The 72,089-nt window shown below is 42.7% G+C and overlaps 1 protein-coding gene across 4 annotated transcripts; it reads left to right on the top strand.

The window, feature by feature from the left end:
* The first annotated feature begins 20,295 nt into the window (after nt 1-20,295).
* Nucleotides 20,296-54,382, top strand: LOC148003452 (disks large homolog 5-like). 4 transcript variants are annotated; one of them, XM_087568724.1, is made up of 6 exons: nt 20,296-20,379; nt 20,533-20,896; nt 46,979-47,138; nt 48,469-48,600; nt 49,270-49,453; nt 53,591-54,382. In XM_087568724.1, the coding sequence occupies exons 2-6, from the start codon at nt 20,617-20,619 to the stop codon at nt 53,594-53,596; spliced, it is 762 nt and encodes a 253-aa protein (XP_087424850.1). In that variant the 5' UTR covers nt 20,296-20,379; nt 20,533-20,616; the 3' UTR covers nt 53,597-54,382. The 4 variants fall into 4 exon arrangements, with proteins under 4 accessions (XP_087424850.1, XP_087424849.1, XP_087424848.1 ...); XM_087568723.1 differs by lacking the exons at nt 20,296-20,379; nt 20,533-20,896 and adding exons at nt 32,812-33,079; nt 42,610-42,878; XM_087568722.1 differs by lacking the exons at nt 20,296-20,379; nt 20,533-20,896 and adding an exon at nt 46,043-46,248.
* Nucleotides 54,383-72,089: the final 17,707 nt, after the last annotated feature.

The raw sequence follows: 72,089 nt of genomic DNA, 5'->3' as shown, positions 1-72,089 counted from the left end.
AAAAACAATTACAGAAATAATGAAATGAAATAAAACAAAAACAAAAGCAAAAACAAAAATACCTTGTGGGTGCTGGTATTAAAGGCATGTATTAATTCTGATCAGCTTTGTAGGAATTTCCAATAAAAAACAAACAAACAAACAAACAGCCTTATTACAGTTGCAACAGGTTCAGGAGAGAAAGCTGGGAGATATCCTGTGCTGCTGCCCCCATGCTATGATTCTGCAGCAGCAACTTCCTTGGGAATAGGAACCTGTATGCAGTGGGATCCCTTGCTGGGCCTGTCATCTCAAAAAGAGGGGCTTCCCTAATCCAAACCTTGGAATCCAGTTGACTACAGGCCAGGAATGAAGTCAACCATCATTAGGGAAAGAGCAAGGGAAAAATTACATAGGAAAAAATATGTGACTTAATCAGAAAAAATCCTCAACTTCTAAGGCCTCCACAATCTCCACCACTCTCTTCTGAGCTTTGCATAGTGATGTTGTACAACTCCAGATGGTAGGAAAAGGCAGAGTTCTTCCCAGAAAAGTCATACATGATTTTCACCCTGACATATGTGAGGTGAGGTGGCATTGTTTCACAGAGTCAGCACACCCGGGATAAGGACACAGAAGCCACAGATGACAATGCCAAATGGACTCCCTCCTGAACTTATGGACCCATTAAAATTGAGGTTTAGCCTAACCTTAGGCCATTCCACTCCCTGCCCATCCACCTGATTTTTATGTTTGCTCTGAGTAAAAGATCAGAGTGTAGCCCCAAATATCCTCATGATTGGACTTGGAAATTCAGGAAGAACGATATTGGAGCCTTTGTGGTTACAATGTGATAACTAGGTTCTGACCAGGAACCTCGTCCTTAGCCAATGGGGACTTTAAGGCCGGGCCTCCTGCTTGTTCCAGTGCAGGCTAAGACTTCATGGTCAGGCCAGCTGCTGAGCCCCACACAGGGCTGCCTGCATACCCTTGTGACTGCATTAGAGCCAGAATGCTCTCTGCCCAATCCCCTTCTCTCCTCTTTGCCACAGCCATTGTCCCCAAGAGCAATTGTCAAACACCTTTATACGTGTGTCTCAACCTCAAAGTCAGGTTCCCAGAGAATCAATCCCCATAGCTGACCATAAATGAGGATTCACTGCGTGTGTGTGCGTGTATATATAGTATTTTAGAACACAGAATGGGGATTCTTGGTGAAAGCTTCATGGACATGTATCTTTGCTAGATGGCTTTGAACTGGGATCTTTCCACATGACTTAGATATGCTTGCCATGAGGTCATTACCCGTCACCTTGCCATTTCAGTTTTGTGTTTCTTTTGGATGCTACTGCTGTTTGACATAAGATCCAAGGATGAACTTCCATACTGGGCTATGGTTTCAGACTTGATTTACAACCATGTGGCCCTTGAGTTGCTTCCCTTTGATCCTAGAGGTTGATTAATCTTTCCAGCAAGGCTTCCAGTACTTGACAGGATTGTGCTACATGCTGTCAGAGCAGAGTTACACAGAATTCATATGCTGGCCTTCCTCTGATGATGCTTACCTTTGCCAAGTCCTCAAACAGGACAGCGCTTGGAAAAAAAAAACCCTGCAGGCTAAGAAATCATACATGTGGGTCTACCCCTGGCTCCTTGAGGAATGAAAGAGGAATATGGTCTTGGCTTACTGGAAGTCTTATCCCAAGACTAGGGAAGGGGACTCCAGAGAGCACTAAGCCTTCTACTCATCCATCATAGTCTGTATAGCCTGTGGCTTTCATTTGGTCAGTGTGATGACCTTAAAATGTTCTAGGTATTTCTGCCATGTTCTGTCTCTATACCTAGACATGACCTCAGGTGTACAGTCACATTGGAAACATAAAAAGCCTTGCATCTGAATTGTGAAATTCAATGTGTGTTATATTTAAAATACCACAACAATTGAGTGGCCATTGCTACAGTAAATATTATTAGGGGGTTTCTACCCCACCGTAGATCATTTAGTTCCCAAATAAAAGACACAAAACTTTTAGATTTAGAATAAGCCTTAAAGTACTAGAGCTGGGCAGACATCAACCCTCTGTGCTATTTTTTCTGCTTCCCTGTCAATAACCCTGAGGTATTGCTTGCCATGCTCTGCTTGGGCCACTCCTGTTCTGACAGGCTGGCCCTCATGGCAATACACTCACGATCTACTTACCCTATGGGGTGGTGTCTCCTTCCTTCTCCTCCATGTCCTTTCCCTCTCCTTGTGGACCCTGCCTGAGCCCCCAAGCCCAGGGAAACTTTCCTCTGTCCTCTCTCTTCTGCCCAGCCCATGTTGTAGGGATTTTATTAACCAATCAGGGATAACTTAGGAGGCAAAAAAAAAAAATCTGTTATACATGAGGATCTCCTTGTCTTGGAGCAACCAGACCTTAGGGTACAGAATTTAGCATTTGAATGTACAGCACCACAGGCCAACCCATTATAGGCCAATCTACTTTGTAGTTGGACTCAAAGCTTGGCTCTCACACCCGTTAGATGTTCAACCGTGAAGAAGTTATTTTACCTTTGTGTGACTCAATTCCCTTATCTGCACAGTGAGGATGATAACGAGTGTTTAATTCACAGAGTTGTCTTTGGGACTGATGAGTTAATATATCTAGTAGTTAAACATTAAACACCATCTACTTTGCATAATTAATAAAAGTCTGTGGAAGGGGCAAAGTAATAAAGCCAGAAGAACATTTGATTTGGAAATGGGTCCATACAACTACCTCTAGTAACAAACTGAGAATCAGGGAATGGTGGAAGACTAAGGCCAGAGAATTGGGAAATCAAGGCCACCCTGAGCTGCGTAAGAAGATCATATCTCAAAATATCAAGACAAGTCATGGTTGTAGTAATAATAAATCAAGAAATAGTCATTGCGGCGGATCCCGGCCCGCAGCAGCTCTCTGCTCCCAAACCCCGTGGGAGAGGGACCTCACCGCCTGGTCAGGTGGGCACTCCTGAGGCTGCAGAGCAGAAGAGACCACCAACACGGCCCACCCCTGCCCACATCCCTGGCCCAAGGGAAAACTGTATACGGCCTCTGGGTTCCCGTAGAGGACGGCTCAGGAGCATCAGGATCGCTGTGCCTGAGACACCGCCATAATCTGAAGGCACCTACTGGATAAACAGTTCTCTGCACCCAAATCCTCGGGGAGGGAGAGGTAAACCTTCAGAGAGGCAGACACGCCTGGGGAACCAGAAGAGACTGCACTCTCCACACATCTCTGATGCCAGAGGAAAACACCAAACGCCATCTGGAACCCTGGTGCACACAGGCTCCCAGAAAGGGCGGCGCAGATCTTCCTGGTTGCTGCCCCTGTGGAGAGAGCGTAGGCAGCACCCCACAAGCAAACTTGAGCCTCGGGACCACAGGTAAGACCAACTTTTCTGCTGCAAGAGACCTGCCTGGTGAACTCAGGACACACAGAGGCAAAATTCCTCTAGGACCGGGCACTTCCGCTGTTTACCGGGATTCCCAAACCCATGGATCCCGGCCTGCAGCAGCTCTCTGCTCCCAAACCCCATGGGAGAGAGACCTCACCGCCTGGTCACGTGGACACTCCTGAGGCTGCAGAGCAGAAGAGACCACCAACACTGCCCACCCCTGACCACATCCCTGGCCCAAGAGAAAACTGTATACGGCCTCTGGGTTCCCTTAGAGGAGGGCCCAGGAACAGCAGACCGCCACACCTGAGGCACCGCCATAACCTGTAGGGACCTACTGGATAAACAGTTCTCTGCACCCAAATCCCCTAGAATGGAAAGATAAACCTTCGGAGAGGCAGACACGCCTGGGAAAGCAGAAGAGACTGCACTCTGCACACATCTCTGACGCCAGAGGAAAACACCCCACGAGCAAACTTGAGCCTCGGGACCACAGGTAAGACCAAATTTTCTGCTGCAAGTGACCTGCCAAGTGAACTCAGGACACAGGCCCACAGGAACAGCTGAAGACCTGTAGCTAGGAAAAACTACACGCCCGAAAGCAGAACACTCTGTCCCCATAACTGGCTGAAAGAAAACAGGAAAACAGGTCTACAGCACTTCTCACATGCAGGCTTATAGGACATCTTGCCACTGTCAGAAATAGCAGAACAAAGTAACACTAGAGATAATCTGATGGCGAGAGGCAAGCGCAGGAACCCAAGCAACAGAAACCAAGACTACATGGCATCATCAGAGCCCAATTCTCCCACCAAAGCAAACACGGAATATCCAAACACACCAGAAAAGCAAGATCTAGTTTCAAAACCATATTTGATCATGATGCTGGAGGACTTCAAGAAAGACGTGAAGAACTCCCTTAGAGAACAAGTAGAAGCCTACAGAGAGGAATCACAAAAATCCCTGAAAGAATTCCAGGAAAACACAATCAAACAGTTGAAGGAATTAAAAATGGAAATAGAAGCAATCAAGAAAGAACACATGGAAGCGACCCTGGATATAGAAAACCAAAAGAAGAGACAAGGAGCTGTAGATATGAGCTTCAACAACAGAATACAAGAGATGGAAGAGAGAATCTCAGGAGCAGAAGATTCCATAGAAATCATTGACTCAACTGTCAAAGATAATGTATAGCAGAAAAAGCTACTGGTCCAAAACATACAGGAAATCTAGGACGCAATGAGAAGATCAAACCTAAGGATAATAGGTATAGAAGAGAGTGAAGACTCCTAGCTCAAAGGACCAGTAAATATCTTCAACAAAATCATAGAAGAAAACTTCCCTAACCTAAAAAAAGAGATACCCACAGGCATACAAGAAGCCTACAGAACTCCAAATAGATTGGACCAGAAAAGAAACACCTCCCGTCACATAATAGTCAAAACACCAAACGCACAAAATAAAGAAAGAATATTAAAAGCATTAAGGGAAAAAAGTCAAGTAACATATAAAGGCAGATCTATCAGAATCACACCAGACTTTTCGCCAGAAACTATGAAGGCCAGAAGATCCTGGACTGATGTCATACAGACCCTAAGAGAACACAAATGCCAGCCCAGGTTACTGTATCCTGCAAAACTCTCAATTAACATAGATGGAGAAACCAAGATATTCCATGACAAAAACAAATTTACACAATATCTTTCTACAAATCCAGCACTACAAAGGATAATTGTCCCACGCGCGACTTTCTGCTGGCAAGAAGCACGCGAGACATAGAAATTCTTGCTATGAGTGGTACTTTATTCCTATCTCATGGAGAAGCCCCGCGCGCTGGCCAGGCGCGCCTATTTAACTCTCGCGCATGCATCCACACCTGATTGGTTGCTTACTCATGATCTCATCAGGCACGCCCCGGAATGGGCAAAGACCTGGCAGGAAGGCACTCTTGCACATGCGCACAGTTACCTTCCTGAGAGGGGGGCCAGCTGGCGCAGTGAAGGCTGGCGCCATCTTGACTGACTTGGCCTTCCACGTGGGGCGCAGTGGAAGCCAGCGCCATCTAGTGGTGGCGCATGTTATTGCGGCCCTCTACATCTCACCCTTATAATTATAATTTTATAGCAGTCATGATCACCCTATCACGTGCAATGAGGAAACCTCAGCGATGTGCAGGGGCTGATCAAAGGAAATCACTGAGTCTCCCTCAATCCCAGTGCAAATGGACCCACAGGTCCATGGGGTGCAAGAGCAGAGAACTCAGAATACAGAGAGAATCCCTCTCCTCCCAGTGCAAATGGACCCACAGGTCCATGGGGTGCAGGAGCAGGGAACTCAGATACAGAGTAAGTCCTGAGCAAGATAACCAAATTCCAGGTGAAGCCCTTTGTACAATGGCCACAAATGCTTGAGTGATAACGGCCTTGTCACGTTACTGTTGAGATCTGAGTTTGTAAACCAACCATGGTATGAATACTGATCCACAGCATAGGGCTGCATCAGACAGAGCCACTCCTGATAAGTAGTGGGCACCTCATATGGTCCTCCTCAGCTGTTGCCACCAAGGGCCGTGGTCAAGCTACTCCTATAATGAAATTTAGAATTTCCAATTGTTAGTAACTACTCCAGAAAGTTCACCCACTGTACTTGTCTAACAATAGATTGGGGGAGGATAACTCCAGACACTGCAGACACAATGTCTGCAGCAGTAATGGCTGCTACAATAGCAGCGAAAGTGTCAAGGTCTTTTCCAGGACAGTTCAGGATCAGTCATTCTTCTCTGGAACAACCAGCAGACAATGGAACCATTTCTGAGATCTGTATAACCAGGACAGAGTTCTCCAGTCACTCTAGCTTTACACAGGTGGCTTTCTGTGAAGCTACAGTCTGTAAAATGACAACACCAGTTACCAGTTAAGGCAGCAAGAGTCACCAGGGAAATGAAGGGACAGGGGTAACAGCTGGAGTCCAGTCTTCTCCAGGAAGCAGCAGTGTACAGAGTCTGAGCGTAGGCCACAGTGGGACGCGAACACACGCAGCGGTAACACTGACTGCAGCAACAGCAAAATCTCTGTGATGACAAAGGATGAAGGGGAATCTTCTACCTTCCTCTCAGGGCAGAGAAATGACTCCAGGGACCCGAACCAGGAGAGCTGAATAACCAGGATCAGCAAGTCTCAGCAACCACCCAGGCAGCTGGCACACTCCTGCAGCATCCTGTAGAAAAAACACAAACATTCCCTCTTCCCCATATAAAATATCTGGACAGGAACATGTCAATAAGTGGATCTCTCTATTTCACCTAGGTAGAAGTATGCCTAGTTGTAGGGTGCCATAAACTTTGGCATCCAAATTTTTAAAATTGAAATATTTTAAAATTGAAATAAAAGGAGCATTATTTAGCATACAGGGATAACTCCCCCTTTTTATTTATTAAGATATAGTAAAGATATTATTTATTAAGGTAAGTCCTCGAGGATTAAGTTGAGGACACTGAGCACTTGTATTTATAAATTGACTTGTATACCAAATTATTGTCTCCAGCATTATTCTTTTGGATATATAAAGAATAAGATTTTTTGACTAATTGTTCTTATGTAAGGCCTATAATCTGTCTGGAATCTTGTCCTCCCTTGTTAAGGAGCCCAGGCAATCCAGTTTGAGTTCTTAAATGTCCTATAAAGGAACAGTATTTAGTGCTCTTAACCACTAAGCCATTTTTCTAGCACCTCACAAACTTTATTTACCTAAACATAAGCATTAATTAGAAATGTCAAATCTTGTAAATATTGTCCAGATTCAGTCTTACTAGAAATCTCTGAGCTGGCAGGGTGAGGCTGGGAGTTGAAAGTAAAAAAATGGAGTCTTCCTCTTTTCATATCAACTCTATTATCATTTTCAAAGAGCTGGGTCTATGGTTTTGTTTAGTTGTCTGAGCCAGAGCACTGAAGGGACAGTGAGTTGTCAGACATTTACACTGAAATCACTCACTGATTTCATGTAGAAAACTTGCCTCTAATAAAGCATTAAGTAATTTAAATCAATTGTAAACCACAAACCACACAATGACTATCAGTATATGAAGTGAAAGCTTGATTTTTAACATTTAAAAACAGCGGCTAAAGCATGGAATTTAATAATCTGTGCTGAAGCAGCAGAAACTCAAGAGAATAAGCAAGTGATCCAATCATATCTGTAGCCTTTTCATTAGATGAACCACCTATAAATACTCTAAGCGCATTTCCTATGGGTAGTACGCACAAATATGTAGGAAGTACAAAACCATGTAAAGAATAAAATTATCAATTTTGTCTGAAAATTTTGTATATGTAATAGGCCAAATATCAGTATTTAGTAATAACCAATTAACTGTTGTTTGGAAATAAGATATGTTTTACCAGGTTTCTTTTCAAAATACTTCTATGACTCCAGTCCACAACTCTGTACTAACACAGCTGAAGCTTTATCTCCAATGTGCATAACAAAGACCTAAGTCCTCTGGTAAGGTGAGGTACTTAGCCAATTAACATATCTTTAGTAGCTTAAAATTAGTTTTAAATATTCTTTTTTGGAGTAGTGTAACAGCTACTCCCCAAATATTAAAGCTCATATTGAGAGCAAAGATATGTAGTAAAAATTTCCATATACACTAAAAGATTTAAGGTTCTAACTTCTTATATTGAAGAAGCAACAAAATTACCTAATATAAGGCTGTTAGCAATCCTCTAAATCTATCCTGAAATGGCAGTTGGAGTAAGTAAACTGGCTGTAATGTTCTCACAAGTTCCAAAACCTCATCAATCCTTCGTAAATCTTATAACAATCTCTACCTGTTTGATTTTTTCTCAATTATAAATAAGCTTGAGTTAGTGTAACGTTAGCAATCTTTAATTACAATCTTTAAGTTCTCCTTGTAACACCAGAGCACCACCACAAGGTCACCTGAGTTTTGAGTACATGACCGGGCAGTGGAAATTAGCATTAAAATACAGATAACTTCTGGGCAAACCACAACTTTGGAAAGTAAAACTCAACCTCCAACAAACAATCTAGTCTCCAGGGCACCCCAGGTCTATCTATTATGTTACAAAGTTTGACTGTCAATTCTTACATTTGGACACACAATGGTGTGGTCTCCAATACCTCAACCAGGGACAATGTCCTAAATTCTTTTAGAAGCCTGGTTTTTAGGATAAGAGTTCCATAAAAATATTACCTCAATTTAGACCTGTTTCCCTGGGTTGGCTCATGTCACATGTTATCTAGAATGACTCCATCCAGATTACCAGCTTTATGTCAACTTTCTGTTACCAATATTATACCTTTTTAACCATATCCAATAACTTGAAAGCCAATAGTCCACAACCAAGGCAAGTAGAGCATATTTATACATTTAAAACCAATGAGAAACAAAATTGAAGTGGCTACACCTATCTTTAATATTTAGACCAAACATCATTTTTACCCTTTTGTTATGATTTTAAGAGAAGCACCTTGTCACCTGTTGAGTCAATTAATAAGTCAGGGATTTTTTTAAGAGAAACAGCTATCAACTCTTGTATGAAGAAGCTGTTGGCACTTTTAAGATCAGCTCGTGCAGATGCTTAGCTTCTGGTCAGCTTCTCCAGCTAATCTAGACACCTGGCTCTAGGCACAGGGCTTCAAAGACCTGATTAAAACTGTTTTTTATTCATTGTTCCCTTCTTGAAGCGAGTTAAAACCAAGTCAAGGTGTGCATGACCGGCAGATAAAGTTTTTACCATTTTTTCTTTTGAACATGAAACATAAAACTTTTAGACAACGAGAAACAAAAACCACAGACATACACTGACAGACATGGGGACATCCTGGTGCACCAGAGACAAACAATAGACAAAGAGGGGAAAAAGCCAGATGGTGTTCACGGCGAGTGGAGCTGATATGGGTGATGGATTGTCTCAATTCCTGGACTAGTCCACCAACGTGTTGAAACCCAATTCTGTAAGACACTGAGAGATATTATCTGAGCAGTACGATCGACATTCGCCAATGGTATGGATGTGAAACATAGCCCTGAGTATTTTTACTCACAACCCAATTACATTAACTCTATCAGGCTGTGCACGGGCACTGAGATGTCCTTTTGTTTGATTCTCCTGAATAAATTTTCAGGCGGTCTGCCTCGATCAGATCTGATCAGTATGGCTCTGCAAAGCTGTCGAGTCAGCGCACGGACGCCGTGGCGTCCCGAGAGCCGGCGCGGGAGCTTAATTACACCTTTCATAAGCACTAAGACAAAGTTTTTCTCCCAAAATACTGTGTTCCTTTTACCTCCTCCCTTCTCACCCGGGGCATTCTTTCCCCAATTTTTCTCTCCCGCGGATCTAAGGTCCTCAGGAGGGTCTCTTTTCTTAAGTGCACTTTTCCCCTTTAAACTCTTTAATTCGTTATCTAACCCTGTTTCTGACGCACTGTCTTGCCCTTCCCCCAATGCTCTCCGCTTTGCTGTTATAGCTGAGCAGTTCCCACGCGACCTCCGAAGCCGTTTGGCGGTAGCTAGAAACTCAAAGGTCAATAGAAACAACTCGAGGGTTGCCAGAGCAACCATAGCGGCACCTGCCGCGTCCGGCAGGGGACTGAGTTGGAGCTGATCAAGGCTAGCCATGGTCTCTCAGAGTTTTTTACCTGTATTCCATAGCTTCTGAATTTCTTCCGTGAAACGGAGGCCTCTCGTAGCGCCGGCGATGTTTTTGTCCCGGGTTTCTTGGCACCAAATGTCCCACGCGCGACTTTCCGCCGGCAAGAAGCACGCGAGACATAGAAATTCTTGCTATGAGTGATACTTTATTCCTATCTCATGGAGAAGCCCCGCGCGCCGGTTAGGCACGCCTATTTAACCCTCGCGCACGCATCCACACCTGATTGGTTGCTTACTCATGATCTCATCAGGCATGCCCCTGAATGGGCAAAGACCTGGCAGGAAGGCACTCTTGCACATGCGCACAGTTAACTTCCTGAGAGGGGGGCCAGCTGGCGCAGCGAAGGCTGGCGCCATCTTGACTGACTTGGCCTTCCACGTGGGGCGCAGTGGAAGCCAGCGCCATCTAGTGGTGGCGCATGTTATTGCGGCCCTCTACAGATAATAAATGGTAAAGCCCCACATAAGGAGGCAAGCTATACCTTAGAAGAAGCAAGAAACTAATCATCTTGGCAACAAAACAAAGAGAAGAAAAGCACACAAACATAACCTCATATCCAAATATGAATATAACAGGAAGCAATAATCACTATTCCTTAATATCTCTCAACATCAATGGCCTCAACTCCCCAAGAAAAAGACAAAGATTCACAAACTGGATACGCAACGAGGACCCTACATTCTGCTGCCTACAGGAAACACACCTCAGAGACAAAGACAGACACTTCCTCAGAGTGAAAGGCTGGAAAACAACTTTCCAAGCAAATGGTCGGATGAAGGAAGCTGGAGTAGCCATTCTAATACCAAATAAAATCAATTATCAACTAAAATTCATCAAAAAAGATAAGGAAGGACACTTCATATTCATCAAAGGAAAAATCCACCAAGATGAACTCTCAATCCTAAATATTTATGCCCCAAATACAACGGCACCTACATACGTAAAAGAAACCTTACTAAAGCTCAAAACACACATTGCACCTCACACAATAATACTAGGAGATTTCAACACCCCACTCTCATCAATGGACAGATCATGGAAAAAGAAATTAAACAGAGACGTAGACAGACTAAGAGAAGTCATGAGCCAAATGGACTTAACAGATATGTATAGAACATTCTATCCTAAAGCAAAAGGATATACCTTCTTCTCACTCCTCATGGTACTTTCTCCAAAATTGACCATATAATTGGTCAAAAAACAGGCCTCAACAGGTACAGAAAGATAGAAATAATCCCATGCGTGCTATGGAACCACCACGCCCTAAAACTGGTCTTCAATAACAATAAGGGAAGAATGCCCACATATACGTGGAAATTGAACAATGCTCTACTCAATGATAACCTGGTCAAGGAAGAAATAAAGAAAAAATTTAAAGACTTTTTAGAATTTAATGAAAATGAAGGTACAACATACCCAAACTTATGGGACACAATGAAAGTTGTGCTAAGAGGAAAACTCATAGCGCTGAGTGCCTGCAGAAAGAAACAGGAAAGAACATATGTCAGCAGCTTGACAGCACACCTAAAAGCTCTAGAACAAAAAGAAGCAAATACACCCAGGAGGAGTAGAAGGCAGGAAATAATCAAACTCAGAGCTGAAATCAACCAAGTAGAAACAAAAAGGACCATAGAAAGAATCAACAGAACCAAAAGTTGGTTCTTTGAGAAAGTCCACAAGATAGATGAACCCTTAGCCAGACTAATGAGAGGACAAAGAGAGTGTGTCCAAATTAAAAAAATCAAAAATGAAAAGGGAGACATAACTACAGATTCAGAGGAATTTCAAAAAATCATCAGATCTTAATATAAAAGCCTATATTCACCAAACTTGAAAATCTGCAGGAAATGGACAATTTCCTAGAGAGATACCAGGTACTGAAGTTAAATCAGGAATAGATAAACGAGTTAAACAACCCCATAACTCCTAAGGAAATAGAAGCAGTCCTTAAAGTTCTCCCAGCCAAAAAGAGCACAGGTCCAGATGGGTTTAGTGCAGAATTCTATCAGACCTTCATAGAAGACCTCATACCAATACTATCCAAACTATTCCACAAAATTGAAACAAATGGAGCACTACCGCATTCCTTCTATGAAGCCACAATTACTCTTATACCTAAACCACACAAAGACCCAACAAAGAAAGAGAACTTCAGACCAATTTCCCTTATGAATATCGACGCAAAAATACTCAATAAAATTCTGGCAAACTGAATCCAAGAGCACATCAAAACAATCATCCACCATGATCAAGTAGGCTTCATCCCAGGCATGCAGGGATGGTTTAATATACGGAAAACCATCAACTTGATCCATTATATAAACAAACTGAAAGATCAAAACCACATGATCATTTCATTAGATGCTGAGAAAGCATTTGACAAAATTCAACACCCCTTCATGATAAAAGTCCTGGAAAGAATAGGAATTCAAATCCCATACCTAAACATAGTAAAAGCTATATACAGCAAACCAGTTGCTAACATTAAACTAAATGGAGAGAAACTTGATGCAATCCCACTAAAATCAGGGACTAGACAAGGTTGCCCACTCTCTCTCTACTTATTCAATATAGTTCTTGAAGTCCTAGCCAGAGCAACCAGACAACAAAAGGAGGTCAAGGGGATACAGATCGGAAAAGAAGAAGTCAAAATATCACTATTTGCAGATGATATGATAGTATATTTAAGTGATCCCAAAAGTTCCACCAGAGAACTACTAAAGCTGTTAGACAACTTCAGCAAAGTGGCTAGGTATAAACTTAACTCAAATAAATCAGTAGCCTTCCTCTACACAAAAGAGAAACAAGCCGAGAAAGAAATTAGGGAAACAACACCCTTCATAATAGACCCAAATAATATAAAGTACCTCGGTGTGACTTTAACCAAGCAAGTAAAAGATTTGTACAATAAGAACTTCAAGACACTGAAGAAAGAAATTGAAGAAGACCTCAGAAGATGGAAAGATCTCCCATCCTCATGGATTGGCAGGATTAATATAGTAAAAATGGCCATTTTACCAAAAGCGATCTACTTATTCAATGCAATCCCCATCAAAATACAAATCCAATTCACCAAAGAGTTAGACGGAACAATTTGCAAATTCATCTGTAATAACAAAAAACCCAGGATAGCTAAAACTATCCTCAACAATAAAAGGACTTCAGGGGGAATCACTATCCCTGAACTTAAGCAGTATTACAGCAATAGTGATAAAAACTGCATGGTATTGGTACAGAGACAGACAGATAGACCAATGGAACAGAATTGAAGACCCAGAAATGAACCCACACACCTATGGTCACTTGATTTTTGACAAAGGAGCCAAAACCATCCAATGGAAAAAAGATAGCATTTTCAGCAAATGGTGCTGGTTCAACTGGAGGTCAAGATGTAGAAGAATGCAGATTGATCCATGTTTATCACCCTGTACAAAGCTTAAGTCCACGTGGATCAAGGACCTCCACATCAAACCAGATACACTCAAACTAATAGAAGAAAAACTACGGAAGCATCTGGAACACATGGGCACTGGAAAAAATTTCCTGAACAAAACAGCAATGGCTTATGCTCTAAGAACAAGAATCGACAAATGGGATCTCATAAAACTGCAAAGCTTCTGTAAGTCAAAGGACACTGTGGTTAGGACAAAACGGCAACCAACAGATTGTGAAAAGATCTTTACCAATCCTACAATAGATAGAGGCCTTATATCCAAAATATACAAAGAACACAAGAAGTTAGACTGCAGGGAGACAAAAAACCCTATTAAAAAATGGGGTTGAGAGCTTAACAAATAATTCACAGCTGAGGAATGCCAAATGGCTGAGAAACACCTAAAGAAATGTTCAACAACTTTAGTCATAAGGGAAATCCAAATCAAAACAACCCTGAGATATCACCTCACACCAGTGAGAATGGCTAAGATCAAAAACTCAGGTGACAGCAGATGCTGGTGAGGATGCGGAAAAAGAGGAACACTCCTCCATTGTTGGTGGGATTGCAGACTGGTACAACCATTCTGGAAATCAGTCTGGAGGTTCCTCAGAAAATTGGACATTGAACTGCCTGAGGATCCAGCTATACCTCTCTTGGGCATATACCCAAAAGATGACCCAACATATAAAAAAGACACATGCCCCACTATGTTCATAGCAGCCTTATTTATAATAGCCAGACGCTGGAAAGAACCCAGATGCCCTTCAACAGAGGAATGGATACAGAAAAGTGGTACATCTACACAATGGAATATTACTCAGCTATCAAAAACAATGACTTTATGAAATTCGTAGGCAAATGGTTGGAACTGGAAAATATCATCCTGAGTGAGGTAACCCAATCACAGAAAAACACACATGGTATGCACTCATTGATAAGTGTCTATTAGGCCAAATGCTTGAATTACCCTAGAAGCCTAGAACAAATGAAACTCAAGACGGATGATCAAAATGTGAATGCTTCACTCCTTCTTTAAGAGGGGAACAAGAATACCCTTGGCAGGGAATAGAGAGGCAAAGATTAAAACAGACATAGAAGGAACACCCATTCAGAGCCTGCCCCACATGTGGCCCATGCATATACAGCCATCCAATTAGACAAGATGGATGAAGCAAAGAAGTGCAGGTCGACAGGAGCCGGATGTAGATCGCTCCTGAGAGACACAGCCAGAATACAGCAAACACAGAGGCGAATGCCAGCAGAAAACCACTGAACTGAGAATAGGACCCCCGTTGAAGGAATCAGAGAAAGAACTGGAAGAGCTTGAAGGGGCTCGAGACCCCTTATGAACAACTATGCCAAGCAACCAGAGCTTCCAGGGACTAAGCCACTACCTAAAGACTATACATGGACTGACCCTGGACTCTGACCTCATAGGTAGCAATGAATATCCTAGTAAGAGCACCAGTGGAAGGGGAAGCCCTGGGTCCTGCTAAGACTGAACCCCCAGTGAATTAGATTGTTGGGGGGAGGGCGGCATGGGGGGAGGATGGGGAGGGGAACACCCATAAAGAAGGGGAGGGGTGATAGGGATGTTTGCCTGGAAATTGGGAAAGGGAATAACACTCGAAATGTATACAAGAAATACTCAAGTTAATAAACAAACAAACAAACAAAAAAAGAAATAGCCATTGTAAAGAATTACAAAAAGCAAAGCAGTGAAGCAGAGTGGACTCTGTGTGTCAAGTCCCTCTGCTGTCCATCTCTGGGACCAAGTATGCATCAGATCAGTGACGGGAATGGGGTGCTGAGAGCCTGGAGCAAAGGGATGCTGGCTGCATGGCCACATTTGAACAGCACTCAAGCAGGACTAAATGCTAAGAAAAAAAAAGCCACATGCAAACCATGTAAATTTTAATGTCCTCCAGAAAGGCAAAACCACAATAATTTTACTGTTTGTAAAGCTGCTTGTGTCACCAAACTTCTAATATTGGTAAGGATGTGAAAACTCTTGTGATGCAAACCAGTTGCCAATAAGAAGAACAACCACTGTCCAGACCAAGGTGACCTGGATGCTGTCAAATAGGCCGAGGCAGCCTGGACAGCCATCAGAGTATGTTTAACACACAGATATCTGTCATTTCAAAGGGGGGAAAATGAAGGCTGACTTTTCCCCCCACTTTATGCAAAACCAAGAATACTCCAGCATTGAGGCTTACAAATAAAAATATGCCAAGAAACTTCATAGAATATGGATTTCTCTTGTGTGTGCTCCTGAGTGTGTGTTTTGTATGTTTTGTGTGCGTGTATGTGTGAGTGTGTGTGTATGTGTGTGAGTGTGTGTATGTGTGTGAGTGTGTGTGCTTGTGTGTGTGAGTGTGTGTGTATGTGTGTGAGTATGTGTGTGTATGTGTGTGTGTGTGTGAGTGTGTGTGTTTTGTGTGTGTAAGTGTGTGATTTTTGTGTGTGTGAGTGTGTGTTTTGTATGTGTGTGTGTGTGTGTGTGTGTGTGTGTCTGTGTGTCTGTGTGCACTAATGCTTCAATTATGTGCTATGGTGAATACTGTCCCCAACTCAATTATGGAGGTTAGTAATAAGCTGTGAGTAGTATGTGGAGAGTGGTCACAAAGAATAATTAGGAGTCCTCTTCAGTTAAGTTGTCTGAGACTCCCAAATGCTGCATGCTGTGAGTGGGCCTCACATCTCAGCACACTAACTCTATTAAGTACAATTCCCATGTGTTTTTCTTAAACAATTTTCTATGAAAACCTTTAATAATTTTTTTCTCCCATTCATTTTTAGGGGGCACAAGGGTCTTTGGGGTTTTGTTTTCCTTGCTTATTTTAGGTCCACAGGATTTTCTGTAGCCTTTGAGGAAGTCATAGTTAGGACACTGGATCTGTATACTTTAGGGAATTAACCAGTTCACTGAGCACATTTTTTCTTTGTTTGGTTTCTGTTTTTCTTTTGAGATCTCACTGTGGGAGCAGAGGAAGCCCTGAGGAAGTGAATCCCTGAGTGGATGTGTGCTGTAAACCTGATATGACCATGCCATGGACCCAAAGCCATTTATCAGTGGGGAAAAGGCAAAGGCCCCCATGCCCCTTGAGGCTCAGAGACATGCCAAAGCCTTCTCAGGATGGCATTGATAGTGTGTGCAGAAAAAGTCTACTCTACCTTTCTCCCTGGCCCCATCTGGATATTTACAGCCTGAAGACTGCTCCCTGCACAGACTGCTCCTACTGAGATTAGCTAAATCTGCCCCTTGTCAGTTACATATGCATAGTCCTCCCCTCCTTGTTTATCTGCATGTACTGCCCACCTTCGTGCTGCCCTGTGCAACAGCCCTGCTTCCTGGCCAACTCTATATAATAAACATGCTGAGCTTCTGGGATGCTGCATTTTCTCCAGCTCACGGACCCAGCCTTCCCCATGTATGTGTGTCCAATGTCATTCTTCATTTCCTCCTCACCCCTGGTCAGGCCCAAGTCCCTGGAGCCACACAAAGGACTTGGCAATCTCAGTCTGCTCCACTTTGAAGGAAGTGCTTTCTAAACTGAAATCTAAAGCACACAGTGGGTTCAGCTCCCTCCCAAGTGTCTTTGGTGAGGGTTGGGGTGGGTGTGAGACCAGTTGCATTATGACTATTGCAGAAGAGTAAAGGATTCACAGTTTGCTTTTGGTGAAGGTGAGCTCCCCAAGAGGCTCTCATTGCCAACGTTTTCCCAAGTCAACTTCTAGGCGGTCAACTGACTCCTAGATGAGTCTTTGGTTACACTGCTTCAGTTTTCTGTGGCTACACTGTCCAAATGGCACCCACTGGTCACACATGGCTATTTGAGATGAACTAAACTTAGAACTAAAATCTACCTCTTTAGTCACAGCAGGCAAACCAGGAGGCAAACAGCCAGTCAGAATCCATAGCCAGAAACACAGCAGATATAGAATATTTCTATCATCTAGAAATTTCTCCTGGACAGCAGTGGTCTAGGTTCTTGGTGTCTGGTTTTTCCTTCAGGGAGAATTACTTTCCATACTAATATCCAACGGTTTATTTTTAAAGCAACTTTACCAAAATATGAATTACTCACCCCCAAATTATCCAGTTTAAGTCTACAATGTAATGGTTCCCCATAAATCTACCTGAATTCGTCGCTAGTAAAATGTTATGCAATAGTATTGATCACTGCAGAATTATACTGCACTACTTTTGAATTCTTCAAAATCAGGCCTTTTATTGATAGTTGTACAAAAATACATCATCCTAGAGTTGAGAAAATATTACACAGTATTTCATCTGGGCTTTGTATTTCATTGAGACTTTAAAATTTTTGCCTCTTTTGCTAGTATCGTTAGATTATTTATAAGAGTTTTACTTTGTGGAGTTCATTATTTGTTGTTGTTGTTGTTTTTTGTTTTTTGTTTTTTTTGCCAATCTGGTCAGTATTTGATGCCATTTCAATGTTCTCATGATTTTGAGGATAATAATACCACAATGATAAAGTGATATTCATTTTCTTGAGCCATTTATATATGTATATGCGCACAGATGGGAAGTTATGTATACATATTTCTATGCTATACTGTGTAGAATAAAATTCTATTATATGTCAACATATACAGTTTACTCAATATGATTTCTGTGAATGTTATCAGTCATGGGGAAATATTAAGAGCCTGAATAAACATGGACAATATTTGCAGAATTCACATAAAATTGAAGATGGTATATGAGCAAAAATGTGAAGTATATCACTTACAGTTTTCATACCGAATGTACTTTAAAATTTTAATAGATTAAAAAATTTAAATCATCTTTAACCAATTTCATGTTTTTTTTTTCACAATGTGTCTCCTGGATGATTTGAATTATAATTATATATGCTGCTCAAGATCCTTTTAACAACAGTAACCTAATGCCTTAAATGTGTTTCTGATATTTCTGTTCACTTGATCACTGTTCAATAATTGTACCAAATTGATAGCTGTAATTTTTTTATCATTTTAAGAATGTAAATTTCATGTGTGTGTATACACTTTTGATCCTAACTCTTTGAGGCATAGGCAGGTGGATCTCCTTTTGAGGTCAACCTGGTCTACATAGGAAAACCCTATCTTAAAAAATCAATCAATAGGGGGTTGGGGATTTAGCTCAGTGGTAGAGCGCTTGCCTAGGAAGCACAAGGCCCTGGGTTCGGTCCCCAGCTCCGAAAAAAAGAACCAAAAAAAAACAATCAATAAATAAATAAGCAAATAAATAAAAAGAATTTAAAACACTTGAAATTAATATGAACATAATCACATCTTTAATAACAATTGATTTTTTATTGCAGATAATTCATATAATCCATTTACAAAACGTTATATAGTGTCATATGGGAAATCAATTTCATCATAAAATAAACCTGCTTTTCTCTTTTCATTGGTTGCTCTTAGTTAACATTTTCATACACATATATAATTTATTCTGATTATTCTCTCCCCCACATCGTCTCATCCCCTCCCCTATGACTTAAACTTATACAGTCTTCTAAATTTAGGCTTTACAAATTTAGGATTTCTCTTTTATTTATTATAAATGTATATCCCTTTACTTTTCCATCTACATTTTATTATATCTTAATAAGAAACCCATTCTGTCATTCGCATTATCTCAGTGTTTGGTAGGAGACATTCACATTCTTCAGTAGCTTGTCATCAGTGCAAGAAATGACCTCGAGGTCTCTCTCTCTCTCTCTCTCTCTCTCTCTCTCTCTCTCTCTCTCTCTCTGGCGCTGTCTGTCTCTGTCTCCCTCTCCGTCTTTCTCTGTCTCTCTGTCTCTCTGTCTCTCTGTCTCTCTGTCTCTCTCTCCATCCCCTCCCCAATTGTTTTGTTTTCTAATACAAGGTCTCACACTTTAGTCTAGCATTGAACTCTAGACAATCCACCTACCTCAGCCTTGTGAGTGTCGGGATTCCAGGCATACACCATGTTGCCCAGTGAATTTTGTGACTCTCGTACATCCCTTTACCATTTCTGAATTATTTTTAATATTGCTGTGACCCTTTTCTAGCTTCTAGATGTAGATACATTAACTGATTAGAAGGTTTTATCTTTAAAGATTTATTTATTTCTGTACATGAACACTCTGTTTGCGAGTGTGCCTGCATCTCAGAAGAGAGCTTCAGACAGAAGAGGGCATTGGATCCCACTACAGATAGATGTCGGTCACCATGTGGTTGCTGGGAATTGAACTTGGGAGCACTGGAGAAGCAGTGTTCTTAACCACCAAGCCATCTCTCCAGCCTGATAAAAAAGATTTTAAATTTCATTCTTTTCGTGTTTGTTTACAATCTTTCTTCTTGAGAACACTGTGATGGAATGTCCAAATGGTGATTAGTGGCGGTTGGTAGAAGGAGCCATATGTGTGATGCTGCCATATGTGTGAGGGGCTGGCAACAAGGTGCAGACCCAAGACCATGGCCCTGTGCCCTGAGGCTCGCCTGCTGGATGTGGGCTCTCAGCCCCATCAGGATGCCTTCAGGTGAGGAAAGGTGGTGGTGGCTTGTGCCCTGCTGAGCCAGCCTAGGAGAGTGGCAACCACAATCACATCGTCCAAGGCTCCAGCCTGGGGCAGCGGGAAGCTCCAGAGGTGATGACCGCGGGTAGGTCACGGTGGTCCTGGGGCCCGCAGAAGCCACCCTGGGCCACCGCAGAGCCCTGAGGGGGGACTGACGGGCCTGAGCGGAGCCCGGAGCTCCACACCACACGCCTCGCCATGTCCCGCCTCCCGGTGTTGCCTGCACCGCGGAGTGGGCACCCGTGTCCTTCCCACCCCGACCCTCGACCGCGCCCGAGCCGGGCCTCAGGGCACGCGGAGCTCGTGGGTGAGCGCGGGGCCTGAGGGGACCGGGCGCGCGCGTTATATTTGGCGCCGGCAGCAGCGCGTGTGCCTGGGCGAGTTTTCCTTCCGCAGGTGCCAGCAGCCGGGGCGCCGCCGCCCAAGCTGACTCCTCTCTCTCCCTCTCCAACCACGGCAGGGCCCAGAGGTGAATCTGCCTGCACGATGTCCTCCTTGCTGGAGGGGAGCTCTTCGCAGGCGCCACATCGTGAACAAAAAGAGAATGAAGAAAAGAAAAGAAAAAGCAGAAGAAGCGGCCAGGGAAGCGGGCCTTAGCGGCTTTGGGGGTCAGCTCGGTCACCAGAGGGCGCGCTATGACAGTGGAGGGGTTTCCAACGGAGACTGCAGCCTCGCAGTGTCCAGGGACGAACCCCAGGCATGCCCTGCCAGGGGACCTGGAGGCGTGGTGCTCGCGCTGACCCCTAGACCAACCTCCGGTCTGGTCCCCAGGGACAGCAAGCAGCAAGCAGGGCGGGCTGCACCGCCAGAGCAGCAGAATCATGGTAGGTAGGAAACCCGAGTCCCTCCTTGGGCTGGTTCTGGCCCTGCCCCCCGCCCCTGGCCCCCTGCCCTGGGAAAGCAGTGGCAGAAGGAGGCAATGCAAAGTGAGCCCATTGGGTAGGGGAAGGGAGGGTTCAGGGATGTATGGAGAGCAGAAGCAGGGATTTGAAAGCCCATGGCATTGAGAAAGAATGGAGAGGTAATCTGAGTGTGCTGTTAAAGGACGGGGATCGTGGGAAAATATTTTCTTAAAACCTCAGGCAATGAATGTATTATTTAATAGATTTTTTCTGATCTACTTTGAAATTGGTTGCCCCTTGCAAGAGATTGTAATTGGAGGATGTTAAATACCCTCCTTCAATTACTTGGAGAAAGGGAACATGAACAGAGGTTTCCTCTTTTTTAGCCTCCAAAGCTCTGAGAGATTACAGTTCTGCATAATTTAATTCTTTCCTGCCTGCTATGAGCAGGCCTCCAGATCAGCAAGTTCCTTTGGAACGGTTTTGCTTGTTTTTATTTATTTTCCATGGTGCTGATTAGAAAGCCATGAATTATTTTGTGAATTTTAAATTTCAAGAGGTGACACCCAGAGTTTATGGTGGTTTCCTTCAAACACTGCAGTGTAGTTGCAGCATAAAAAAATACTTCTTGTGACAAGAAGTGGAAAAAGAAAGTTGATGAGGTAAGAAAAGTAGAGCCTTGAGCCAGATCAACCATTTGGCTTCCTCAAATATGGAGCAAGCATGGAATGTGGCTTTTTCAGAATCGAAGGGGTTTTTAGGATAGGACAGTGAATACTGTGTGGTGCTAACCTGTCCCTTTTGTGGCTGACAACCCTTAGGAGACAGGTCAGAATGTGCCAACGGCACAGAGTGGGCACTGGTGGTATTTGAACTCAGAAGTGCTCAGGAACTGTGAAAGTTTGTCTGTTATCACCCTGGAGCCATCTAGTGAAATAGACTACTGTGATGCTGTGTAAGAGGCCGTTGTGAGGACTGGAGAGATGGCTCAGTGGGTAAGAGCACCAAGTGTTCTTCCAGAGGTCCTGAGTTCAAATCCCAGCAACCACATGGTGGCTCACAACCATCTGTAATGAGTACTGATGCCCTCTTCTGTTGTGTCTGAAGACAGCTGCATTGTCTCACATATAAATAAATAAATTTTACAAAAGATTATCATCTACTGCAGTTTCTATGTGGACAGAGCACAGTTGAAGGGCTTAAAGATCAAGTACATTGCCTGTCTTTAAAGATCAAGTGTATCACCTAACTTTCAAACAGAGAAATGTAGTGTCTTTTTGCTGCTTGTGTAGCTTTTAGTGGTTTTTTCTCCTAGTACGTCGTTTGTTTCCATGATAGTTGTTTTCAAGTATATATGATTATCGCTCCTATTTGCAGAGCTATTCAATATTTTCATTGGATAAACATTTGTGGTGAATTTACATTGTGATATCAGTAAAAGGCTATGTGAAAATTTTAGAGAATATACGGGTTTGGGTAATTTTAATAACCTTTGCCCTCAAGTGGTGGCCTGTTTTCACATTGAAAAGACTGGAATTCATTACCATCCATAGCAGGATTGATAGGGAAGCGAAATGGACAGTGACAGTGTTGTTCTCTTTGACAGTTGTGGGAGCCAAGAAAGAAGTGTGACTTGCTTTTTGTGACTTACAAAATCAAGACTGAGTATCATTACGGTAGAAGCCCATGGCAAAAATGATGAAGTTTTCAGAAATCACCAGTTAAAGAAATGGTGGTTTTGCTTATATTGAATTCTGAGTTTCAAAGTTATGTTTCATTTTTCTTTATTCCTTACTGAGGCTTTTTATTGTTTTTATTTACCATTACACCCTTAGATGCATAGTACTAGGATCATAGTAGGTGCTCAATAAATCACTGACCATCGGGGAGGAGGAATGATAAGAAAGTATGTATTTTCTGTAAGTTCTGTTAGTTTTGGTTGACCAGTCATAGCTTGGTATCTTGTCCAACATAAGACAACTTGACAGAACCCCCTTTCTGGCCATTATGTTCAACTTATTTTACTATTATTCATTCTTGAAAATCATGGAAGTAGTGTGGAAAATTGATTTTACCTGCAGTATAGCAAAAAACAGCAGTCTAGATAGGTAAGCAGTTATGTTTCTCCATGAGCTGATGTCTTAAAACATCTAGATTTAGGAATTTAGTGTTGTGTTTTCTAAACATACATCATAAAGCATAGAGATAACATCGTAATAGAATAAAGGAATCTTTTGATTTAGCACCAAATTCCATAAAGCAGTGACTACTGCACAGTTCTCTTGGCCATATGAATACCCGAAATTATATTTCACTCTTTTAAAGAAATAATGAAAGAACTTAAGGTTAAGCAAAGCCCATGGGAAAAGTTTGCTGTGGTGTTCTTCTTTGGTTTCTTGTGCTCTTTCTAGAGAATGACTTTAAGAAGTCAGGGTGGTCAGGTGGTCAGTGTGGTCAGGCAGTCATGAGCAGATGGTTAAGTGATGTGCTAGGTCCCCATAGGCCAGTGAGCCCAGCTGAAGAGGACAGGCTAGCCAGTGAGCCTGACTGAAGAGCAGAGGCTAGCCAGTGAGCCTGACTGAAGAGCAGAGGCTACCCAGTGAGCCTGACTGAAGAGCAGAGGCTACCCAGTGAGCCTGACTGAAGAGCAGAGGCTAGACAGTGAGCCTGACTGAAGAGCAGAGGCTAGACAGTGAGCCTGACTGAAGAGCAGAGGCTAGACAGTGAGCCTGACTGAACAGCAGAGGCTAGTCAGTGAGCCAGGCTGAAGAGCAGAGGCTAGACAGTGAGCCTGACTGAAGAGCAGAGGCTAGCCAGTGAGCCTGACTGAAGAGCAGAGGCTAGCCAGTGAGCCCAGCTGAAGAGGAGAGTCTAGCCAGTGAGCCTGACTGAAGAGCACAGGCTGGACAGTGAGCCAGGGTGAAGAGCAGAGGCTAGCCAGTGAGCCTGACTGAAGAGCAGAGGCTAGCCAGTGAGCCTGACTGAAGAGCAGAGGCTAGCCAGTGAGCCTGACTGAAGAGCAGAAGCTAGTCAGGGAACCTGACTGAAGAGCAGAGGCTAGCCAGTGAGCCTGACTGAAGAGCAGAGGCTAGCCAGTGAGCCTGACTGAAGAGCAGAGTCTAGCCAGTGAGCCTGACTGAAGAGCAGAGGCTAAACAGTGAGCCTGACTGAAGAGCAGAGGCTAGCCAGTGAGCCTGACTGAAGAGCAGAGGCTAGCCAGTGAGCCTGACTGAAGAGCAGAGGCTAGCCAGGGAACCTGACTGAAGAGCAGAGGCTAGCCAGTGAGGCTGACTGAAGAGCAGAGGCTAGTCAGTGAGCCTGACTGAAGAGCAGAGGCTAGACAGTGAGCCTGACTGAATAGCAGAGGCTAGTCAGTGAGCCAGGCTGAAGAGCAGAGGCTAGCCAGTGAGCCTGACTGAAGAGCAGAGGCTAGCCAGTGAGCCTGACTGAAGAGCAGAGGCTAGCCACTGAGCCAGGCTGAAGGATGAAGAGCAGTGATTTTAACGTTTATTTCTAAGTTCTTCAGTTTTCTAAAAGACAAAAGTTTGCCTCCATAAAGTTTGACTTAGAAGGTTCTCCTTGCTCTCTTCTTCTTATCTCCTGTTCTCTTGCTCTTATGACACAATAATTTCCTTACTCTCAGTGCCTTACTCTCAACGCTATGCCTTTACTTCTAAGTTCTTCTTGAGTTCTGTTCTCTTCAGTTCAGTTCTGTCTAAAAAGCTTTCTCTCTCTTTGTCCTCAGCATTTGTATATCTTTCTGAACACAGCATCACATGGTGAAAAGGTCACCACAAGTTTGCACAGGAATTCAAATCATAAGTTGGATAATCAGTTTAGGACAGGGAATGTTTACATGCATATCCATGAAGAGTAATCATCAGGATAAACCGTCACCATCTGTCACTGGCTCTGCACATTCATGGAGAGTTAAAAGCTGTAATTTTTATGAGAAAAGAATAAGTGAAATTGCCTATAGGCAAATCCAGTCAATTATTTATGTTCAGTCCATGCACCTATACTAAATCATTAGTTCTCTTTTTATGAACCTTGGTTAATTGGTTTATACCCTCTTAGGATGGGCTGTAATTTGTAGATCCTGCTTGGTATTGCAGAAGCAATTCACTCATGACACTTTAAGAATAGAAGAGATTTCAATGCAATTTTGATTACCAGAGAAAACATAATAGCAGTCCTATTATAAAAGCTTAAAATTACTAATCTAATTTTAGGAATTCTTATACAACCATCATTAGGAATTAAGAAATCAACTATTTGTCTACACATCATCAGGCCAACACAATACAACTTCGTTGCTCTGTGGTGATATGCTCAAAAGAGTGGCGTAAAGAGCATGACAAATACAGAAGCAGATACTTGCAGCCAACCATTTAGCTGAAAACAGGGTCCCAAATGGAGAAGTAAGAGAAAGGATTGAGGGAGCTGAAGGGGTTTACAGCCCCATAAGAACAACACTAAGAAACAGCCAGAGCTCCCAGGGCCTAAACCACCATCCAAAGAGTACACATGGACAGACCCATGGCTACAGCTGCATGTGTAGAAGAGGATGGCCTTCTTGGGTACAAATGGGAGGAGAAGCCCTTGGTCGTGTCAAGGCTTGATGCCCCAGTGTAGGGGAAACCAGAACAGGGAGGCAGGTAGGCCTGGGTGTTTGGGTGGGTGGTAACACCCTCACAGTAGAAGGGGGAGGCACGTTATAAGGGGTTTTGTGGATGGGAAACCAGGAAAAGGGTTAACATTTGAAATGTAACAAAAGCCCTCTCTGGGGATGGACTGCTGCTAAGGTGCTCTGAGACCCTACTTCCCTGCTGCCTCCCTTTGATCTCTACTGTGGTGCAAGGTGTTGGCCTGGGAGTCCCCATGGGCTGCTGCTGGCCCTGGTCCTGGTGTTCAGGGCCAAGAGCATGATGATCAAGGAGCACATGGTTTATCCCGATTCAGAGCTGGGCAAGTGGCCACCAGAGGACTAGCACAGCTTCCTGTACGATCATGAGGTCTTCCTGGGTAAGGAGAACTCCAAGACCTTTGATAGCTTAGCCTGGACGAGAGCAGGAGAGGCTGGGGAAAATTGTTGATCCAATTGACAGTGGCTTATGCTCTAAGATCAAGAATCAACAAATGTGATCTCATAAAACTGCAAAGCTTCTGTAAGGCAAAGGACACTGTGGTTAGGACAAAACAGCAACGAACACATTGTGAAAAGATCTTTACCAATCCTACAACAGATAGAGGCCTTATATCCAAAATACACAAAGAACTCAAGAAGTTAGACCGCAGGGAGACAAATAACCCTATTAAAAATGGGGTTCAGAGCTAAACAAAGAATTCACAGCTGAGGAATGTCGAATGTCTGAGAAACACCTAAAGAAATGTTCAAAATCTTTAGTCATAACGGAAATGCAAATCAAAACAACCCTGAGATTTCACCTCACACCAGTGAGAAAGGCTAAGATCAAAAACTCAGGTGACAGCAGATGCTGGTGAGGATGCGGAGAAAGAGGAACACTCCTCCGTTGTTGGAGGGATTGCAGACTGGTACAACCATTCTGGAAATCAGTCTGGAGGTTCCTCAGAAAATTGGACACTGCCTGAGGATCCAGCTATACGTCTCTTGGTCATATACCCAAAAGATGCCCCAACATATAAAAAAGACACGTGCCCCACTATGTTCATAGCAGCCTTATTTATAATAGCCAGAAGCTGGAAAGAACCCAGATGCCCTTCAACAGAGGAATGGATACAGAAAATGTGGTACATCTACACAATGGAATATTACTCAGCTATCAAAAACAATGTCTTTATGAAATTCGTAGGCAAATAGAATGAACGAGAAAATATCCTCCTGAGTGAGTTAACCCAATCACAGAAAAACACACATGGTATGCACTCATTGATAAGTGTCTATTAGTCCAAATGCTTGAATTACCCTAGATGTCTAGAAGAAATGAAACTCAAGATGGATGATTAAAATGTGAATGCTTCACTCCTTCTTTAAAAGGGGAACAAGAATACCCTTGGCAGGGAATAGAGAGGCAAAGATTAAAACAGACATAGAAGGAACACCCATTCAGAGCCTGCCCCACATATGGCCCATGCATATACAGCCATCCAGTTAGACAAGATGGATGAAGCAAAGAAGTGCAGGGTGACAGGAGCCGGATGTAGATCTCTCCCAAGAGACACAGCCAGAATACAACAAACACAGAGGTGAATGCCAGCAGCAAACCACTGAATTGAGAATAGGACCCCCGTTGAAGGAATTAGAGAAAGAACTGGAAGAGCTTGAAGGGGCTCGAGACCCCATATGTACAACAATGCCAAGCAACCAGAGCTTCCAGGGACTAAGCCACTACCTAAAGACTATACATGGACTGACCCTGGACTCTGACCTCATAGGTAGCAATGAATATCCTAGTAAGAGCACCAGTGGAAGGGGAACCCCTGGGTCCTGCTAAGACTGAACCCCCAGTGAACTAGATTGTTGAGGGGAGGGCAGAAACGGGGGGGGGAGGATGGGGAGGGGAACACCCATAAAGAAGGGGAGGGGGGGGTATGTTTGCCCGGAAACCGGGAAACAGAATAACACTCGAAATGTATATAAGAAATACACAAGTTAATAAAAAAATAAAATAAAGTACATAGCATGTGAAAAAAAAAGAAATAGCCATTGTAAAGAATTTGTAAAAAGCAAAGCAGTGGAGCAGAGTGGATGCTGTGTGTCAAGTCCCTCTGCTGTCCATCTCTGGGACCAAGTATGCATCAGATCAGTGACAGGAATGGGGTGCTGAGAGCCTGGAGCAAAGGGATGCTGGCTGCATGGCCACATTTGAACAGCGCTAAAGCAGGACTAAATGCTAAGAAAACAAGCAATATGCAAACCATGTAAATTTTAATGTCCTCCAGAAAGGCAAAACCACAATAGTTTTACTGTTTGTCAAGCTGCTTGTGTCACCAAACTTCTAATATTGGTAAGGATGTGGAAAACTCTTGTGATGCAAACCAGCTGCCAATAAGAAGAGCAACCACTGTCCTGACCAAGGTGACCTGGATGCTGTCAAATAGGCCGAGGCAGCCTGGACAGCCATCAGAGTATGTTTAACACACAGATATCTGTCATTTCAAAAGGGGGAAAATGAAGCCTGACTTTTCCCCCCTTTAAGCAAAAGCAAGAATACTAAAGCATTGAGGATTACAAATAAAAATATGCCAAGAAACTTCATAGAATATGCATTTCTCTTGTGTGTGCTACTGAGTGTGTGTGTGTTTTGTATGTGTTTTGTGTGTGTTTTGTGTGTGTGTGTGTATGTGTGTGTGCTTGTGTGTGTGAGTGTCTGTGTGTCTGTGTGTGTATGTGTGTGAGTGTGTGTGTATATGTGAGTGTGTGTGTATGCATGTGAGTGTGTGTGTTTTGTGTGTGTGTGCGTGTGTGAGTGTGTGTGTGTGTGTGTGTATCTGTGTGCACTAATGCTTCAATTATCTGCTATGGTGAATATTGTCCCCAACTCAATTATGAAGGTTAGTATTAAGCTTTGAGTAGTATGTGGAGAGTGGTCACAAAGAATAATTAGGAGTCCTCTTCTGTTAAGTTGTCTGAGACTCCCAAATGCTGCATGCTGTGAGTGGGCCTCACGTCTCAGCACACTAACGCTATTAAGTACATTGCCTCTGTTTTTCTTAAACATTTGTATGAAAACCTTTAATAATTTTTTCTCCCATTCATTTTTTTGGGAGGCACAAGGGTCTTTGTTTGGTTTTTGGTTTTTTTGGTTTTTTTTGTTTGTTTGTTTATTGCTTATTTTAGGTCCACAGGATTTTCTGTACCCTTTGAGGAAGTCCTAGACTTAGGACACTGGATCTGTATACTTTAGGGAATTAACCAGTTCACTGAGCACACTGTTCATTTGTTTGGTTTCTGTTTTTCTTTTGAGATCTCACTGTGGGAGCAGAGGAAGCCCTGAGGAAGTGCAGCCCTAACTGGATGTGTGTTGTAAACATGATATGACCATGCCATGGACCCAAAGCCATTTATCAGTGGGGAAAAGGCAAAGGCCCCCATGCCCCTTGAGGCTCAGAGACATGCCAAAGCCTTCTCAGGATGGCATTGATAGTGTGTGCAGAAAAAGTCTACTCTACCTTTCTCCCTGGCCCCATCTGTATATTTACAGCCTGAAGACTGCTCCTACTGAGATTAGCTAAATCTGCCCCTTGTCAGTTACATATGCATAGTCCTCCCCTCCTTGTTTATCTGCATGTAATGCCCACCTCCTTGTTTCCCTGTGCAACAGCCCTGCTTCCTGGCCAACTCTATATAATAAACATGCTGAGCTTCTGGGATGCTGCATTTTCTCCAGCTCACGGACCCAGCCTTCCCCATGTATGTGTGTCCAATGTCATTCTTCATTTCCTCCTCACTCCTGGTCAGGCCCAAGTCCCTGGAGCCACACAAAGGACTTGGCAATCTCAGTCTGCTCCACTTCGAAGTGAAATCTAAAGCACACAGTGGGTTCAGCTCCCTCTCAAGTGTCTTTGGTGAGGGGTGGGGTGGGTGTGAGACCAGTTACATTATGACTATTGCAGAAGAGTAAAGGATTCACAGTTTGCTTTTGGTGAAGGTGAGCTCCCCAAGAGGCTCTCATTGCCAACGTTTTCCCAAGTCACTTCTAGGAGGTCAAATGACTCCTAGGTGAGTCTTTGGTTACACTGCTTCAGTTTTCTGTGGCTACACTGTCCAAATGGCACCCACTGGTCTCACATGGCTATTTGAGATGAACTGAACTAAGAACTAAAATCTGCCTCTTTAGTCACAGCAGGCAAACCAGGAGGCAAACAGCCAGCCAGAATCCATAGCCAGAAACACTGCAGATATAGACTATTTTATCATCTAGAAATTTCTCCTGGACAGCAGTGGTCTAGGTTCCTGGTGTCTGGTTTTTCCTTCAGGGAGAGTTACTTGCTGTACTACTATCCAAAGGTTTATTTTTAAAGCAACTTTACCAAAATATGACTTACTCACCCCCAAATTAATCCAGTTTAAGTCTACAATGCAATGGTTCCCCATAAATCTACCCGAGTTTGTCTTAGGCCACGGAACAAAAGAACGAGAATGTTTGCAGTTATGTAAAATGGTATGCAACAGTATTGACCACTGCATAATTATACTGCACTACTTTTGAATTCTTCAAAATTCAGGCCTCTTATTGATAGTTGTACAAAAATACATTATCCTAGAGTTGAGAAAATATTATACAGTATTTCATCTGGGCTTTATATTTCATTTAGACTTTAATATTTTTGCATCTTTTGCTAGTATCGTTAGATTCTTTATAAGAGTTTTATTTTTTGGAGTTTTTTCCTTTTTTTTCCTTTTTTTGCCAATCTGGTCCGTATTTGATGCCATTTCAATGTTCTCAGGATTTTGATGAAAATAATACGACAATGAAAAAGTGATACTCATTTTCTTGAGCTATTGACATATGTATATACACACATATGGGAAGTTATGTATACATATTTCTATGCTATACTGTGTAGAATACAATTCTATTATACGTCAACATATACAGTTTGCTGAATATGATTTCTGTGAATGTCATGGTGAAATATTAAGAGCCTGAATAAACATGGACAATATTTGCAGGATGCACATAAAATTGACGATGGTATATAAGCAAAAATGTGAAGTATATCACTTGCAGCTTTCATATCAAATGCACTTTACAATTTTTAATAGATTATAAAAATTTAAATCATTTTACCCAGTTTCTTGATTTTTTTCAAAATGTGTCTCCTGGATGATTTGAATTATATATGCTGCTCAAGATCCTTTTAACAACAGTGACCTAATGCCTTAAATGTGTTTCTGATATTTCCATTCACTTGATCACTGTTCAATAATTGTACCAAGTTGATAACTGTACTTTTTTTTTATCACTTTAAGAATGTAACTTTCATGTGTGTGTATACACTTTTGATCCTAACTCTTTGGAAGTATAGGCAGGTGGATCTCTTTTTTGAGGTCAACCTGGTCTATATAGGAAAACCCTATCTTAAAAAAAAATCAATCAATAAATTAGCAAATAAATAAAAAGAATTTAAAACATTTGTAATTAATATGAACACAACCACATCTTTAATAACAATTGATTTTTTCTTGCAGATAATTCATATAATCAATTTACAAAATGTTACATAGTGTCATATGGGAACTCAATTTCATTGTAAAATAAACCTGCTTTTCTCTTTTAATTGGTTGCTCTTAGTTAACATTTTTATATGCATATGTAATTTATTCTGATTATTCTCTCCCCCACATCGGCACATCCCCTCCCCTAAGACTTCAACATATACAGTCCTCTAAATTTAGGCTTTCCAATGTCTGATTTCTCTTTTAATTATTATACATTACTTTTCCATCTATAGTTTATGATATCTTAATAAGAAACCCATTCTGTCATTCGCATTATCTCAGTGTTTGGTAGGAGACATTCACATTCTTCAGTAGCTTGTCATCAGTGCAGGAAATGACATCGAGGTCTCTCTCTGTCTCTGTCTCTCTCTGTGTCTTTCTCTGTCTCTCTGTCTCTCTGTCTCTTCTGTCTCTCTGTCTCTCTGTCTCTTTCTCCATCCCCTCCCCAATTGTTTTGTTTTCTAATACAAGGTCTCACACTTTAGTCTTGAAATCAAGGCAATCCACCTACCTCAGCCTTGTGAGTGTCGGGATTCCAGGCATACACCATCTTGCCCAGTGAATTTTGTGACTCTCGTACATCCCTTTACCATTTCTGAATTATTTTTAATATTGCTGTGACCCTTTTCTAGCTTCTAGATGTAGATACATTAACTGATTAGAAGGTTTTATTTTTAAAGATTTATTTATTTCTGTACATGAACACTCTGTTTGTGAGTGTGCCTACATGTCAGAAGAGAGCTTCAGACAGAAGAGAGCATTGGATCCCACTACAGATAGTTGTAGGTCACCATGTGGTTGCTGGGAATTGAACTTGGGAGCACTGGAGAAGCAGTGCTCTTAACCACCAAGCCATCTCTCCAGCCTGATAAAAAAGATTCTAAATTTCATTCTTTTCGTGTTTGTTTGCATCTTTCTTCTTGAGAACACTGTGATGGAATGTCCAAATGGTAATTAGTGGCAGTTGGTAGAAGGAGCCATATGTGTGATGCTGCCATATGTGTGAGGGGCTGGCAACAAGGTGCAGACCCAAGACCATGGCCCTGAGCACTGAGGCTGCCTGCTGGATGTGGGCTCTCAGCCCCATCAGGATGCCTTCAGGGGAGGACAGCAGGTGGTGGCTTGTGCCCTGCTGAGCTGGCCTAGGAGAGTGGCAACCACAATCGCCATGCCCAAGCCTCCAGCCTGGGGCAGCTGGAAGCTCTGGCTGTGATGGCCTCGGGTTGGTCACAGTGGGCCTGGAGGCCTGAAGAAGCCGCCCTGGCCTCCGCAGAGCATTGAGAGGGTACTGACAGGCCTGGGCGGAGCCCGGAGCTCCGCACCACGGGCCTCCCGGTGTCGCGCCTCCCGGTGTTGTCTGCCCCACGGAGTGGGCACACGTGTCCTTCCCACCCCGCCGCTCGACCGCGCCCGAGCCGGGCCTCAGGTCAGGCGGAGCTCGTGGGTGAGCGCGTGGCCTGAGGGGACGGGGCGCGCGCGTTATATTTGGCGCCCGCAGCAGCGCGTGTTCCTGGGCGAGTTTTCCTTCCGCTGGTGCGGGCAGCCGGGGCGCCGCCGCCCAAGCTGACTCCTCTCTCTCCCTCTCCGACCCCGGCAGGGCCCTGAGGTGATTCTGCCTGCACGATGTCCTCCTTGCTGGAGGCGAGCTCTTCGCAGGCGCCACATCGCGAACAAAAAGAGAAAAGAAAAAAAGAAAAGGAAAAGCAGAAGAGACCAGGGAAGGTGGCGGTAATGGCGTGGGGGTCACCTCGGACACCGGAGGGCGCGCTATGACAGCGGCGGGGTTTCCAACGGAGACTGCAGCCTCGCAGTGTCCAGGGACTAATCCCAGGCCAGCCCTGCCAGGGGACCAGGAGGCGTGGCGCTCGGGCAGACCCCTTGCCAGACCTCCGGTCTGGTCCCCAGGGACAGCAAGCAGCAAGCAGGGCGGGCTGCACCTTAAGAGCAGCATTATCAAGGTAGGTAGGAGACCCGCGCCCCTCCTTAGGCTCCTTCTGGCCCCCCTCCCCCGCCCTGGGAAAGCAGTGGCAGAAGGAGGCAATGCAAAGTGAGCCCATTGGGTAGGGGAAGGGAGTGTTCAGGGATGGATGGAGAGCTGAAACAGGGATTGGAAAGCCTGTGTATTGGAAAAGAGTGGAGAGGTGGTCTGGAGTGTGCATGAGAGCTGTGCTCTGACATCCCCAGAGCAACTTGGGGCTGTCACCACTCTCCAGATGACTTGGAATTGAATGGCCTGTACCTGCCAGGGCAGGACAGGCTTTTCAGAGGCAGCTTAGCCTGGTGGCACACTCCCTGTAATGTTTCCATTGTATGCTAAAGGACGGGGATCATGGGAAAATATTTTCTTAAAACCTCAGGCAATGAATTATTATTTAATAGATTTCTTCTGATCTACTTTGTAATTGGTTGCCCCTTGCAAGAGATTGTATTTGGAGGATGTAAAATACCCTCCTTCAATTCCTCAGAAAAAGGGAACATAAACAGAGATTTCCTCCTTTTTAGCCTCCAAAGCTCTGAGAGATTACAGTTCTGCATAATTTAATTCTTTCCTGCCTGCTATGAGCAGCCCTCCAGATCAGCAAGTTCCTGTGGAATGGTTTTGCTTGTTTTTGTTTATTTTCCATGGTGCTGATTAGAAAGCCATGAATTATTTTGTGAATTTTAAATATTAAGAGGTGGCACCCAGAGTTGATGGTGGTTTCCTTCAAACAAGGCAGTGTAGTTGCAGCATAAAAAAAAAAATTTCTTGTGACAAGAAGTGGAAAAAGAAAGTTGATGAGCTAAGAAAAGTAGACCCTTGAGCCAGATCAACCATTTGGCTTCCTCAAATATGGAGCAAGCATGGAATATTGCTTTTTCAGAATCGATGGGGTTTTTAGGATTGGGCAGTGAATGCTGTCTGGGGCTAACCCGTCCCTTTTGTGGCTGACAACTCTTAGGAGACAGGTCAGAATGTGCCAACAACACAGAGTGGGCACTGGTGGTATTTGAACTCAGAAGTGCTCAGGAACTGTGAAAGTTTCTCTGTTATCGCCCTGGATCCATCTAGTGAAATAGACTACTGTGATGCTGTGTAAGAGGCCGACGTGAGGGCTGGAGAGATGGCTCAGTGGGTAAGAGCACCAAGTGTTCTTCCAGAGGTCCTGAGTTCAAATCCCAGCAACCACATGGTGGCTCACAACCATCTATAATGAGTACTGATGCCCTCTTCTGGTGTGTCTGAAGACAGATGCATTGTCTCACATATAAATAAATAAATCTTACAAAAGATTGTCATCTACTGCAGTTTCTATGTGGACAGGGCACAGTTAAAGGGCTTAAAGATCAAGTACATTGCCTGTCTTTAAAGATCAAGTGTATCACCTAACTTTTAAACCAAGAAATGTAGTGTCTTTTTTGCTGCTTGTGTAGCTTTTAGTGATGTATCTTTTCTCCTAGTACGTCCTTTGTTTCCATAATAGTTGTTTTCAAGTATATATGATTATCGCTCCTATTTGCAGAGCTATTCAATATTTTCATTGGTTAAATATTTGTGGTGAATTTACATTGTGATATCAGTAAAATGCTATGTGAAAATTTTAGAGAATATACCGGTTTGGGTAATTTTAATAACCTTTGCCCTCAAGTGGTGGCCTGTTTTCACATTGAAAAGACTGGAATGTATTACCATCCATAGCAGGATTGATAGGGAAGCACAATGGACAGCAACAGTGTTGTTCCCTTTGACAGTTGTGGGAGCCAAGAAAGAAGTGTGACTTGCTTTTTGTGATTTACCAAATCAAGACTCAGTATCATTACTGTAGAAGCCCATGGAAAAAATGATGAAGTTTTCAGAAATCACCAGTAGAAGAAATGGTGGTTTTGCTTATATTGAATTCTGAGTTTCAAAGTTATGTTTCATTTTTCTTTATTCCTTAATGAGGCTTTTTATTAAGTTTTTTATTCACCATTACACACTTAGATGCGCAGTGCTAGGATCTTGTAGGTGCTCATTAAATCACTGATCATTGGGGAGGAGGAATGATAAGAAAGTATGTATTTTCTGTAACTACTCTTAGTTTTGGGAACAGGTGGTTTTAGGTTTACCATCATAGTTTGGTATCTTGTCCCACATAAGACAACTTGACAGAACCCCCTTTCTGGCCATTATGTTCAACTTATTTTTCTCTTAAACATTCTTGAAAATCATGGAAGTAGTGTGGAAAATTGATTGTACCTGCATTATAGCAAAAAAGCCCAGTCTAGATAGGAAGCAGTTATGTTTCTCCATGAGCTGATGAATTAAAACATCTAGATTTTAGGAATTTGGTGTTGTGTTTTCTAAACATACATCTTACAGCATACAGATAACATCATGATAGAATAAAGGAATCTTTTGATTTAGCACCAAATTCCCTAAAGCAATGACTACTGCACAGCTCTCTTGGCCATATGAATAGCCGAAATTATATTTCACTCTTTTAAAGAAATAATGAAAGCACTTAAGGTTAAAGCAGAGCCCATGGGAAAAGTTTGCTGTGGTGTTTCTCTTTGGTTTCTTGTGCTCTTTCTAGAGAATGACTTTAAGAAGTCAGGGCGACCGGTCAGGTGGTCAGTGTGGTCAGGCAGTCATGAGCAGATGGTTAAGCGATGTGCTAGGGCCCCATAGGCCAGTGAGCCCAGCTGAGAAGCAGAGTCTAGCCAGTGAGCCTAACTGAATAGCAGAGGCTAGACAGTGTACCTGACTGAAGATCAGAGGCTAGCCAGTGAGCCAGGCTGAAGAGCAGAGGCTAGCCAGTGAGCCTAGCTGAAGAGCAGAGGCTAGCCAGTGAGTCTGACTGAAGAGCAGAGGCTAACCAGTGAGCCAGGCTGAAGAGCAGAGGCTAACCAGTGAGCCTGACTGAAGAGCAGAGGCTAGTCAGTGAGCCTAACTGAAGAACAGAGGCTAGCCAGTGAGCCTGATTGAAGAGCAGAAGCTAGCCAGGGAACCTGACTGAAGAGCACAGGGTAGACAGTGAGCCGGACTGAAGAGCAGAGGCTAGCCAGTGAGCCTGACTGAAGAGCAGAGGCTAGCCAGTGAGCCTGACTGAAGAGCACAGGCTAGCCAGTGAGCCAGGCTGAAGAGCAGAGGCTAGCCAGTGAGCCTGACTGAAGAGCAGAGGCTAGCCAGTGAGCCAGGCTGAAGAGCAGAGGCTAGCCAGTGAGCCTGACTGAAGAGCAGAGGCTAGCCAGTGAGCCAGGCTGAAGACTGAAGAGCAGTGAGTTTAACCTTTATTTATAAGTTCTTCCGTTTTCCTAAAATTTCTACAAAGGTTTGCCTCCATAAAGTTTGACTTATAAGGTTCTCCTTGCTCTCTTCTTCTTATCTCCTTTCCTCTTGCTCTTATGACACAATAATTTCCTTACTCTCAATGCCTTACTCTCAACGCTATGCCTTTACTTCTAAGTTCTTCTTGAGTTCTGTTCTCTTCAGTTCAGTTCTGTCTAAAAAGCTTTCTCTCTCTTTGTCCTCAGCATTTGTATATCTTTCTGAACACAGCATCACATGGTGAAAAGGTCACCACAAGTTTGCACAGGAATTCAAATCATAAGTTGGATAATCAGTTTAGGACAGGGAATGTTTACATGCATATCCATGAAGAGTAATCATCAGGATAAACCGTCACCATCTGTCACTGGCTCTGCATGTTCATGGAGAGTTAAAAGCTGTAATTTTTATGAGAAAAGAATAAGTGAAATTTCCTATAGGCAAATCCAGTCAATTATTTATGTTCAGTCCTTGCACCTATAGTAAATCATTAGTTCTCTTTTTATGAACTTTGGTTAATTGGTTTATACCCTCTTAGCATGGGTTCTAATTTGTAGATGCCTGCTTGGTATTGCAGAAGCAATTCACTCATGAAACTTTTAGAAGGAAGAGTTCTCAATGCAATTTTGATTACCAGAGAAAACATAATAGCTGTCCCATTATAAAGGAGCCTAAAATTACTAATCTATTTTAGGAACTCTTATAGAACCATCATAAGAATTAAGAAATCATCTATTTGTCCGTACATCATCATGCCAAGACAATACATCTTCGTTGCTCTGTGGTGATCTGCTCAAAAGAGTGGGGTAAAGAGCATGACAAATACAGAGGCAGATACTTGCAGCCAACCATTCAGCTGAGACCAGGGTCCCCAATGGAGGAGTAAGAGAAAGGATTGAGGGAGCTGAAGGGGTTTACAGCCCCATAAGAACAACACTAAAATACACCCAGAGCTCCCAGCACCCAAAATCACCATCCAAAGAGTACACATGGACAGACCCATGGCTACAGCTGCATGTGTGGAAGAGGATGGCCTTCTTGTGCACAAATGGGAGGAGAAGCCCTTGGTCTTGTCAAGGCTTGATGCCCCAGTGTAGGGGAAACCAGAACAGGGAGGCAGATAGGCCTGGGTGTTTGGGTGGGTGTGGTAACACCTTCACAGTAGAAGGGGGAGGGGGTTTTATAAGGGGTTTTGTGGAAACCAGGAAAACGGATAACGTTTGAAATGTAACAAAAGCCCTCTCTGGGGAAGGGACAGCGGATAAGCTGCTCTGAGCACCTACTTCCCTGCTGCCTCCCTTTGATCACGACTGTGGTACATGGTGTCAGCCTGGGACTCTCCATGGGCTGCTGCTGGCACTGGTCCTGGCGTTCATGGCCAAGAGCATGATGAGCAAGGAGCACATGGTTTGTCCTGATTCAGAGCAGGGCGAATGGCCACCAGAGAATAAGTACAGCTTCCTGTACGATCATGAGGTCTTCCTGGGCAAGGACGACTCCAAGACCTTTGATAGCTAATCCTGGACGAGAGCAGGAGAGGCTGGGGAAAATTGTTGATCCAATCAACAGTGATGAAGGCAGCCTTGTTACTACTGAGGACCTGAAAGTTTGGATCAAACAGGTACAGAAAAGATACATCAACCCAAAGGTGGCTAAACTCTGGAAGGATTATGATAGGGACATAGATGAAAAATCTCCTGGGAAGAATACAAGCAGGCTACCTATGGCTACTACCTGGGAAACCTTTGCTGAATTCCAAGATAGCTCTGATCATCACAACTTTAAAAAGGTGCCTCCACGAGATGAGAGGAGGTTTAAGGCCTTGATGGTGACCTGACAGCTACTCAGGACGGGTTCATTGCTTTTCTGCACTAAGAGGATTTAGAACATATGAAGGAGATTGTAGTTCTGGAAACGCTGGAGAATATCGACAAGAACGGGGATGGTTTTGTGGACCAGGATGAGTACATTGTGGACATCTTTTTCTCACGAGGACAATTGCCCTGAGACCGACTGGGTTTTGTCTGGGGAGCAGTTCAATGATTTCCCAGATCTGAACAAGGATGGGAAACTGGACTAGGATGAGATTCACCACTGGATCCTCCCTCAGTACTATGACCATGCACAGGCTGAGGCCCAGCATCTGGTGTATGAGTCAGATAAGAACAAGGATGAGATGCTGACCAAGGAGGAGATTCTAGACAACTGGACCATGTTTGTGGGAAGCCATGCCACCAATTACAGGGAAGATCTTACCAAAAATCATGATGATCTTTGAAAGAAACTCATCCTCATGTGGCCACAGTCACATGCTTTCTACGGATATTCTGGTTGATTGCTATATTTGTCAAGTATATAGCAGTTGTGTCCCTAAACAATAAGAAACCTTTCTAAAGCTCAAAAAAATCATACATTGCACCACAAACAATAATAGTAGGAGATTTAAACACGCCACTTTCATCAATGGACAGATCAGGGAAACAGAAATTAAACAGAGACACAGAAAGACTAACAGGTTATGAAACAAATGGATTTAACATATATTTATAGAACACTCCACCCTAAAACCAAAGGATATACCTTCTTATCAGCATCCCACGGTACCTTCTCCAAAAGTGACCATATAATCGGTCACAAAACAAGCCTCAACAGGTACAGGAAGATAGAAATAATCCCATGCATCCTTTCAAAAAACCACGGACTAAGGCTGCTGATCAATAACAACAAATAGGACAGAAAGCCCACATATACATGGAAGTTGAAGTCAATGACAACTTGGTCATTGGAGACATAAGAAAGAAATTAAAGACTTCTTAGAATTTAATGAAAATGAAGATACAACATACCCAAACTTATGGGACACAATAAAAGCAGCGCTAAGAGGAAAACTCATTGCTCTGAGTGCCTGCAAAAAGAAACAAGAGAGAGCATATGTCAGCAGCTTGACAGCACACCTAAAAGCTCTAGAAAAAATTAAATAAACCCTAGAGGAGTAGAAGGCAGGAAATAATCAAACTCAGGGCTGAAATCAAACAAGCAGAAACAAAACCGAGTATCAAAAGAATCAGCAAACCCAGGAGCTGGTTCTTTGAGAAAATCAACAAAATACATAAACACTTAGCCATATTAACCAGAGGTCACAGAGAGTGTATCCAAATTAATAAAATCAGAAATAAAAGGGAGACATAACAACAAAATCTGAAGAAATTAAAAAGATCATCAGATCCTACTACAAAAACATATATTCAATAAAACTGGAAAATGTGGAGGAAATTGACAATTTTCTATACTGATACCAGGTACCACAGTTAAATCAGGAACAAATAAACCATCAAAACAACCCCATAACTCATAAAGACATAGAAACTGTTATTAAACATCTCCCATCCAAAAAGTGCCCAGGACCAGATGGATTTAGTGCAGAATTCTATCAGACCTTCATAGAAGACTTCATACCAATACTGTCCAAACTATTCCGCAAAATAGAAACAGACAGAGCACTACCAAACTCCTTCTATGAAGCCACAATTACTCTTATACCTAAACCACACAAAGATACAACAAAGATAGAGAAATTCAGACCTATTTGATTTATGAAAATTGATCAAAAACGCTCAATAAAATTCTTGCAAACTGAATCCAAGAACGCATCCAAACAATCATCCATCATGGTCAAGTAGGCCTCATGGCAAGGATGCAGGGATGGTTTAATATACGGAAGTCCATCAACGAAATTCATCATATAAACAAAGTCAAAACCACATGATCATTTCATTAGATGCTGAGAAATCATTTGACAAAACTCATTACCCTTTCATTAATAAAGTCCTGGAAAGATCAGGAATTCAAGGCCCATATCTAAATATAGGAAAAGGCAAAATACATCCAACCAGTAGCTAATATTAAACTAAACTGAGAAAATTGAAGGAATCCCACTAAAATCAGGGACTAGACAAGGCTGCCCACTCTTTCCTTACTTTTTCAATATGGTACTTAACGTCCTAGCCATAGCAATCAAACAATGAAAGTAGGTCAAAGGGAAAAAATTAGAAGGGATGAAGTCAAAACACTAATATTTGAAGATGATATGATAGTCTACTTAAGCAACACCAAAATTCTACCAGAGAACTACTTAACCTGATCAACAACTTCAGCAAACTGTCCGAGTATAAAATTAACCCAAACAATTCAGTAGTCTTCCTCTACTCAAAGGGTAAACAGGCTGAGAAAGAAATTAGGGAAATGACACCCTTCACAATAGTCCCAAATAATATAAAATAACTTGCTGTTACTTGAACCAAGCAAGTAAAAAATCTGTATGACAAGAACTTCAAATCTCTGAAGAAATTGAAGAAGGTCTCAGAAGATTGAAAGATCTCCCATGCTCATAGATTGGCAGGATGAATATGGTAAAAAATGACCATTTTGCCAAAGGCAATCTACACATTCAATGCCATCACCAACAATATTCCTACTCAATTCTTTATAAAGGTAGAAAGTGCAATTTGCCGTCATTTGGTATAACATAAAACCCAGAATAGCAAAACTCTACTCAACAATAAAAGAACTTCTGGGGGAATCATCATCTCTGACCTCAAGCAGTATTACAGAGCAATAGTTTGAATGGTATTGGCATACAGACCGGCAGCTCAGTGGAACATAATTGAAGACACAGAAATGAACCCACACACCTATGGTCATTTGATCTTTGACAAAGGAGTTAAATCATCCAATGGAAGAAAGATAGTATTTTTAACAAATGGTGCTGATTCAACTGGAGGTCAACATGTAGAAGAATGCAAGTTGACCCATTCTTATTACCCTGTACAAAGCTTAAGTCCAAGTGGATCAAGGACCTCCACATCAAACCAGATACACTAAAAGTAGTGGATAAAAAGTAGGGAAGAGTCTCGAAGACATGAGCACTAAGGAAAATTTCCTAAACAAAATACCAATGGCTTATGCTTTAAGATCAAGAATCGACAAATGGGACCTCATAAAACTGAAAAGCTTCTGTAAGGCAAAGGACAGTGTCATTAGGACAAAAAGGCAACCCACAGATTGGGAAAAAATCTTGACCAATCCTGCATCTGATGGAGGGCTTATATCCAAAGTATACACAAAACAGAAGAAGTTAGAGTACAGAGAGCCAAACACCCCTGTTAATAAATGGGGTTCGGAGCTGAAGAAAATATTCTCAGCTGAGGAATATAGAATAGCTGAAAAGCACCTAAAGAAATGCCCAATATCTTTAGTTATCAGAGAAATGCAAATCAAAACAACCCTAAGAATCCACCTCACACCAGTCAGGATGTCTAAGATCAAAAAATCAGGTGACAACAGATGCTGGCGAGGATGTGGAGAAAGAGGAACACTTGTCCATTATTGCTGGGATTGCAAACTGGTACAAGAACTCTGGAAATCAGTCTGAACGTTCCTGGAAATTTGGACATTGCACTACCTGAGCACACAGCTATACCTGTCCTGGGCATATACTCAAAAGATGCTCCAACATACAATAACACATATGATCCACTATGTTCATAGCAGCCTTATTCATAATAGCCAGAAGCTGGAATGAACCCAGATGCCCTTCAACAGAGGAATTTATTCGAAAAATGTGGTATATCTACACAATGGAGTACCACTCAGCTATCAAAAACAATGACTACGTTCAATTCATAGGCAAATGGAAAGAACTAGAAAATATCATCCACAGTGAGGTAACCCAATCACAGAAAAACACACTTGGTATGCTCTTGGGAGCGATGGCCTTGAAGCCCTCCATTATTGATGTTATTATTATGGTTAGCATTAAGTATGACTGGGTTCATGGAAAATAGCCAGCCAGCTGCAGAAGACTAATACAAATGTGGTGGTCAAGATGAATAATCATATGATAACGTCTGACATTAAGATACCCAAAGTCATGACCTGTAACCTTTCTGAAAAAACAACATCCTGCTGACTAATAGATATTACAAACCTGTGACCTTTCTGACAACCTGTCAACATCAGCCGATTCCCTGACCACATGAATATTGTGTCCTTGGCGTGGGTAAATGTTTCTTACTACTCTCCTCTCTCTGTTATCCATTTTATGCTACAAATTCAGCCTTGGGGAAAAATAAAATTGTCGCCTTGATCAGACTCTTGTCTTGGAGTCCTTCTTCACATCTCTTGTCCCTCATTCTCTTCCAGGTACTCAGAAGCCCTCATTGACAGTATGCACTCATTGATAAGTGGATATTGACCAAAACCTCGAATTACCCAAGATGCAATCTACAGATCTCAGGAAACTCAAGAAGAAGGATGACCAAAGTGCAGATGCTCCCACTCCTTCCTAAAATGGGGAACAAAAATATCCATAGGAGGGGATATGGAGGCCAAATCTAAAGCAGAGACCGAAGGAACAGCCATTCAGAGTCTGCCCCACATGTGGCCCATATATATACAGCCACCAAAACTAGGTAAGATTGATGAAGCTAAAAAATGCTTACTGAAAGGGACAGAATATGCATCTCCCCTGAGAGACACATCCAGGGCATGTCAAATCAAGAGGTCAGTGCTGGCAGTAAACTACTAAACTGAGAACAGGACGCCCTTTATGGGAATTAGAAGAAGGATTCAAAGAGCTGAAGGGCTTGCAACCCCATAAGAACAGCAATGCCAACCAAATAAACCACTAGCAAAAGACTATACGTGGACTGACCCAGGGGTCCAACTGCATATGTAGGAGAGAATATCCTTGTTGGGGCACCTGTGAAAGGGGAAGCCCTTGTTCTTAACAAGGTTGGACCCTCAGTGCAGGGAAATGTCCGGGAAGGGGTTTCTAAGTGGCATGGATTGGGGGACCATACATATGGGAGAGGGCACGGCAGGGGGGCTTATGGACCAAAAGCTGGGAAAGGGAATAATGTTTGAATAAAACATATATATCTATTAAAAAAACTGAAATTTAAAAAAATGATACTAATACCAAAAAATAATCAAAAAATGTGAATAAGAAAGAAATTTTAGGTTTTGGAAAAAGATGAAGGCCAGGTATTTGAAAAACTGTATGACCATGGTAAACACTTTAATATACTTGAGAAATTTTTTATATGTTAATGAACTGCATCTTTTTTTTTAAATAGTGAATGGAAAAACAGTCCCTCCCTGGCTGTGAGGCTAGGTATCCAGATGTAGTGGAATTTATTATTTGTTGGTCCTGAATCTTTGAGTCTGCTTCTAATTCAGCTTATGCCAAGGAAACTAGGCCAAGGTGATATCTAAGCCATTGACCCAACTATCTGGACTACCAATTACATGTGAAATTCCAACTTGTAAATGGGAGGAGAGGAATAAAAGATACCTTTAAGGATTTAAAAAAGATGAAATGTACCCAAAAAATCCAATAAAAAAGTTTAAAATAAAAATAACTTAGGAAATACAAAATACTGGGGTGCCATTCCACAATCATGATGTGTTTCTTCTTTGATAGCTTACAGGTTAATTTACTTCTCTATGACTGTTTTCTTATTTCAAAGTAAGTAATGGCATCATCTGTGGAGTGATGGTGAGAACAAAAGCTTTGTCGAACTTGAATAATTGATCCCTCTGGAGCATGTGCTTAACATTCTAAGCACAGGGAAATTTCCTGAGGGGATTAAAAGACAAAATCCAAACATAAAACAGGAACAAAAACGATGTAAAAACATTCTGCACTCTGGGTATGAAGGCATGTTGCAACTTTAATCAGCTTTGTAGGTATTTCTAATAAACACACAAAGAAACAAAAATCCTATCACAGTCCTAGCAGTTGCATCTAACAAAGAGAGAGCTGTGAGGTAGTGCATGCTGCTTCTCTCCCCAGATACCCCTGGGCCTCAGGCCTGCACCCAGTGAGCTGGACCAAGAGCAGCCAGGTTGAAATTCCTGCTGCCATGGCAGGATTCTGCAGGAACATTTCCCTTTGACAACAAGGAACCGTGTGGAGAAGACCTCTTGGTGAGTCCTCAAGGACTCTATGTGTCCTATTCTACAGGGAGAAGCCCTGCCAGGTCTTTGGCAAGGCCAGCCATTTGTATGGGGAAGTCTCTGGTCCTGTGGCAGAGGGCGAGGAATGGCAGAAAGAATGGCAGCTCCACTGAGAGCAAAGGCTACCCCTTCTAAGCCTGTGACCTCCTAATTAATTTATCTTTCACCCAATGCCCTATTCACATTTTCTTACTATCATACAACTGTGATCTTGATGAGCAGCTGGGCTCTTGTTTTCTTAATCAGTTCTTTGTTATCACAGACGTTTTTAACTTACTCCAGCCCCTGAGACTTATTCATACCTTCTGTATGCAGTAGGACCCTTGGTGGGCCTGTCATCTCAAAAATAGAAGGTTCGGTAATCCAAAAGATTGGACTCCAGTTTACCTCAGGCCAGAAAAGAAGTCAACCACCATTAGTAAAAGAACAAGGGAAATATTACATAGGAAAAACAAGTGGCTTAATCAGAAGAAAAGATCCTCAACTTCTAGGGCCCGCACATCTGCACCCCTCTCTTCTGAGCTTTGTATAGTGATGTTGTATAACTCCAGATGGTAGTAAAAGTCAGAGTTCTTCCCAGAATGGTCAGACATGATTTTCACTCTTACATCTCTGAGGTGGGGTGGCATTATACCACACATTCATGTTGAATTATTATAACACCTATGATAAGAAGACAGAATCCATATATCACAATGCCAAATAGACTCCCTCCTGAACGTATGGACCCATTAAAATTGAGGTTCAACCTGAACTCAGGCCATTCCACTCCCTTTCCATCCTCCTGATTCTTCTGTTTGCTACAAGTAAAAGTTTATGGTGTAGTCCCCAATATTCTCATGCCTAGACTTGTCTATTCACGAAGAATGATATTGGAGAAGTGATGGCTATATAGTTACAATGTTTTAACACAAGGTACTGGTTGACATTTGCTCACTGATGTCCAATTTAATTGTCTTGTTATATATGAGAAAGGGAGGATGTCCTACATAATATATAAAACAGACAGAAATTTATTATTTTATATATGCCATGTAGTTGATCCCTATGTTCCCAAGAAAAAGGAGTTTTTATTGCAAAAAAATAGGATTATAGACCATTGATTTTGAGAAATACATGGATATGTAAATGAAAACAATGTCGGCTTTCAAGGACTGCACAGTAAGCAAATATTTCCAGGTTGTATACACTCAGAGGTATAGAAGAAATATATTGGCCTCCAGAAGAAGGGAAAAGCTTAGGAATGGAAATGTGTGTCACATACATTGTCTCAAGTAGTTGATTTACTTTTAAGAAAAATCTCCCTCCTCCTTAGTCCCTAGAGATTTGGGTGCTAAGAAAAATCTGTTCTCCAATTCAGGGTTGTAAGCAACCCTCCCCAGCAAAAGCATTGTTGACTTCTAATGAAGCAGAGAGACATATCTAGCTTTGAAATAGAGGTTGCCAAATGGTATTCCCAGTGACACATGGGAGACTGGAGGAAAGGGTCCCCACAGAAATTCATCAGTGAGGGGAGAGCTGGTTGGTAGGTAGGCCATAGAATTTTCCAGTGACATTACCAGTAAGCCGTTCACTGGACACTCTATTGTATCTAAGAGATCCCTAGAATCTTCTGTGATGTCACCAGTGTTGTGGTGACACCAACTGCCTTTGGGATATTACTTCAGTTCCCTTTGGGTTCACAAGCAGGCATGTTTCGCCAGCTGCTCAGGCTTTTTCGGAAGGAAAGTGTTGATCAAGGAGAGACCACACCAGGTCAGAGAGAAGCTGTCCCCCTCTCTAGTGACACAGGAAGGAGGAAATCATTCTGGGGAAGGCTTGGTGAGTCGTGGGCAGAGTTGGGGAACATCCTCAAAGAGGTAGGTTTGAGATGTGCTTTCTAAGACTAGGCCTTACAAGCAGGAGCCTTGGGATTTTTCAAAGGCAAACCAAGAGTCAGGAGTTCCTGTTCTTTAATTTGAGAGAAAGCCATAAAGTGGAAAGACTTTAGTGTCTTTTCTTGAAGCTTTTTAACTGTGAGTGTCAACGAATGGCAGTAGGAGGCACTGTGGGATTAACAATGTGACGATCCATGGTTGGGAGTTGAAGCACTTCATCCTCTAGATTACTGTAGGTTACATAAGTGTCTGATGGCGAGAACAAGGAAGGATGCACCCCTAGTCATGAATTGAGTTCTCAGACACTTTGGGCTGGACCACACTTGGTTAGAGCTTGATGGTGGTAAGCATTATGAAGTCATTATGAACTCCAGGATTATCTGCACCACATCTGATATGAGATAACAATGTCGCAGATGTTTATGTCTCAGTCAGAAAATAACTTTCAGTGCCGGGGGTTGTGTAATAGTGAGTGTGGCACGTTTATGGCATTAGAGGTTGGGAAGAGGGACATAGCTTAAGAATCAATCTTTAAGAAAGCTTTTCTGCTCTTTCAGGGATTCACCCAGTCTCTACCATTTCCCCTTCCTCAACCTCCTTTTCGAATTCAGAATGATCTTTTCTGCCCACGGGCCATCAAATATGCAAATTCACTTGGGTTTATATGTCTACAGGTTTTGGTAGGAAGGCATCATCCCAAAATGTCATCAGTAAGCAAGAGGAGTGTCTAAAGGAACTGGAGGAACTCAAATTTGAAATCCAGAAGTGTCAATTCGAGAGGGATGAACTTTATCAAATCCTGGATCTTTATATCTATGATGAGTGGGACCACAGGTAGTCATTATGCCCAGTAACCTGTTCACTGTCTTGCGCTCTCTCTCTGCTACCTCGAGATTTACTCATAGCACGAGAAAGTTTCACCTCTCATCCTGGATTTTAAGGAGATTTGGCAAGCATTTGCTTGTGAGATAAGCTAGGTGCTGTGTGTTTAGGGTCAACCTCTTTTGTACTTGACCCTGAGCTCCTTGGATTAGCGTTGGTTTTGTCAGCAGCTGGAAGGACCTGGTCACACTTGCTGAAACTGTGTGTGTGAATGAAATGCCTGCATGTCATCACTCTTTTACTCTGAATTTGTTCATTATACTCTGATTCTATGGCACCTCCATGGATGTAGTTGGCATTCTAAATGTGTTTGGATATGGGTTGGTATGCATGTATGTGGAAGTACATGTGGTGTTTTACTCAGGATCAGGACGTCTGGGACCTTTGATGGGGTCTGAGGATTTGTTTGATCAACACTTTGCAGGTCATGATAGTGATGAGTACGTGGAGGCCCACACTGATCAAAAGAGCACTTTGCTCCTTCAGTATACCTTGGTGGCACCCAGGACTCTCCTGACGGGAGGAGGTGCTATAAATCCTCTTCCCGGTCAAACTTAGTTATGCCCTCTGGGAATTCATGTAACGATAGAAACCAAGGATTGAGTATACCTGCTTTCAAAACAAGAGAAAGGTCATCACAGTTTTCTCTTGGGCCCAAAGCTGTGGCACAGACTGGAGGAATCTTCTTCCTGAACTAGTCAATTCCATCATGCTCACCTTGCCAGCTCTTGAAGGTCAGGTCCCTCCAACTGGTACCGTGACTCTGTTGTCCTGTGCCCAGGATAATAAACTTAACCAGTACAAATACTTTGAAGGAGCAAATATGTGGTACATACTGAGTTTAAGTAATAGAGAGAACAGTCTGATTTTACCTAATTTGTTTCACCTGCTTTGGTCTTTAGTTTTTTATTTTTTTAACTATCCAGGGATTGATTATTGTGACCTAGAAAGGTCACTGTGGTCTTGACTGTTGTTATTCCCAAACAGGCAGCTCTCAGGCTCTGCCCCCTCCTATATAGTGAGTCTTTGCAGAACCATATCTCTCAGGATTCCAAGGAGTCCTTATTTCAAAACAAATGTTTGCTTATGTACATAGAAATATTTTCTGTGGATTGAGCCTCACTGTTGGGTTTTGGTCTGGTTTTTGACTTTGCCACTTTCTTCCCTTCCACCATTCCTTGAATTTGAAATTTTTTATTATATATTTTCATTTACATTTCACCTAATTCTGAAATCGTGAGTTCAAAACATTATTTGTTCCTTTGGCCATGACCTAACCCAGGCTGCATGTCGAATTGCCAGTCCTTCAATCTGAACATGAGATGAGAATGATGGCTATGCAAATGATGACCAACTCAATAAGCGATGCCATGGAGAGGTACAAGGAGCTCATACAAGTGAACAGTTCCTACCGGTGAGTCGCTGACAGAGATGAGAACCCAGCACTAGGCAGGGAATGCTTCTGTCCTGTATGACTTTGAACCAAAGTCAGGGCTCTGGTTCTGTAGTGTCTGACTCTTAACAAGAAGGCTGCCTCCTGGCAAGGGTCTTAGATTTGTAGCTCTTGGACTCAGTTGTCGTACATGTGAAGGTTGTAGAAGACCCTCCAATTGTTATTTTCCCCGTTAAAGTTCCTCTAGATAGAAAAGGTTTGCACCATGATGGGAGTATCAATCAACTCTGAATCTCTAGGACTCTGACAGGAGATTTAAAGATCTGTGATCCATGAGAAACACATGGAAAGTTTGTATAGCTATTGGGTCTTCAACTCCCCCTCAGAGGGGCTTTCCCCACAACGTGAAGATGGTTTCACCATACCATGGACATACGAGCTCCCTTATGGACCATCTCTTCTACCTTGATTTATATAAACCGTCTTAGTGTCAGGATTTTCAGAAGTACTTTGATTCATGTGGAATGTGTCCTCTGGATTTGACCTCCTCTAATTGGTGCTAACTTGTATAGTGTGGCTCTATTCTGGGGATTTCTGAGGATGAGGACCCTTGAAGGGATGATTGTACTTGCAGGAGTGACAGGCAAATAGAAGCTGGCTGGGATTTACCATTTTTTGTTTGTGGTTCAGCATCAGGCAATCCCAGCTCCTGCGTGAACAAGCTCAATTGAAGAACAATATACAGATTTTGCTGAATGAGAAGAGAGAACTGCTGGTGGAGCAGACTGAACTGCCAGCATCCTCTGTGGAGACAAAGAGGCTCTGTGAAGAGGCTGGAATGAACATCTGTGACCCCAGAGCCACGCAACAGCAGGTAGGGTTAGGACTCAGGGTCAGGTTGTCCTCAGGTCTTACCATAACCATAGACAAACCAATGTAACTGTCTATTGACTGATCCATGTCCTGACCTAGGTCTCATCCAAGTGTTCATTCATGTGATGGTTTACAAGGCTCTCTGTGGAGATAGCCCCTTTTCAAGAAACTGCATGTTTGGAAAGCAAATGCTCCTGATCTTCGAGAGTCTGCACTTCATTAAAGGAGATAGGTTGATCACACAGGACAGCACTACGTGCCATTATGTATGGAGGGTGCTATGTGGGAGCCCCTCTTTAGACTAGAACAGGGCTTTGAGGGATGAAGCAAAAGCCCGGAGCTCATTTTCTTTACAGGGATCATGTGAGACTCAAGAAGTAAGTAGTTTTCAAGGAGGAGAGCCTGCTGGAAATGCCAAAGAAATGGTTCTCATTGTCATTTGTGGTGGCTTTTGTTCTTCCTCCCCTCATGTCCCTGTATATGAAGATGGTGACTTCATGCTTCATAGATCTTGGGTAACTACAGAGCCTGTATATCAGCATGTCAGTCCTGTCTTATTTGAGTGCTCCTGGAGAGTTCATAACTGGGCCTTACAACCTGAAGCTGGTTAGAAGAGCAAGGATGTGGAAAAGGTTTCTCAAAGGCTGAGGGTTGGCATGAGAGACTTGAGACTTCAAGAACAAAGTTATCCGTATGTACCCCCAATTCTCACCAAGAAAGGTGCATTGCTGTGCTGACCTGCATCTTAGGGAGCATGCGGGGAGGCCAGTTCATGACATGCAGTTTTGTCCAGTCATTATCTAACTTAGTCCCTTAAGCCTACGTCTCTCAACAAACATGAAGCTTCCTGTTTTGTGCTGGCCAGCAGTCTTTGCATCATTCGTCCAGTTCCAAGTGGAGCCCCCTCTCTTATTTGTCTCAACACATTCTTAAACCATTCAGCTCTTTTAAAAATAAGGATTAGATTTCTTCGCTTTACCTGAACAGAGTTATCCCCCGGGGAAGATTCTGGATTGTCTTATTCCATGATATTGCATGGAATCCTAGAGTGCAACCCTCTGCTGACATTGCTTTGCTGACTATATCATGGGCACTGCATTCTTTCAGGATAGATTCCCTCTCAATATTGTACACAGTGCTGCATTTCAGAAAAGTCAGGGTATGTTATTTATTTAGCCTTTTTCTGACTGACACAGAGGTTGTTTTAATATCACAGGAACTCTAATGTCATGAAATGTTCCTGGTAACTGACCGTGAGTTACTGTCTTCTCTGATGCTTCCAAAGTCTTCTATGAAGGAAACAGGGTAGTTTTAGTGAGGGGCCTATGATGAGTCAGCATAGAGCTCGATGGAGTCTTTTCCTAGAAATCTCTCTCTTGGGGATTTGATGTTGTGTTGTTTAGGCTATCTGTGCAGAACATGTAACTTACTTGTCGGACCAGCAAGTATCTGCATAGAAAGGTTTCCTGAAGTGGAAATGAGTACAGGCCAGGGCAGCACAGCCTGCTTGAGTCTAAGAGACTTGTACACAGCATTGTTCCCACTAATTCCTCACTCAACAGGAAATGTGCTGCATAAGAGCAAAGTTTTCATTTGTGCATGCGAGTGTGTATCTGTGTCTGTGTGTGTGTGTGTGTGTGTGTTTGTGTGTGTGTGTGTGTGTGTGGGTATGTGTGTGTGTGTGTGTGTGTGTGTGTTTGCAGTAGTGAACCTGTGTTTCCCTCAATTCCAAGTTTCATGAGAAAAGTACTCTAAGCATTCACTTTACATCCATGAAACATGAAATAGAGCTGCCCAGTCATTTGGCATCTCCATCTAGCTCTGTACAGCAAAAGGACACTTAAATTACTAACTTACTCTGTTTCCAAAAATTTCAGAACAGAATTATCTTGTGAAGTCTGGGGGAGGAGTGGAAATATGTTCAACTGAGTCGTGTTTCACAGGGGTAACAAATGGTACAGGCCTAGAGCTTGCAGGTCCCTTTTTGTTATGGTGTAGAAGCAGGACAATAAAATCCTTTAGAAATGCAACCCCCAAAAAGAGGACACAAAAACACCTGTAAAGTTAGATTTTCAAGTGATTAGGGGCAAAACTACTGATCTGCATTGAAATCCTTTGGAGCACATCAAAGGAATGGAGTACTGGGAGGTAAGGGCAAGGCTTCTCTAGAAAAATCCATGAGTTTATTCTGCTTCTCTGTTCTTTGTGAATTGTGAAAGCCCACTGGAAGGTTGTGTCACTCACTGTGTCTTCTCCAAGGTTGCTTTCCACATTGCCTGCTACCATTTCTTTCGAGCTACCTTGGCACACTACAACTTCCCCTGGGAGTTTGGCTTGGATTTTATTCATTGAGAATTCGAGTTGCTTGGAATTGTATCGTCATCCAGAAAAAGTCCCATAGCTATGCTGTGGTGCAAGAACAGGGCAGTTTCAGGAACCCCTTTAGGTGCACAGTTAATCCAAAGCGCTCCTCTATGTTATCTGTGTAGCATTCTGCAAGTTCTGTCGATCAACATCATTTTCTCTCAGTTAATTTCAGCCTCAATGGGTTAGGAGAAATGATGAGCCTCAAATGGGTCTGACAGTGTAAGAACAGGTAGCCCTATGAGAAGCCATGTTCAGAAAGTGCAACAGAAGTTTTAGTTAACCCAGTGATTCCACAACAAGGAGTAGGTATTGCCATTGCAACTATGGAGCATCAATGTTGTAGTTGTCCCAGAGTAACCTTGAAGGAGAATCTATCCAGAAGTCCATCAGCCAAGGAGTAAAAGTGTACCATACGATGGAGCCCTTCCATAGATTCTGATTCAGTGTGAGATAATCCATGCAAGCTTTTACTTACTTATTCAAATTATCTGTGGAACAATCACATTACGGGGAGAAAATTTGTTGATTTGGATCCTGGTTATGGAGATTTCCTATGATTCTAGCTTTGGGCATGAAGTCACTCAGGCTATGGTAAAGACAGCTCCGATTAGAAGAAGTTGCACACTTTGGGGAAAGTCTGAAAGAGTGAACAAGAACAAGAGTCTAGTCCACCACCAACATATGATCCTTTGCTGAGCAACAAGACAGCTCTACACAGCCTTTGGGACTTGCTAAGCCGGATTGTTAATGGGGAAAGAACCCTGAGTCTATGACGGTTTATGGGAGGACAGCACATCACTGACTGAGCTGTCTATAGGCTCTGGCCACTATGTACATATCCCACTCAACATTTGTTTTTATGTCTCCAGCGAATCCTGGGGAATCTTTACATTAAGCATTAATGTTCAGGTAGGAACATAGGCTGGAAGAAGCCACTTGAATATCCTTCCGTATATAAATACCCTTTTTGGGTGGATGACCACCCCACCTGGATTTCAGCCTCAGGCAGTTAAAGAGCTACTCAGAGTATTGTTCTGGTACAGTTCATGTGAATTTTGCCCATGAAACAATATATATGATCCTCTGGATTTCTTGCTATGTTCTACTCCTTTCTTCCTGTGATCTCTCCGGAAAGATCTGAGGGCATTTTCTCTTCTGTCCTCTCACAAATTGCCTTACACTAGCCATAGACTTACGGGAGTGCTGTTCTCTTTCTACATCACAATCACCTTTAATGTCCGTGTGTACGCTGGGAAGATTTGCATGGAGCACATTCTCAGTGATTACAGGATCTATGCAATTCCCATGGATTTGATGTGAGATGGCTTCTCTGTGTATTTGCAGATACAGTGGTTACAAATTGAACCTACGCAGGTTCCTTCAGTCCTAACATAATCAGAAATTTCACCTCAATTCTGGGCATGTTCTCCAGAAGGATTCCATATGGTATTCTAGGTTGCTCATACCTCTCTTGAACTCAGATTCAGACATAGCTACAATGTTATTATTCAATGTCATATACCTGGACCAGTGGGAAAAAATGCTCATTTTTCTCTTAATCCCAGTACAGTGCATAGTCCACAGTTCAAATTCTAGCAGTGTTAAAAGCTGAGATATAAATCCAAGCGCAGGTACTCTATGTCACTTGGGGATGCAGGGACTGACCTCAGCTGACAGGTCATGCTGGATAGTCCAACTGAATAGAGCTGATGTAAGAGGGAGAGCTGAATTGACAACCACTCAATAAATCTTTATTCCCTTGCTCTGCTAGGTCTGAAATTCTCCAGCAGAAACTCGAACATGACACAGACCAGGACAAGATCTCCCTTGGAGAGAAGAGCTACAGGAGGAGAACTAAGTGTGCACAGCAAATACACCACTATTGCGTCTCATCTGTAGTGTCCATAGCAATTGTGGACTGCATTTTCCTCCTTTAGTTTAACTTCTTTGGATTGAATAGGCCGTACTTTCACCTCAGCTCTCTCCAGCAAGTGTGCACATTTAGGGGGACTCAGAGAAGTGCTGATGCACATCAATCAAGAGCTGCTGGTCATCCAGAAAGACTGTGCACGTGTAAATTTGTACTTGTCCTGATGGGTCATCCAGAAGAGTTTCATGGAGATCAGTTCACAACATTGGAAAGACTTTGTGACAAAGTCTGTAATATCATTTATACTCAGTATTGGTAGGCTTTTTCCTTAATACCCCCACTCCAACAAAACAGACCTACTTCCACTCCTCTCGAAAAGATTGTTACCATCACTAACTGCTTGTCTACTATGTCTCCAAGGCAAGCCACAGGCTATAAGTCTATTCTGCAAAAGGAGCAGCAAAAGAATGCTTAGCGCAATTCTTCTATTTAAAGTTTGGTTAATTTTTAATTGTTTTGGTTATTTGGTTTTCCTTCTATTCATTTGAAGATTTATTATTTATCTGTTGTTGTTGTTTTGTTCATTTGCTTTTCTATTTTGATAAGGATATAGTCTCTACATATTGACTGCCTGCATCTGGTTACTATCAAGTAAATTGGATGTATTCTGGTCAATAAAGGAGTAATCTCAAACTCTTCACTCTTAAGAACCTTCTTTATTGATCATTAGTGTCAACATCTGAAGTCCCACAGCTATCAGGGAGGGATGGATCTCTGCATTCTCATTGGGACTGGGCATCAAATCACTTCCCAGTCAGACTGAGATTCACAGGCATTTATACAGTCACTGTGCACTGTGTTTCCAACTCTGAATTTCAACTTTGTCATGCATACATTACCCACTGTGTATGCTTGCTGTCAAATATATAGTTACCTCTAAAAATACTCTGTCGATGACAGTTTTGACCAAATTAATAGGATAAACATAAATTTTTCTGTAATACCTCCCAGGACATATAAACATGGTATAAGGGAGTTTAAAGCCATCGGGAATCCTGCACCCAAATCCTGGGGCAGAAAATGCTGAAAACCCTGGAATGCAGATAATCCTGAGACCACAGGAAATAAAGCAACTTCTGACCAGCTCTTCCCACATCTCTGGCCCAATATTAATCTGCATGGTGCCTCTGGAAACAGGAATAGAGGAGCAGTCAGTGGCAGGAACCTGCTTGGTTCAGCCTAGGCCCAGAACCTACCTGGGCCCCAAGCATATTTGAAGAAAACCAGAGGCATACAATTCTCTGTTTCCTGACTGTGGCTTTTTTTGATTCGAAGCTCAAAGTACCATTTTGTTGTTGTTGATTTTTAGTTGGATATTTTTCATTTCTAATTCAAATGTTATTCCTTCCTTGTTTTCCAGAAATAAGTCTGAATACCATCGCCCTCCACCTCTGCTATAAAAGTATTCCCTTCACCAGCCATCCACTTTCCCAGCCTAGGCAGGACCAAGGGCTGCTCATTCCATTTGTGCCCAAGAAGACCATCCTCTGATACACATGCAGATGGAGCCATGGCACAGTCCCTGTATAGTGGTTGGGTACTGGTTTAGTCTCTGGGAACTCTGCTTGGCAGCCATGGTTGTTCTTATGGGTTTGCAAGTCCCTTCAGCTCTTTCAATCTTTCTGTAATTCCTCCAACTGAGGTCCAGTTCTCAGTTCAATGGTTTGCTGCTAGCATTCACCGCTGTATTTGACATGATCTGGCTGTGCCTCTCAGGAGACATCTATATCCAGTTCCTATCAGCCTGCACTTCTTAGCTTCATCCACCTTATCTAGTTTGAAGGCTGTATATGTATAGGCCACATGTGGGGTAGACTCTGAATGGACATTCCTCTAGGCTCTGTTTTAAACTTTGCATCCCTATCCCTTCAATAGGGATTCTTCTTCTCCTTTAAAGGAAGGAGTGAAGAATCAGCATTTTGGTCATCCTTCCTGAGTTTCATTTGGTCTGTGAATCTTGGAGAATTTGAGCATTTGTGGTAATATCCACTTATCAATGAGTGCATACCATGTGTGTGTTTCTGTGATTGGGTTAACTCATTCAGGATGATATGTTTTAGTTCATTCTCTTTGCCTATGAATTTCATGAAGTCATTGTTTTTGATATCTCTGTAGTACTCCATTGTGTACATGTACCACACTTTCTGTTTCCATTCCTCTGTTGAAGGGCATCTGGGATCTTTTCATTTTCTGACTATTATAAATAAGGCTGCTATGAACATGGTGGAGCATGTGCCCTGTTGTATGTTGGAGCATCTTTTGGGTATATGTGCAAGAGAGGTATAGCTGGGTCCTCAGCTAGTGCAATGTCTAATTTTCTGAGGAACCTCCAGACTGATATCCAGAATGGTTGTACCTGTCTGCAATCTCACCAACAATGGAGGAGTGTTCCTCTTTCTCACATCCGTGCAAGCATCTTCTATAGCCTGAGTGTTTGATCTTAGCCATTCAGACTGGTGTGAGGTGGAATCTCAGGGTTGTTTTGATTTGCATTTCCCACATAACTAAAGATGTTGAACATTTCTTTTGGTGCTTTCAGCCACTCCATATTCCTCAGCTATGATTTCTTGTTTAGCTCTGAACTGCAATTTTTAATAGGGTTATTAGTCTCCCTGCAGTCCAACTTCATGAGTTCCTGTATATTTTGGATATTAGCCCTCTATCAGTTGTAGGATTAGTAAAGGTCTTTTCCCAATCTGTTGGTTGCTGTTTTGTCCTAACCACAGTGTCCTTTGTCTTGCAGAAGCTTTGTAGCTTTATGAGGTCCCATTTGTCTATTCTTGATCTTAGAGCATAAGCCATTCGTGTTTTGTTCAGGAAATTTTTTCCAGTGTCCTTGTGTTCAAGATTCTTCCCCGCTTTTGCTTCTATTAGTTTGAGTGATCTGGTTTGATGTAGAGGTCCTTGATCCACCTGGACTTAAGCTTTACACAGGGCAATAAGAAGAGGATGACTTGTACTCCTCCATATGCTGACCTCCATTTGAACCAGCACCCTTTGCTAAAAATGCTATCCTTTTTCCACTGGATGCTTTTGTCTCCTTTGTCAAAAATCAAGGGACCATAGGTGTGCTGGTTCATTTCTGGGTCTGCAGTACTATTCCACTGGTCTATCTTCCTGTCTCTGTACCAATACCATACAGTTTTATCACTAATGCTCTGTAAACAGCTTGAGTTCAGGGATGGTGATTCCCAGGGAAGTCCTTTTATTGTTGAGGATAGTTTTAGCTATCCTGCGTTACTTGTTACTCCAAATGAATTTGCAAATTGTTCTGTCTAACCCTATGAAGAATTGGAATCGAATTTTGATGGAGATTGCATTGCAACTGTAGGTCACTTTGGGAAAATGGCCATTTTTACTATCTCCATACTGCCAAGCCATGAACATGGGAGATCTTTCCATTTTCTGAGACCTTCTTCAATTTCTTTCTTCATATCATGAAGTTCTTGTCACACAGATATTTCACTAGTTTGATATAAGTCACACTGAGGTATTTTTATATGATTTGGGACTATTATGAAAGGTGTCATTTCCCTAATTTCTTTCTCAACTTGTTTATCTTTTGTGTAGAGGAAGGCTACTGATTTGTTTGAGTTAATTTTGCCCAGCCACTTTGCTGAAGTTGTTTATCAGGCTTAGGTGTTCTCCGTTGTAACTTTTGGGGTGTCCCATGTATACTACCCTATCCTCTGCCACAGTGATATTTTGACTTCTTCCTTTCCAATCTGAATCCTTTTGACCTCCCTTTGTTGTCTGAGTTCTGGCTAATGCTGGGGACAACATACAATGGAGACATCTCAGTAGCCCGCAGTAGCTTTTTGTAAAAACTGGTTGTTTCCATTTCTCCAAACCTTAGCCCTGGACAACGGCTGTATAGATTTCATTTGTGTGTGACTGCCTATCAGTTGGCCTTGGTGTGCACAATTATTGTATTATATCTGACTTTTCTACTTCTTTCTCCTTCTGCTCTGGTGAATTCTGTGAAACTAGATGTTCCTTGATGTTATGATTCTTAGACAATTGGAAATTGATGCATAGGGGCACAGCACAGCACAGCCCTAGTGGCCCAGGTGGATACTGTGTGTTCTCATCTTGGAAAAAATGTAATAACTGCAGAATTGTAGTTCTAGATTAGGGTTTGATTTGCAAAGACAGCTTGAAGAAAATAAGAGAAAATGAATTAGAGCCAACATTGGGACCCTAAGAAAGGAAAAAGTTATTGAAGTTAGGAAGTAAGTTTTACATAATATTATAGACTAGTTAAGGAAGTATAGAATATATAAAATAATATACTAGTAAACTAAGTCTAACTACTGGAACCCTTATGAGTGTCATTGTGTGCAAGGAGCAGAACGCTAGTGGAATTTGTGTGCTAAGGGTTACCTTGATTCTTTCTGGCCACTGCCTGGCAGTTTTGCCTATGTCATTTATCATTAGAGTGTCTAGGAAAATGCAATTAGCTGATATCGGGGCTTTGGACTCTGAAGTATAAAAGTAAAGAGTTAAAGTTTAAATAATGATAAGTTTACAATTATTATTATTATATTGGCCACAGGCCTGGATATAGGGCAAGCCTGAAACTTTGTAGAACGGTTGTAATTCTTAGTTCTTGGTGAGATGTAGTCATTCTTTGCATTTGATTTGGCAATGATTATAAATCTCTTTTTTCTACCTGCTTTTGGATTATTAATAAAGGACTGGGGCAAGAGAAAGGCTACAGAACATGTGAAGACTAAATGAGAGAGAGCATGAGGGAGTGAATGAGAGAGTAAATGACAGAGCTAATGTAAGAACAAATGTGAGAGCGAATGAGAGAGCATGACAAGAGCATGTGAAGAGTGAATGGAAAGAGAATGTGAAGAGTGAATGAGGGAGCTAATGAGGGAGCGAGTCTGAGAACAAATGTGAGAGCCAGGGAGAGAGCATGAGGAGAGCATTTGAGAATGAGTGAGGAGAGAATGTGAGGTGTCTGTGAAGACTGTGTGTGTTCGTGACAGGAGAGTGCATGTGGTGTGTGTGAGATATGTGTGAGGTGTGTGTGAAGATTGTGTGTGTGCATGACAGGAGAGTGCATGTGCTGTGTGTGAGATATGTATGAGGTGTGTATGAAGACTGTGTGTGTGCGTGACAGGAGAGTGCATGTGGTGTGTGTGAGATATGTATGAGGTGTGTATGAAGAGTGTGTGTGAGAATGAAAGGGTAATGAACAGACGTGTGCATGATTGTGGGAGTTTGAGAAAAGAAAACTGCAATAAAAAAAGCAGAGTGCACAAAAGAATGCAGCGTGTGTGCAGCCTCAAGCTGAGAGAGAGAGAGAGAGAGAGAGAGAGAGAGAGAGAGAGAGAGAGAGAGAATGACTTTAAGCCTTGAAGTTGCCTATCAGTTTGTACCCAAAGAGGAATCTGTGGATATGTATTATGTGCCTTCCAGATAACCCTGCTTCCAGGTGAGAACTCTGATCCTGTGACCGAGGGCCAGGAAAGGCTGACAGAATGGCTGCTCCCCTGAGGGCAAAGGATAAAACTTTTAGGTCTATGACCTCCTAATTTATCTTTTCACCTGAAGACTTATTATTCAAATTTTCTTACTGGGATAAAACTATGATCCTGGTGAGCGTCTTGTCTCTTGGATGCTCAATCAGTTCTTTGTTGTCACAGACTGTTTGAGCTTACTCCAGTCACTGGGACTTATTCACATCTTCAATTTTCCTGAACTTTTCAGATTTCTAACATTTGTGGCAAACTGAGTAAAAAAGCAATGAATGTTGAGCACTTCCCTGGGGTCCAGTGCATATGGAGCTACGGGTGTATGGATATGGTAAATCACTAGGAGTTACTCTAAGAATATAGGACTGTGCTCTTAAGACCCCTGCCTGACCTCACTTCACTTTGCCAGCTTTGTGGGCTTCTACACTGCTGCTCTGAGAAGAACTGAAAACTAAGGGAATAGATGTGTAGCCTCCCATTACCTTTGTTATTGTTAGGATATTAGTAGGATAGGTTGGATTGAAATATACTCTCAAAAATATTAACAAAACCATTGCCTCTTGTGTACCATCTGGATGAAGGACCAAGTTCACAGACATTTCTTCACAAACTTCCGAAAGCCAGCAAATTGGAGCATGAAGAAAGCCAAGTCCAAGGCATTCAAAACCAGCATCCTCACCAATGCCCCCAGGAAAGGCTTTGGTTAAAGAAGGGAGGTACTGAGACAGTTGGCCCTCATACACTCAGAGAAGACTGTGCCAGGAGAATTGGGGAAGGATTGTGGGAGAGTAATTAGGTATCAGTAGTCAGTGAGCAGAACGTAAAGTGAAAAAGAAAAAATATATAAATAGAAATAAAACAAAGTTCTTTAACAAAATGGGATACAATGTATTGCTGAACTAACTCTACTGTATTTACATTTGCACATGCTTTAACAGATAGAGAGACTAGATGTGATAAAGTAGGATGCCCTTTTCATTTACATATATTATGTATACAAGATAAATGAGGTGGAGAACATGCAGTTCAAAGATCCATTGTTCCCTCACATCTATGTGACTCTGCTTCCCTTTATCAGGACTGTGGAGGCCTCTGCTCATCCAGGTCTCAGGGCTCAACCAAAATGCAGTCCCCTATGATCTCTGGCCAAGTGCTCTTGTGATCACAACAGAACTCTGCCTCAGGCTGCAGAGGCACTGAAGGGCCAGCCTTCACCTTCAAGGTGCAACCACTCTTTCAGTCTTTCCAGGCTCTCTGTTACTCAACTGGAGGTTTCAACAGAGGCCTTTCATCTCAATAACAGAAGCTTACCTAACCCAAAACATTGGGAAGCCATCCTACACTCCTGATTGGCTGGTTACCTGAGACCAAACTACATAGCTCTCTTCTTTATGCCTGTTTTCCTGATTTGAAAGTAAATAATGTGATCATCTGTGGTGTTGGTGGTAAGAATAAAATTCTTAACATGAATAAGAGGACCATGCAGAGCACTGGCTTCACATTCTAGGTACAGAGTGAAGAGCTAGAGGGAATTACCAAAGAAAACAATAAGAATCCTAAAAACAATTACAGAAATAATGAAATGAAATAAAACAAAAACAAAAGCAAAAACAAAAATACCTTGTGGGTGCTGGTATTAAAGGCATGTATTAATTCTGACCAGCTTTGTAGGAATTTCCAATAAAAACAAACAAACAAACAAACAGCCTTATTACACTTGCAGCAAGTGCAGGAGAGAAAGCTGGGAGAAATCCTATGCTGCTGCCCCCATGCTGTGATTCTGCAGCAACAACTTCCTTGGGAATAGGAACCTGTATGCAGTGGGATCCCTTGCTGGGCCTATCATCTCAAAAAGAGGGGCTTCCCTAATCCAAACCTTAGAATCCAGTTTACTTCAGGCCAGGAATGAAGTCAACCATCATTAGTGAAAGAGCAAGGGAAAAATTATACAGGAAAAAATATGTGCCTTAATCAGAAAAGATCCTCAACTTCTAAGGCCTCCACAATCTCCACCCCTCTCTTCTGAGCTTTGCATAGTGATGTTGTATAACTCCAGATGGTAGGAAAAGGCAGAGTTCTTCCCAGAAAAGATCATACATGATTTTCACCCTGACATATGTGAGTTGAGGTGGCATCGTATCACAGAGTCAGCACACCCGGGATAAGGACACAGAAGCCACAGATGACAATGATAAAATGGACTCCCTCCTGAACTTATGGACCCATTAAAATTGAGGTTTAGCTTAACCTTAGGCCATTCCACTCCCTGCCCATCCACCTGATTTTTATGTTTGCTCTGAGTAAAAGATCAGAGTGGACACCCAAATATCCTCATGATTGGACTTGGAAATTCCGGAAGAATGATATTGGAGAAGGGATGGCTATGTGGTTACAATGTGGTAACTAGTTTCTGACCAGGAACCTCGTCCGTAGCCAATGGGGAATTTAAGGCCGGGCCTCCTGCTTGTTCCAGTCTAGGCTAAGACTTCAGGGTCAGGCCAGCTCCTGAGCCCCACACAGGGCTGCCTGCATACTCTTGTGACTTCATTAGAGCCAGAGTGCTCTCCACCCTATCCTCTTCTCTCCTCTTTGTCACAGCCATGGTCCCCAAGAGCACTTGTCAAACACATTTATACATCTATCTCTATCTCAAAGTCAGGTTCCCAGAGAATCAATCCCCATAGCTGACCATAAATGAGGATTCACTGTGTGTGTGTGTGTGTGTGTGTGTGTGTGTGTGTGTGTGTGTGTGTGTGTATAGTATTTTAGAACACAGAATGGGGATTCTTGGTGAAAGCTTCATGGACATGTATTGCAGAACTAGAGTTTTAAAAAGGTTACTCATTGTCAGAGTCCGGATGTGCAGGGCCGGACATGCCTGAGGGAGAGCCAGAGATAGGACTTGCCAAACCAGCTATCAGCCCCAAGGACATTGACCATCTACAGTCACCCCCTCCCCTTCCTTCACCCCCCTGAGTGAGATGAGCCACCCTACCTGCCTGCCGAGCTGCTAGAGAGCACGTACTCCTTGCTGATGTAATTTCGCGCCGAACGTAACTGTGCACCATTTGAATTGACCAATCATGTGTAACCTCGAGAATGCCCCTAACCTCCCCTATATAAACCCTTGAGTTTGGAGGCTCGGGGTCGATTCCTCTGTCTCCTGTGTGAGATACGTGTCGACCCGGGATCCTGCTAAGACCCGGGATCTTGTTAATTAAAGCTACCTCTTGCTGTTACATCAAGAATGGCTACTCGTGATTCCTGGGGGCACCCCAGCCCGCGATCGGAGCGAGAGACGGGGCTCCCCGTTTTGGGGTATGCTCTTTCATTTGGGGGCTCGTCCGGGATCTGACCGTGACCCCCCCGGAACCACAAATGCCACTTGGAGGTACGTTAGTGTGAGTGCTGGAAAGCGGCTGCTGTGTGTGAGTGTGTGTGAATTAAGTCTTGTAGTCTGTGTTTTTCAGTACCGGTTTAAGGTCTTGGTGCACTGTCTGGGCAGATGAAGGATTCCTGCCCTGTGCACGGGTGGAAGAAGGATTCCCACCCCGTAGAAAGCTAGCTTGAGAGTGCACTGTCTGGGCAGAAGGAGGATTCCTGCCCTGTGCACGGGTGGAAGAAGGATTCCCACCCAGTAGAAAGCTACCTTGAGAGTGCACTGTCTGGGCAGAAGGAGGATTCCTGCCCTGTGCACGGGTGGAAGAAGTTTCCCCACCCCGAATAGGCGCCTGTGAGTAGATGAAGGATTCCTACTCCGAATAGTCTTTTTTTTTTCCTTTTCCTTTTAGAAAGCGCACAGGGGGACGCCCCAATCGCGCAGGTTCTGGGACGCATGAGAACGTTCCACGAGCTGAATTTTGCAGGGAGGACCCGGCAACTGACAGTCAAAAAGATCTGACTGTGTTTAAAATCTTGGACCGACGACTGTGTTTGAAATCATGTTTTGCTTTGTTGGTCGAAGAGTTTTACTTGGTCCCCTTAATGCTTAGTGAGTAAGAAACTTAATCTTATGGACCCTGCTCTAGTGGCGGTGTGTTGGTTGATAGCCAAAGTTAATTTTTAAAACAGTGTTTTATCTGTGCTTGTGCTCGCAGCCAGCTGAGATAAGCTAGAGAAAGATTTAAATTTTGCTTGGGAGTAAGGAATCTTAAAGGCGGAGTTTCAGCCGTTTTGACACTTAGTGCGTAGCTGCCTAAAAGATCAGAAATGCTGTCAACAGGCTATCAAAAAAAAAAGAGAGAGAGAGAGAGAGACAGGCTGTGTTAGAAATGCTACAGGAGGAACTATCTGAAAAGGCTGAGAGCGAGGTGGGAGAGGACTATAAGGAAAACAAGAACAAGAAAGGAATTTCTGACATTTGCTCACAGTAGGAGAGCGCTCATTTAGAGAAGTTCTTTAAGGGAACCTGCCTTATCAGGCGGTGGCCAAGGTCAGGATTAATGTTTTCTTTTCCATGGGCCTTTAAACCCAGTGAGACAGTTTGGTAAAGGGCTGCTACTGAGGTCCTGATCGCCCCAGGTGAATTGGTTACGATTCTTTTGTCAGCCACCTGTCCTCTAGCACCCAGGTTCTAACCATCTCTCCATCCTTTGGTTATACTCCTTGAGGGAAAAATCTAAGTCTAGAGAGATAGTCGATAACAGATCTGCTGCCTCTCTGCTCACCTTTCCGTTTCATAGACAAAGCTTGTGCTTATTTGTACAATGGCTTTTTGTCCAAGAAGGCCTCCTGGTTTAGCTGTGTGACTAAATGCTGTTTGCCCTCTTCATGCTTGTTAGTAACTGTTACAGGTTTTCTTTACCACTGAGGAAAGACGGGATCCTACTAGAGGCCAGAAAAAATGTTCCAGACACGGATAGAAGGCCCTCACTTCTGCCTGCTCTCTTCAGACGCCTGAAGGTAGGGAGTGCTCCAGGTCTGCCGCCAGGCTCAAAGGGTGGTCTCTGAGGGGCTGGAAAATGCCCCACCAATCTGGCTAAGATAAGGAAAGGATATGAAGAGAAAGTTACAGAAACTTGAAGGGTTAAGCTAAGTCACTGAGAGAGTTATTGTAAGTTGCAGAGAAAAATAGCTGTAGAAGAAGGTGCAGACAGAGAGATTGAAAAAAAGAAAGAAAGAAAGAGGATAAAAAGAGCAGGGAGCTAAGGAAAAAAAGAGACAAAAAGAAGAAGAAGTTAGAGAGCTAAAGAGAGATAAAAGATGAGAGAGGAACATATACTGGCCAAGTAGTTAGGGAACCTAGGAAGATAGTACCTGGCAACAGAAGAGAATTCCTGGCTAAAGATCAGTGTGCCTAATGCAAAGAAAAAGGACACTGGGGCAGGGACTGCCCAAGAAAGAACAGGAGGGGCCACTGGAGAGCTTCTTGGTCCTAGAGTGCTGGACAGGGACACAATGCTCTGTGCTCCTATGCCCCCCAGTGGGACAATATCCAAAGACGTTGAGTGCAAGGGGCTACTGGCAACGAACAATACTTATGGACTGCCCGAAGAACAGTGGACCTTGGCGTGTGCCGGGTAACCCACCCACTAATTCATGGTCATCCCTGACTGCCCCTATCCCTTGCTCATGAGAAAATTGCTCTCCAAATTGGCTTGCGTGGGCTGAAATCGCTGGGTGAGGCCATGTGTATGCATATCTACAGACTGTGAATGTGGAGCTTAAGACCTGTCTCAGTGCACCAGTACCTGATGCTGGGAGATGTGTGACTTAGTCCTGTTCTGCTTGGAACACACCGTTCCTGCCAGCCGGGCACTGGCAATTATCACCCAATCCAGGACTTAAACTGTGATAGAGTGGCTGATGTTTTGCCTTTAAATAGAGTGTCCCAAAAGATGGAACCACTGGTCAGCTGCCATGGACTAGATTCTCCACCGGTTGGGGACAATCTGGTCACCTTGCTGCCCAATCCAGACCTGGAGCCACCACAGCACGAGTGTCAAGCACTGACAGAAGCCCATGGGTGGAGGAAAGACCTCTGCAACTGGCTGATTGACCCATGCTGAAAGCCGAGGACCTTGTCCACAGACGGGAACAGTTCTCTTCATGAATGAAGGTCAGAGACAAGTGGGTGTGGCCATGGTGGACAACACGATGTCATCTGGGATAGCTGAACTTCTACCCCCCAGCACATCAGCACTTCAGATGCCTTTACCATCTCTTGGATGCCCTGGTGAAGCCAACAACTGCAAGAGACGGCCTCGACAGTCATCAAGAAGATACTGGAAGAAATCTTCCCCCAGTCTGGAGTACCCAAGGTAATCTGGTCAGACAACAGCCCTATTTTCATTGCCAAGGTAAGCCAGGGTGTGGCCAAATATTTAGAGGTCGATTGGAAATTACATTGTATCTACAGACCTCAAAGTTCAGGACAGGTAGAGTAAATAAATAAAACTCTAAAATTTTTAGAGACCCTGTCCAAATTAAATTAACCATGGAGACTGGCGCAGACTGGGTGACACTCCTTCCCTCTTGCTCTCTTCAGAGCAAGAAATACCCCTTCCAGATTCAGCCTTACCCCCTTTGAGATCTTATATGGGGCCTCAGCCCCCCTGACTGTATTAGATGATGTTACTGAACCAACACATCATAGTGCCAAAGTAATAATGATTTGTGTGCCAGGCTAAAAGACCTATAGGTGATACAGAAAGAAATCTGCTCACAGCTGACAGCAGCCTATGCCCCGGAGACCCCTGAGACATCCCATCAGTTCCAGGTCTTAGACTGCAGCTACACTGAGCCCAGACACTCGAGCCTCGCTGGAAAGGACCATACCTGGTGCTGCTGACCACCCTGACAGCTGTCAATTCTCAGCCCTCACCAGTCATGTACTAGATGTTTGGGCTGAGAGCTGGGACCTAGAGGGAAATTCAGTCATGTTTGTCCCGGGTTCTATCAAGATAGGTGTGGGATAGGCTTGATTTCCATTACAAATGATGTAACATTGCATATGTTACTACTCTTAATACTTCTTGGGACCGTGCCTCAGGGATCACAGTCTGTATAAGCTTAGAAGTTCTAAAAGCTAGTCATGACCTTGGTGTATAGGCTTAGATAGTGTCCAGATTAGAATCCTCATGTTAAGACAACAATACCAAGCTGTTATGCTAGATGAAGCTGAGTTCTCCATGAAGTTCTAAGATTAGAACTATTAACAAAAAAGGAGAAGGGAATGTAGAACTAGAGTTTTTAAAAAGTTACTCATTGTCAGAGTCCGGATGTGCAGGGCTGGACGTGCCTGAGGGAGAGCCAGAGATAGGACTTGCCGGACCAGCTACAAGCCCCAAGGACATTGTCCATCAGTAGCCACTCCCTCCCCTTCCTTCACCCCCCTGAGTGAGATGAGCCACCCTACCTGCCTGCCGAGCTGCTAGGGAGCACGTACTCCTTGCTGATGTAATTTCACACTGAAAGTAACTGTGCACCATTTGAATTGACCAATCATGTGTAACCGTGCAAATGCCCCTAACCTCCCTATATAAACCCCCCAGGTTGGAGGCTCGGGGTCGATTCCTCTGTCTCCTGTGTGAGATATGTATCGACCCGGGATCCCGCTTAGACCTGGGATCTCCTTAATAAAAGCTACCTCTTGCTGTTACATCAAGAATGGCTACTCGTGATTCCTGGGGGCACCCCAGCCCGCGATCAGAGCGAGAGACGGGGCTCCCCGTTTTGGGGTACACTCTTTCAGTATCTTTGCTACATGTCTTTGCACTGGGATCTTTCCACATGACTTAGATATCCTTGCCATGGGGTCATTACCCGTCACCTTGCCATTTCAATTTTGTGTTTCTTTTGGATGCTAACGCTGTTTGACGTAAGATCCAAGGATGAACTTCCATAATGGGCTATGGTTTCAGACTTGATTTACAGCCATGTGCCCCTCAGGTTGCTTCCTTTTGATCCTAGAGGTTGATTAATCTTTCCAGCAAGGCTTCCAGTACTTGATAGGATTGTGCTACATGCTATCAGAGCAGAGTTATACCGAAGTCATATGCTGGCCTTCCTCTGACAGTGCTTACCCTTGAAAAGTCCTCAAACAGGGCAGCGCTTGCAGAAAAAAAAAAAAAACCCTGTAGGCAATAAATCATATATCTGGGTCTACCCCTGGCTCCTTGAGAAATGAAAGAGGAATATGGTCTTGGCTTACTGGAAGTCTTATCCCAAGACTAGGGAAGGGGACTCCACAGAGCACTAAGCCTTCTCCTCATCCATCATAGTCTGTATAGCCTGTGGCTTTCATTTGGTCGGTGTGGTGACCTTAAAATGTTCTAGGTATTTCTGCCATGTTCTGTCTCTATACCTACACATGACCTCAGGTGTACAGTCACATTGGAAATATACAAAAACTTGCATATGAATTGTAAAATTCAATGTGTGTTATATTTAAAATACCACAATAATTGAGTGGCCGTTGCTACAGTAAATATTATTACGGGGTTTCTACCCGACCGTAGATCATTTAGTTCCCAAATAAAAGACACAAAACTTTTAGATTTATAATAAGCTTTAAAGTACTAGAACTGAGCAGACATCAACCCTCTGTGCTATTTTTTCTGCTTCCCTGTCAATAACCCTGAGGTTTTGCTTGCCATGCTCTGCCTGGGCCACGCCTGTTCTAACAGACTGGCCCACATGGCAATACACTCATGATCCAACTACCCTATGGGGTGGTGTCTCCTTCCTTCTCCTCCATGTCCTTTCCCTCTCCTTGTGGACCCTGCCTGAGCACCCAAGCCAAGGGCAACTTTGCTCTGTCCCTTCTCTTCTTCCAAGCCCATGTTGTAGGGATTTTATTAACCAATCAGGGATAACTTAGGACGCAAAAAAAAAAAATCTGGTATACATGAGGGTCTCCTTGTTTGAAGCAACCAGACCTTAGGGTACAGAATTTAGCATTTGAATATACAGCACCACAGGCCAACCCATTATAGGCCAATCTACTTTGTAGTTGGACTCAAAGCTTGGCTCTCACACCCATTAGATGTTCAACTGTGGAGAAGTTATTTTACCTTTGTGTGACTCAATTCCCTTATCTGCACAGTGAGGATGATAATGAGTGTTAAATTCACAGAGTTGTCTTGGGGACTGATGAGTTAATATATCTAGTATTTAAACATTTAACACCATCTACTTTGCATAATTAATAAAAGTCTGTGGAAAGGGCAAAGTCATAATGCCAGAAGAACATTTGATTTGGAAATAGGGCCATACAACTACCTCTAATAACAAATTGAGAATCAGGGAATGGTGGAAGACTAAGGCCAGAGAATTGGGAAATCAAGGCCAGCCTGGGCTGCATAATAAGATCCTATCTCAAAATATCAAGACAAGTCATGTTCGTAGAAATAATAAATCAAGAAATAGCCATTGTAAAGAATTTACAAAAAGCAAAGCAGTGGAGCAGAGTGGATGCTGTGTGTCAAATCCCTCTGCTGTCCATCTCTGGGACCAAGTATGCATCAGATCAGTGACAGGAATGGGGTGCTGAGAGCCTGGAGCAAAGGGATGCTGGCTGCATGGCCACATTTGAACAGCACTAAAGCAGGACTAAATGCTAAGAAAAAAAAGTGATATGCAAACCATGTAAATTTTAATGTCCTCCAGAAAGGCAAAACCACAATAGTTTTACTGTTTCTCCAGCTGCTTCTGTCACCAAACTTCTAACATTGGTAAGGATGTGGAAAACTCTTGTGATGCAAACCAGTTGCCAATAAGAAGAGCAACCACTGTCCTGACCAAGGTGACCTGGATGCAGTCAAATAGGCCGAGGCAGCCTGGACAGCCATCAGAGTATGTTTAACACACAGATATCTGTCATTTCAAAAGGGGGAAATGAAGCCTGACTTTTCCCCCCTTTAAGCAAAACCAAGAATACTAAAGCATTGAGGATTACAAATAAAAATATGCCAAGAAACTTCATAGAATATACATTTCTTTTATGTGTGCTCCTGAATGTGTGTGTTTTGTATGTGTTTTGTGTTTTGTGTGTATGTGTGAGTGTGTGTGTATGTGTGTGTACTTGTGTGTGTGAGTGTCTGTGTGTCTGTGTGTGTATGTGTGTGACTGTGTATGCATGTGTGAGTGTGTGTGTATGCGTGTGAGTGTGTGTGTTTTGTGTGTGTGTGCGTGTGTGAGTGTGTGTATGAGTGTGTGTGTGTCTGTGTCTGTGTGCACTAATGCTTCAATTATCTGCTATGGTGAATACTATCCCCAACTCAATTATGAAGGTTAGTATTAAGCTGTGAGTAGTATGTGGAGAGTGGTCACAAAGAATAATTAGGAGTCCTCTTCTGTTAAGTTGTCTGAGACTTCCAAATGCTGCATGATGTGAGTGGGCCTCACATCTCGGCACACTAACTCTATTAAGTAAATTCCCGTGTGTTTTTCTTAAACAATTTTTATGAAAACCTTAATTTTTTCTCCCATTCATTTTTTTTTGGGGGGGGGCGCAAGGGTCTTTGTTTGGTTTTTGGTTTTGTTTTTGTGGTTTTTTTTGTTTTCTTTTTGTTTGTTTGTTTGTTTTTTGCTTATTTTAGGTCCACAGGATTTTCTGTATCCTTGGAGGAAGTCCTAGACTGGATCTGTACAGTTAAGGGAATTAACCAGTTCACTGAGCACATTTTTTCTTTGTTTGGTTTCTGTTTTTCTTTTGAGATCTCACTGTGGGAGCAGAGGAAGCCCTGAGAAAGTACAGCCCTAAGCGGATGTGTGTTGGAAACATGATATGACCATGCCTTGGACCCAAAGCCATTTATCCATGTGGAAAAGACAAAGGCCCCCATGCCCCTTGAGGCTCAGAGACATGACAACACCTTCTCAGGATGGCATTGATAGTGTGTGCAGAAAAAGTCTACTCTACCTTTCTCTCTGGCCCCATCTGGATATTTACAGCCTGAAGACTGCTCCCTGCAGAGACTGCTCCTACTGAGATTAGCTAAATCTGCCCCTTGTCAGTTATATATGCATAGTCCTCCCCTCCTTGTTTATTGGCATGCAATGCCCACCTCCTTGCTGCCCTGTGCAACAGCCCTGCTTCCTGGCCAGCTCTATATAATAAACCTGCTGAGCTTCTGGGATGCTGCATTTTCTCCAGCTCACGGACCCAGCCTTCCCCATGTATGTGTGTCCAATGTCAATCTTCATTTCCTCCTCACCCCTGGTCAGACCCAAGTCCCTGGAGCCACTCAAAGGACTTGGCAATCTCAGTCTGCTCCACTTTGAAGGAAGTGCTTTCTAAACTGAAATCTAAAGCACACAGTGGGTTCAGCTCCCTCTCAAGTGTCTTTGGTGAGGGTTGGGGTGGGTGTGAGACCAGTTACATTCTGACTATTGCAGAAGAGTAAAGGATTCACAGTTTGCTTTTGGTGAAGGTGAGCTCCCCAAGAGGCTATCATTGCCAACGTTTTCCCAAGTCACTTCTAGGAGGTCAACTGACTCCTAGGTGAGTCTTTGGTTACACTGCTTCAGTTTTCTGTGGCTACACTGTCCAAATGGCACCCACTGGTCACACATGGCTATTTGAGATGAACTAAACTTAGAACTAAAATCTGCCTCTTTAGTCACAGCAGGCAAACCAGGAGGCAAACAGCCAGCCAGAATCCATAGCAAGAAACACAGCAGATATAGAATATTTCTATCATCTAGAAATTTCTCCTGGACAGCAGTGGTCTAGGTTCTTGGTGTCTGGTTTTTCCTTCAGGGAGAATTATTTGCCGTACTAATATCAAAAGGTTTATTTTTAAAGCAACTTTACCAAAATATGACTTACTCACCCCCAAATTAATCCAGTTTAAGTCTACAATGTAATGGTTCCCCATAAATCTATCCGAGTTCGACGGTAGACCACAGAACAAAAGAAAGACAGTTTATGCAGTTATGTAAAATGGTATGCATCAATATTGACCACTGCATAATTATACTGTACTACTTTTGATTTCTTCAAAATTCAGGCCTTTTATTGATTGTTTTACAAAAATACATTATCCTAGAGTTGAGAAAATATTATACAATATTTCATCTGGGCTTTTTATTTCATTGAGACTTTAATATTTTTGCATCTTTTACTAGTATTGTTAGATTCTTTATAAGAGTTTTATTTTGTGGATTTTTTTGCCGATCTGGTCACTATTTGACGCCATTTCAATGTTCTCAGGATTTTGATGACAATAATACCACAATGATAAAGTGATACTCATTTTCTTGAGCCATTTACATATGTATATACACACATATATGGGAAGTTATGTATACATATTTCTATGCTATACTGTGTAGAATACAATTCTATTATACGTCAACATATACAGTTTGCTCAATATGATTTCTGTGAATGTTATCAGTCATGGGGAAATAATAAGAGCCTGAATAAACATGGACAATATTTGCAGAATGCACATAAAATTGAAGATGGTATATAAGCAAAAGTGTGAAGTATATCACTTAGAGCTTTCATATCGAATGCACTTTAAAATTTTTAATAGATTAAAAAAATTTAAATCATCTTTACCCAGTTTCATGTTTTTTTTTACAATGTATCTCCTGGATGATTTGAATTATATATGCTGCTCAAGATCTTTTTAACAACAGTAACGTAATGCCTTAAATGTGTTTCTGATATTTCTATTCACTTGATCACTGTTCAATAATTGTACCAAGTTGATAGCTGTAATTTTTTATCACTTTAAGAATGTAAATTTCATGTGTGTGTATACACTTTTGATCCTAACTCTGTGGAGGCATAGGCAGGTGGATCTCTTTTTTGAGGTCCACCTGGTCTACATAGGAAAACCCTATCTTAAAAAAATCAATCAATGAATAAGCAAATAAAAGAAGAATTTAAAACACTTGAA

The sequence above is a fragment of the Rattus norvegicus genome, chromosome 9, assembly GCF_021556685.1.
Source record: "Rattus norvegicus strain SHRSP/BbbUtx chromosome 9, alternate assembly SHRSP_T2T, whole genome shotgun sequence".
Taxonomy (NCBI): Eukaryota; Metazoa; Chordata; class Mammalia; order Rodentia; family Muridae; genus Rattus; species Rattus norvegicus.
Note: the sequence above shows the minus strand (reverse complement) of the source record. Positions and strands in the feature narration are given on the sequence as shown.

Bases quoted from the DNA above. Each gene is read 5' to 3' on its own strand.
- LOC148003452 (XM_087568724.1), top strand. From the start codon at position 20,617: ATGAAGAAAAGAAAAGAAAAAGCAGAAGAAGCGGCCAGGGAAGCGGGC. The intron at 47,139-48,468 runs GTAGTCATTATG...GACCTAACCCAG, and splicing joins TATGATGAGTGGGACCACAG to GCTGCATGTCGAATTGCCAG. The intron at 48,601-49,269 runs GTGAGTCGCTGA...TTTGTGGTTCAG, and splicing joins CAAGTGAACAGTTCCTACCG to CATCAGGCAATCCCAGCTCC.